The sequence below is a fragment of the Bubalus kerabau genome, chromosome 21 (genome assembly GCF_029407905.1).
Source record: "Bubalus kerabau isolate K-KA32 ecotype Philippines breed swamp buffalo chromosome 21, PCC_UOA_SB_1v2, whole genome shotgun sequence".
Classification (NCBI taxonomy): Eukaryota; Metazoa; Chordata; class Mammalia; order Artiodactyla; family Bovidae; genus Bubalus; species Bubalus kerabau.
The window spans coordinates 28898650-28970738 of record NC_073644.1 but is presented as its reverse complement, the minus strand read 5'-3'; the positions used below and the strand labels follow the sequence as shown (position 1 = coordinate 28970738).

At 37.9% G+C, this 72089-nt stretch overlaps 1 protein-coding gene across 1 annotated transcript; it reads left to right on the top strand.

Moving 5' to 3' along the window:
- The first annotated feature begins 29075 nt into the window (after positions 1-29075).
- Positions 29076-69073, top strand: DSG1 (desmoglein 1). The gene is made up of 15 exons (XM_055559051.1): positions 29076-29299; positions 38146-38181; positions 38440-38571; positions 39770-39925; positions 42036-42180; positions 44991-45157; positions 50225-50359; positions 50950-51135; positions 53853-54112; positions 56884-57023; positions 59659-59952; positions 62641-62774; positions 63076-63148; positions 64908-65116; positions 68054-69073. Exons 1-15 carry the CDS (start codon positions 29252-29254, stop codon positions 69071-69073), a joined length of 3135 nt encoding a protein of 1044 aa, XP_055415026.1. The 5' UTR covers positions 29076-29251.
- The last annotated feature ends 3016 nt before the right edge of the window (positions 69074-72089 follow it).

The window sequence follows — 72089 nt, the reverse complement described above, 5'->3', positions numbered from 1 at the left end:
TATGGGTCACTCAGAGTTCTTCCTGCCTTGCCCATGCCTGAGACTTGGGGAGCTGCTGCTGCTGCCGCTAAGTCACGTCAGTCATGTCCGACTCTTTGTGACCCCATGGACTGTAGCCTACCAGACTCCTCCGTCCATGGGATTTCCCAAGCAAGAGTACTGGAGTGGGGTGCCATTGCCTTCTCCAGAGACTTCAGGAGACCATGGTATAAAAACCTTCACCTTTGAAAGATATTATAATGCATCATTAATTTGATGTCCCTCCATAATAAAGGGTTTCCCTGGTGGCTCAGGGCGTAAAGAATCTGCCTGCAACGCAGGAGCCCCAGGTTCGATCCCTGAGTCAGGAAGATCCCCTAGAGAAGGAACTGGCAACCCACTCCAGTATTCTTGCCTGGAAATCCCATGGACAGAGGAGCCTGGCAGGCTACAGTCCATGGGGTCACAAAGAGTTGACATGACTGAGCAACTAACACTTTCACCATTATAAAAGAGGATGACATTCTTTTTTCCTCTCACCAAGACCACTGTACCATGGGATCCAACTCTCTTCAGTGGGAGAGGGGGCATTGACTGGGCAAGGGAAGTGGTGCACTTGGCATCACCAGATCTGCTCAGGAACACTTTGAGGAAATCCTCCAAGAAATCTCAGAAATGCTTGAGGGTTCAAAGAGTGGTTTGTTTGCAATTGAGGGGTGGGTGTGTATCAGCAGATGGGTGCCCTGTCTGATGAAAGATCAATTTCAATTAAAAGGACCAGATCTACTTATCCACCCCTTTCCCCCACAGCCTGTCCTTTATCGCCTCTCTACCATTTTATCAGTTTTAGCACAACCATAACCTTTGGCAAGTTTCTTGGGTGGTTCACAATCTCCTTAGGAAAGTCCCTGAACAGATCGCACTGAAAAGTACATTATTGCCCTTAGTACTTCTTCAGTTCACTATGAATTCTACCATCGGACAAAAGTTCCTCACCAGCTACAGAAACCAAATTTGGGATTTTATGAATGCAGCAACAGCTTTTTGTCCTTATATACTGCATCCAGCCAAATTAGTTCAATGAGCTCTTAATTGGCTTTCGAGCAGTGCCTGAACCACATCATCTTGAGTCATAAGGAGTCAGGCGTGTCAAGATTCTTATTCAAGTGACTCCAATCTTTCCTTATCTTGTTCAACTTCTTTCACACTTTCACCCCTCCCCCATCCATCCATCTTTTCGCAGCAAGTTTTCAAGAGTGCTAACCTCCTCAGAACTGCATCTCATGCCATGCAAACATTAGCCTAATTAACTTTTTTTCCTCTCCCTTTTCTCAACCTACCTTTTTTCAAGGACCCAACACACCTAATCTCAGCAGAGCCTCTCCACCCTGCCTGCTGCCCAACCCAGAGTCAGAGCACAGGTTGCTGCACGCTCTGGGCTTCTCCTCCTCCCACTATCCTTCTCCACCCATCGCCCCGGTCCCCCCGCCCAGTCTACACCCCAAGGCAATCTCCTGCTCTCCCAACCTACTTAGACTGCCCATCCTGAAGCCAGTTTTACTGCTCATTGTTCACTAGAGGGAAAACAAAAAAGCAAAAACTGAGACAGCACCCAAGTAACTTTGAGGAGGCAGCTGAGGAGTGATACAGATGCTCTAGACAGTCACTTTCATTTTTTTAAAAACCATAACTCATCACAAGAAAATAGTTTACATACTGATCCAGTTGTTATTCAGTTGTTAAGTCCTGTCCGACTCTTTGTGACCCCAGGACTGAAGCCTGCCAGGCTCCTCTGTCCTTCACTATCTATCTCCTGGAGTTCTCTCACATTCACGTCTATCGAGTTGGTGATGCTAACTAACCATCTCATCCTCTGTCACCTTTTTCTCCTCTTACTTTCAATCTTCCCCAGCAGAAGGGTCTTTTCCAATGAGTCGGCTCTTTGCATCAGCCAGCAAAATTTTAGAGCTTTAGCATCAGTCCTTCCAATGAATATTCAGGGTTGATTTCCTTTAGGATTGACTGGTTTGATCTCTTTGCTGTCCAAGGGACTCTCAAGAGTCTTCTTCAGCACCATAGTTCGAAAGCATCAGTTCTTCAGCGCTCAGCCTTCTTTATAGTCTAGCTCTCACATCCATATCCAGTACCTACACATATACTGAAGAATTTATAAATTAATACAACACACCAAAGGAAAGAATAGAATATACCAAGTATATCATCAAGCACAGGATTAATTTACATCAATTCAATCACATATTTTAAAAAACTGGAAACTTACATGGTACGTGCATAATGTTTATTATATTCTGTACATTTCTGTGTTACAATGATAATAATGGACACTTATTCAGTACTTGTTCTATGCTTGGCACATATATTAAATCATGAAATTCTTCTAACACTATGAGGCAGACACCGATATTAGACTTACTTTAGCAATAAGGAAACAGGCACAGAAAGGTGAAATAACCTTCCCAGGGTCACAGGGATTGAAAATTAACAGACTAGGATTTGAAGCCAGGCTGCCTGCCACACTGGGACAGTGCCCTATCCTCCTACATTAGACATGTGTAAATTTATGTCACTGTGTAGGGCTATGTTCACAAAACAAAGAATATTGCTGTTGATGGGTAATTTAAAGGTTTTTTTGTAGGTTATTATCGATGTGATTTTGGTTCCATCCACTTACTTTACAATAATCTTACTTTTTGCGAGATGAAATTCATAATGAATAAATTGATGTTAAGAATTAATATAGTGTTTCTAATTAAATATAAAGCAGTTTTAGTAAACTACATTTCTAAATCAAAGGGCAGATCAATATTATGAATAAAATACAAAAATAGTAATTTACCAGTGTATCTTTCTATTATTCTTTTAAATAAAAGTGGTAAACATTTACATTAATGCTATCATTTTCAGTTGAATAACAACTAAAAAACCTACCTCTAAAAACCATAACTATGTGCTAATGCCCAGGCAATCTTAACATCATAAACTTTGGAAAACCGAACAATTCCAACCTCTATCATTAACAGGATGAAAACAATAATGAAATTTTTTGCTATTTTATCAATAATAATTTTATCAATTATTGGCTAAATTTTCCATTCTTTTTATAACTGTGAAGATAATATAACTCTTTTGCTTCCTTTAATTCTAGGAATGCCTGAGGGCTATCTTTATCCATCATCCTGATTGTTGTAATCAGTCAGTTCAGTTCAGTTCAGTCGCTCAGTTGAGTCCAACTCTTTGCGACCCCATGGACTGCAGCATACCAGGCCTTCCTGTCCATCACCAACTCCCGGAGTTTACCCAAACTCATGTCTATTGAGTTGGTAATGCCAACCACCCATCTCATTCTCTGTCATCCCCTTCTCCTCCCGCCTTCAATCTTTTTCAGTACGAGGGTCTTTTCAAATGAGTCAGCTCTTCACATCAGATAGCCAAAGTATTGGAGTTTCAGTTTCAGCATCAGTCCTTCCAATGAACACCCAGGACTGATCTCCTTTAGGATGGACTGGCTGGATCTCCTTGCAGTCCAAGGGACTCTCAAGAGTCTTCTCCAAAACCACAGTTCAAAAGCATCAATTCTTCTGTGCTCAGCTTTCTTTATAGTCCAACTCTCACATCTATACATGACTACTGGAAAAACCATAGCCTTGACTAGACAGACCTTTGTTGGCAAAGTAATGTCTCTGCTTTTTAATATGCTGTCTAGGTTGTTAATAGCTTTCCTGCCAAGGAGTAAGCGTCTTTTAATTTTGTGGCTGCAATCACCATCTACAGTTATGTTGAAACTGAAAAAAATAAAGTTTGCCACTGTTTCCACTGTTTCCCCATCCATCTGCCATGAAGTGATGGGACCAGATGCCATGATCTTAGTTTTCTGAATGTTAAGCTTTAAGCCAACTTTTTCACTCTCCTCTTTCATTTTCATCAATAGGCTCTTTAGTTCTTCTTCACTTTCTGCCATAAGGGTGGTGTCATCTGCATATCTGAGGTTATTGATATTTCTCCCGGCAATCTTGATTCCAGCTTGTGCTTTATCCAGCCCAGCATTTCTCTTGATGTACTCTGCATATAAGTTAAATAAGCAGGGTGACAATATACATCCTTGAAATACTTCTTTTCCTATTTGGAACCAGTCTGTTGTTCCATGTCCAGTTCTAACTGTTGCTTCCTGACCTGCATACAGATTTCTCAAGAGGCAGGTGAAGTGGTCTAGTATTCCCATCTCTTTCAGATTTTTCCACAGTTTATTGTGATCCACACAGTCAAAGGCTTTGGCATAGTCAATAAAGCAGAAATAGATGTTTTTCTGGAACTCTCTTGCTTTTTCCATGATCCAGCGGATGTTGGCAATTTGATCTCTGGTTCCTCGGCCTTTTCTAAAACCAGCTTGAACATCTGGAAGTTCACGGTTCACGTATTGTTGAAACCTGGCTTGGAGAATTTTGAGCATTACTTTATTAGTGTGTGAGATGAGTGCAAGTGTGCAGTAGTTTGAGCATCCTTTGGCATTGCCTTTCTTAGGGATTGGAATGAAAACTGACCTTTTCCAGTCCTGTGGCCACTGCTGAGTTTTCCAAATTTGCTGGCATATTGACAGCATCATCTTTTAGGATCTGAAATAGCTCAACTGGAATTCCATCACCTCCACTAGCTTTGTTCATAGTGATACTTCCTAAGGCCCACTTGACTTCACATTCCAGGATGTCTGGCTCTAGGTCAGTGATCACACCATTGTGATTATCTGGGTCATGAAGATCTTTTTTGTACAGTTCTTCTGTGTATCCTTGCCACCTCTTCTTAATATCTTCTGCTTCTGTTAGGTCTATACCATTTCTGTCCTTTATTGAGCCCATCTTTGCATGAAATGTTCCCTTGGTATCTCTAATTTTCTTGAAGAGATCTTTAGTCTTTTCCATTCTGTTGTTTTCCTCTATTTGTTTGCATTGATCACGAGGAAGGCTTTCTTATCTCTCCTTGCTATTCTTTGGAACTCTGCATTCAGATGCTTATATCTTTCCTTTTCTCCTTTGTTTTTCTCTTCTCTTCTTTTCTCAGCTATTTGTAAGGCCTCCTCAGACAGCCAGTTTGTTTTTTTTTTTCATTTCTTTTTCTTGGGGATGGTCTTGATCCCTGTCTCCTGTACAATGTCATGAACCTCCATCCATAGTTCATCAGGCTCTTTATCAGATCTAGTCCCTTAAATCTATTTCTCACTTCCACTAATTTTAAACTTTTATCTCAGTGGTATTTTTTCTGTCAATAAAAATGGCTCAGTTTATGAAATCTTACATAGACAGGCTAGGCTGGTGTAGAAAAAAGCATTAAAAGAGTCTAAGACCTGAGGTGACCTTGGACAAGTCTTTTTTACCATCTCAGGCCCTCATGTGTCTTTTGTGAACTGAAGTGGTAGAGCAGGCAATAATCACTGTTGTTCCGAAGATGTGATTATAATCCAAAAATATATTGAGTTCATACTGTATGATAAGTACTGTGATATAAAATAATAATAGTTTACAACTATACAGGATAGAAAAGTTTACTACACAAAAAATCATTAGGGAATTACATATAACTGTAACCTTGCAGCTTCACTTAATACAATTCCAAATTTCCCTCTCTCTTAAATTTATAACAAAATGTACTTATTATAAAAATATTTCTTTTGTAGAATCATAAACTATTAGAATTAGAAGAAACCTCCTTGCATCTGATACAACATAACATTTCTTTGTGGGAAAGAACTTTGCCACCCAGAAATATGTCAGCCTCATTCAAGGTATGACTTAAAAATGAGTGGTAGAGGGCTTAATAAATAACCATAATTTTCCTTAAATATTTCCAAGGAAAACTCACTTTTAATATCACACAAATTTAAATAGGACTTTTAAAACACAGTTTATCTTCTAAATGTTTCCATGTCTTTGAAGTATGTGAAATGCTTTGTCTTCAAAACTAAGTTCTACATTGGAAAGTTGAATTAGAAAGTTGGTGGTTATCATTTCCAAAATCATTGTAAATTCCACTTCCATTATCTCCACTTTCACAGGTGCCATAACCACATCGAGAACCCACCCTGGCTGCCAAATCCAGGACCTCCATCACCATATTTTCCTCTTCCTCCTCCATAACCAGAGAGATCTCCAAAATTACGACCTCCAGGTCCTCCTCCATAACCATGACAGCCATGTTCCTAGTAATCTTTGTAAGAGAATTGTGCAGTCACTAAATCGTGTCTGATTCTTTTGCGACCCCATGGACCATAGCCCACCAGGCTCCTCTGTCCATGGGATTTTCCAGGCAAGAATATCGGAGTAGGTTGCTTTTTCCTTCTCTATCTTTTCTTCTCCTTCTTTGACAATGTTTCAAATGACAAATGAAACCTTTTTCAAGGTTTTTCTCAAAGTTTTGCAAAGCTATTAACCAGGAATCTGGTGTAATGGGACATAACATTATTCCTTAAAAAATGTTAAATGTGTATGTAAAGAAGCAGTTGTACACTTATGATTTAAAAAAAATTCTAAAGGGAAAAAAAATAAAAAACCTAAGTTCTATCTGAGTAATTTAAGTTGTTACAGAGAATAATGAGTATGTCTGTGAAGTTATACTAATTGGTCACACCCACCAGAAAAGAAAATTTGAGTTCTTGCTGAGAACATACATTTATAAGACTCACTAATCTACCAAAATGATATTAATATAAAGCCCCTATGACAAGTGGTAAGATAATAAGATAGCAATGGACATGAAATAATAGTCAAACCCACAGATTTGATTCCAATTCACCATGTACGTCTCGTCAGACTGAGTGAAATAACATTTACAGTTATGGTCAGAGCTGGGAAGTACCTCCAGAGGGACAAATATGGAGTTAGACAATAAAAGAAAGTCCATTCCGTTTCTAGTAGTGTCCCTGTTGAGTCCATTGTCTTTACTGAGTCCAATCAGTTTTCAGCAGTTTCTCTATTGAGTTCATCGTTTCTGTTGAGTCCATTCTGCTTCTAGTAGAGTCTCTGTTGAGTCCATTGTCTCTCCCAGGCCCGTTCAGTTTTGAATAGTGTCTCTCTTGAGTTCATCCTCTCTGTTGAGTCCATTCAGTTTCTAGTAGTGTTTCTATTTCATTTTAAAATTAGAGTACTATTTAAATCAAATATTCACCCTAACTTGGAGAATCCAATGACCATACATCACCACTTGGTCCTGAGACTGCTTTCAGGATGGGGTCTGGGAGACTCTAGCGTGTATCAAACTCACAATTTATCAACTGTCAAAGTCTGAAAAGTCACAACCTAGCTAAGATTCCACAAATACCATCTTGATATATTAATAACCCCTAGTAAGCAAGAAGCTCTTAATTAAGTATCTATGCAGTTAAGTTGAAAAGATGGTTAAACTGTCACAGTGTACTCATTCGCTCATGGCTACAAAGAATCAGCTGACTCTAGACATAACTCAACCACTGGAGCACGCACTTATCCTTCAGCAAGTTTTGATAGCCTTTCATTTTAAGTGCAATACATCCTGAAATTCAAAGACAGTTAAATAAACTCTGTATAAGATCCTTAAAAAGAAAGATGCTTTTAAAAATGGTGAATGATTCATTTCATCATGCACGCAAAAGTAGTCAATGTTCATTTAAAATACACTTGAACTTTAGGAGTTAAGGAGGTTTTCAAATACTTTCATTAACTCTCAAAGTCTTTTGGTCTGCTAGCTCTACTGCAGTTAAATACATGTGGCAGATAATCACAAGGAATTTTATGCTCAGTTTTCATTTTCAGTGCTTATATTCTACTACTAATTGTGAATATAAAACAATATTGGACTTCCCTGGTGGTCCAGTGGTTTGCATGCAATGCAGGGAACACAGGTTCAATCCCTGATCCAGGAAGATCTGACATGCCACGGGGCAACTGAACCCATGCACCACAGCTTCTCAGCCCGTGCTCTGGAGCCTGTGCTCTGTAACAGGAGAAGCCACCGCAATGAGAAGCTTGCACATGGCAAACAGAGAGGCGCCCCCAGCTCACCACAGTCAGAGAAAGCCCACGCAGCGACAAGACCCAGCGAGCCAAAAGTAAAATAATTAAATTAAATTTTAAAAATACTACTAGAGACTATTTCAACAAATCTATTAAGTTTTGAACTTTGGAAAGCTTAAAACTATTTAACATTTTTGTATCAAACATGTGGTTTAAAAAGTAATTCAAGCGTTAGGCCCAAGAGCAACTGAGAGGAAATCTAACCATATTTACAATTTCTGTAATTAAAAAACATTTTTTTTGCTTCATCCATTTTTTTCTGCATTCATATTGAAGACCATATTGTTTATCAGGGTCAATAACGTTTTATTTGAAACATTAATGACTTTCTGTAAATTTATGAGAAAAGCAAATTCATCACAAAAAGAAATTTACATCTTCTTAAATAGTTACTCTCTCCAATATTTGTCAGGTTGTTGTGCAATATTTTGTGCTAGATACAGCACTGAGTGCCTAGTTGTAGGCACGCAATAAATACTAGTGGAATAAATGAAAGATTAATATTAAATTCTCAAAAACTCTTGGAAGATTCCTTGTGGGTAAAAAAAAAGAATATTAGGGGACTACTCAGGGTTTCCCAGGTAGAACCTGCCTGCCAATGCAGGAGACATAAGAGACAGGGGTTCGATCCCTGTATCAGGAAGTTCCCCTGGAAGAGGGCATGGCAACCCACTCCAGAATTCCTGCCTGGAGGATCCCATGGACAGAGGAGGCTGGTGGGTTACAGTCCATAGGGTCACAAAGAGTCAGACATGACTGAAGCGACTTAGTACGCAGGCGAGTGATTACTCATTACTTGTTTTAAAATGACTTAGGCTCATTCATGTTAACAGTTTAATGGTCAGTGGTTCTGAGTGGTTTCTGTTTTTAAAGTACACAGTTCTCCTTTTAAATATTTACATAGTTTGCATTTATATAAAAGCTTTTTATTGGATTGTAATATCACTAACACATATCTGCCAAGAAAATACTCAATTATTGAAATTACAATTAATTTTATTTGTATTTCATTAATTTTATGAAGAAGACAATTTTTTATAAATAGTTGAAATATTTTATACATATGTAAAAATTTGAATTAATTTTTGGAATTACCATTGTTTAGCTAATAAATGGAGAATATATAAATTGGGGGTCTATCTACTTAGTTTACAATGATGGGAAAATGTAAGCTATCAGAGGTTCCTTGCAATAGCTGTAGCCTGTCACATTCCTGGCTTGCAGAATATGACTTAACGAAAAGTGACTCCACTGACTTAAAGGAAAATAGATAATACAAATATAAAATAACTGTCATTTTTTTCCACAAGGGCACCGTGCTCTTTGAACTGTGACCTCCATATGGATATGCTGACTCTCTAACATCGAGCATAGCATATGACACATAATCAGAACACAGCCCAAGTTTACTGCATGAGTAAATTATTGAATTTCATTCACTGGCAGGCATCTATAAATTCATTATCCATTGCTTTCTCAAAATATTCCACTGACAGAAAGTTTTTTTTGTTTTAACAATTGATAGATATTCTTACGCCAAGTCTTTGTTGGGATCTGAGTGTGGGAGGAAGAGGGACATTTTGAGGCGCAGGTGGAATCCTGGCTGGCTCATGGACTGTAGCATGCTGTGGGTGTGGCCCTCTTTGTACCACCTGCCTCATCAAACAGAAGGCCTCTGGGAAATACTCTCTTTAAAGAGAAAGTGACCACGGGAGGTCTAACCTCATTTTATGAAACATCCCATCATGGAGGAACCCCGACCCTAGCAGGCTTTATAAGCAAGGTCTCATTCAATGCCAAAAAGCCCCTATTTCTAGAATTAGGAAGAAAGACCTGTGGAGATTTCACAATGGAATATCTAGCCCCATGAGACTTTTTCTAAATCCAGAAGTCCTGACAGTAAACAAAAGACAATGAGAGAAGAAGAATCTTCAGTATAGTGTGAGGAGTTTATAGCAAAGACATCCACACCAACATACACACAGGCTGAGGTCATCCATCCTCCAGAAAGAAGATACAAAACAGATAAGCAACAGTATTAATGGTTAAACAAATGTTTGTAGAGCAAGACCCAGCATTTAAGAGAGTTGTTTTAGATCCTGATTGTATAAATAAAACGGGCATGAATCTTTCCCAGCCAGAGTCTCATCCCCAGCTTGCATGGAGGAGAAGCAACTTATCACGGGGCATCTTAAGATGCTTCACAGATGAGTAATATAAACCAACTGTTGAACAAACACCAGAGAGTATTGCTTGGCCTTCAGAAAAATAATTCTGATGTGGGCTGATGTGAGCAAGTGGCTGATGATTGCATAGACACCTGCTAGGGTGTGTCCCAATGAGGCCATGATGGAGGAAGGGGAGAATGATAACCCACGTGGCATGCTATCCCTGTGGGGCCTTTTGCAACCCACTCTATGGCAGAAAGAGCTTCCTTGGTGGCTCAGTGTTAAAGAATCTGCCTGCCAATGAGGGACACTTGGGTTCAATCCCTGGGTCAGGAAGATCCCCTGGAGAAGGAAATGGCATCCCACTCCAATATTCTTGCCTGGGAAATTTCATGGAAAGAGGAGTCTGGGGTCACAAAAGAGTTGGGCATGATAGCAGCTAAACAACAACAGCTGCAGGAGAAAAAGGAAGTTCACCATGTGCCCTCCTGGAATAAACAAAACATAGCCAGTTACAGCAGAGCTAACCCAAAGAACAATCACTTGCCAAATCCTGTCTCTTTCAACTGTCTAGGCTTTGGCTTATTGTGACTTTGGCATAATCAGTTCCCTCTAAGACGACGCATTTCTCCTACCCCTACATTCCCCCTTCATCTTACAGACATCCTTCACATCCCATCAGTATTCATCTCAAATGCTAACTCCTCTGTGAAGATCCCTCTCATTCTTTAAAGCAGATGAGTGTTTGCCTTTTACTCTTCTCCTAGAGAATTTTGTACTAACTTCTATTGCAGAAGTTGTCATGCAACATGTTAATTCCTTTTTACCTCTATATATTCACCCAAGACTGTGTTACTTAATAACCCATGAGTGCATGAGTGTGTGCTAAGTCACTTCAGTTATGTTCAACTCTTTGCGACCCTATGGACTGTGGCCTGCCAGGCTTCTCTGTACATGGATTCTCCAGGCAAGAATATTGGAGTGGGTTGCAAGCCCTCATCCCAGATATCTTCCCAAGCCAGGTATCAAATCTGTGTCTCCTGCATTGTTCTTTACCATGAAGCCACCAGGGAATTTACTCCAAAGTTTGTCTTCTTGGCAATTTCAGGCAATTTCTCCTTATTAACAGAAACACTGGTTGGCATCCAGTCCCAACACTTCATGGCAAATAGATGGGGAAACAGTGGAAACAGTGGCTGACTTTGTTTTTGGGGGCTCCAAAATCACTGCAGATGGTGATTGCAGCCATGAAATTAAAAGACACTTGCTCCTTGGAAGAAAAGCTATGATCAACCTAGACAGCATATTCAAAAGCAGAGACATTACTTTGTCAACAAAGGCCTGTCTAATCAAGGTTATGGTTTTTCCAGTAGTCATGTATAGATGTGAGAGTTGGACTATGAAGAAAGCTGAGTGCTGAAGAATTGATGCTTTTGAACTGTGGTGCTGGAGAAGAACTCTTGAGAGTCCCTTGGACTGCAAGAAGATCCAGCCAGTCCATCCTAAAGGAGATCAGTCCTGGGTGTTCATTGGAAGGACTGATGCTGAAACTGAAACTCCAATATTTTGGCCACCTGATGCGAAGAGCTGAGTCATTTTAAAAGACCCTGACGCTGGGAGAGATTGAGGGCAGGAGGAGAAGGGAACAACAGAGGATGAGATGTTTGGATGGCATCACCAACTCAATGGACATGAGTTTGGTAAACTTTGGGAGTTGGTGATAGACAGGGAGGCCTGGCGTGCTGCGATTCATGGGGTCACAAAGAGTCGGACACGACTGAGTGACTGAACTGAACTGAACTGAACAGAAACACCAGAACCTTCTCCACTGCTGAAAATGTCAGATACTGGCAATAACAACTTAAATCAGGGAATACTCCTGGGATCATTGAGTCTCTATTCATTTGTGTAACAGCTGTGATGTCTACACCAAGACAATCTAGGAATGCTGCTGCTGCTGCTGCTGCTAAGTCGCTTCAGTCGTGTCTGACTCTGTGAGACCCCAGAGACGGCAGCCCACCAGGCTCCCCCATCCCTGGGATTCTCCAGGCAAGAACACTGGAGTGGGTTGCCACTGCCTTCTCCAATGCACGAAAGTGAAAAGTGAAGTCGCTCAGTCGTGTCCGACTCCTAGCGACCCCATGGACTGCAGCTTACCAGGCTCCTCCATCCATGGGATTTGCCAGGCAAGAGTATGGAGTGGGTTGCCATTGCCTTCTCCGAATCTAGGAATAAAATCCTTATTATGTAAGCTTCTATATCATAGGCTCTCAAATTTTAAAGCACAAACAAGCCACTTTGAACACAAATTAAAAATATCATTATCTGGGTCCCCCCCTCTAGAAATATGAATTTAGTAAATACAAAGACCTGAGAATCAACATTTTAAGGACATTTTGAGACAAGTTTTCTATACACTCTTCACTTAATTTGCAGAGAATCAAACTTAACATCTCTGAATGGAAATAAATATGTTTAATGGTAAAAACGTTCATAATATCTTGTAGCTATTCCCTGATATGATTAGTCCAAGATAAAGAGTTGGTGATGTGACATTGACACAATTTCTGATAGGACTGGGCATTTCTCTTATTCTCACTTCACAATCAATAGCTCTGCATGGATGCAGATTTTCTTGGGTGTTCTCACTGACTCTAAGTTCACAGTTCTGTGACTCATAATATACTAGTTTGACTGCTTGGATGTGCAGTTCCAGGGGTTAGTCATCAGCATTTCATATTAACTAGTTAATTATATCATGAAATTTTGATGAGGTCTGCAGCTGCTTGAGTTGAAAAATCCTCCCATGAACCAGAAGCATGTTTTAAAAACCTGTTCCCAGGTTTCTTGTTATGTTTGTCATAATTGCCAAAAAATATGCACTGCTCACTGACTGCAACAGCTATTCACTTTGGAAATCTCCCGTGGTATAAAAATTTAAAAAAAGAAATCACTGCTTGAGATCAAGTGATTAAAAAAATGAATACAGAAGATACCAATTTCTTTTCAAGATGTGATGGAAGTAATTGTGGGATGAGTCTAGAAAAATGCTGTAACAAGAGTGGCAGCATTTCTTCTTTTTTTTTTAATTAATTAATTAATTTGGCTGTGCCAAGTCTCAGTTTCAGCATGCAACATGCAGACTCTTAGTTGCAGCATGTGGGATCTATTTCCCTGACCAGGGATTGAACCCAGGCCATCATTATTGGGAGCAAAGTCTTAGCCGCTGGACCACCAGGGAAGTCCTCAGAATTTCTTTAAAATAGGGCCTTTGAATTCAACTTAACTTAAACTGTTTATTGGATATTTAGGGGGCCCCAGGCAACACTAGGGAAGCAGAAGTAAAAAGATAAACTCCCCAAATTTCAGTTCAGTTCAGTTGCTCTGTTGTGTCCGACTGCTTGTGATCCCATGGACTGCAGCACACCAGGCCTCCCTGTCCTTCACCAACACCCAGACTTTACTCAAACTCATGTCCACTGAGTTGGTGATGCCATCCAATCACCTCATCCTGCGTCATCCTCTTCTCCCGCCTTTAATCTTTCCCAGTATCAGGGTCTCTTCCATTGAGTCAGTTCTTTGCATCAGGTGGCCAAAGTATTGGAGTTTTAGCTTCAGCATCAGTTCTTCCAATGAATATTCAGGACTGATTTCCTTTAGGATGGACTGGCTGGATCTCCTTGCAGTCCAAGGGACTCTCAAGAGTCTTCTCCAACACCACACTTCAAAAGCATCAATTCTTCAGCACTCAGCTTTCTTCACAGTCCAACTCTCACATCTATACATGACCACAGGAAAAACCATAGCCTTGGCTAGATGGACCTTTGTTGACAAAGTAATGTCTCGGCTTTTTAATATGCTGTCTAGGTTGGTCATAAGTTTTCTTCCAAGGAGCAAGTGTCTTTTAATTTCATGGCTGCAGTCACCATCTGCAGTGATTTTGGAGCCCAAAAAAATAAAGTCTGACACTGTTTCCCCATCTATTTCCCATGAAGTGATGGGACCAAATGCCATGATCTTAGTTTTCTGAATGTTGAGCTTTAAGCCAACTTTCATTCTCCTCTTTCACTTTCATCAATAGGCTCTTTAGTTCTTCTTCACTTTCTGCCATAAGAGTGGTGTCATCTGCATATCTGAGGTTATTGATATTTCTCCCAGCAATCTTGATTCCAGCTTGTGCCTCATCCAGCCCAGTGTTCTCATGATGTACTCTGCATATAAGTTAAACAAGCAGGGTGACAATACACAGCCTTGATGTACTCCTTTTCCTATTTGGAACCAGTCTGTTGTTCCATGTCCAGTTCTAACTGTTGCTTCCTGACCTGCATACAGATTTCTCAGAAGGCAGGTCAGATGGTCTGGTATTCCCATCTCTTTCAGAATTTCCCACACTTTGTTGCGGTCCACACAGTCAAAGCCTTTGGCATAGTCAATAAAGCAAGCAGATGTTTTTCTGGAACTCTCTTGCTTTTTTTGATGATCTAATGGATGTTGGCAATTTGATCTCTGGTTCCTCTGCCTTTTCTAAATCCAGCTTGAACATCTGGAAGTTCACGATTCACATACTGTTGAAGCCTGGCTTGGAGAATTTTGCACTTTACTTTGCTAGCGTATGAGATGAGTGCAATTGTGCAGTAGTTTGCGCATTCTTTGGCATTGCCTTTCTTTGGGATTGAAATGAAAATTTACCTTTTCCAGTCTTGTGGCCACTGCTGAGTTTTTCAAATTTGCTGACATATTGAGCGTGGCACTTTCACAGCATCATCTTTTAGGATTTGAAATTGCTCGACTGGAATTCTATCACCTCCACTAGTTTTGTTCCCCAACTTTAAGGAGATCTTAATTTTTCAGGAAGCATGTACATAGTATCTTGAGTACAATTCATACCATTATAAACACCAGTTCCTGTGACCACCCCTAAGACTTGCAAAATTGTTCCACTTCTAACGTTTAAATTCTAATGGGAAAGTTTTAGGACCACAACCTTTTATTCTTCCATAAATCTCATTCCTTTGCTCCTAATAGACATGTCTTTGATCTCATTGAGACCTCCAGATCCTTATACCCTGCATTTCTCCAAAATTAATCAGAATGGTCCCTATTCTCATGGATAGAACAATCTAGGGGTGAGGACTGAGAGTAAAATCAGACAAATACATGTAAACTTGCAATTAGGAGACCTGTAAGGGAGGAGGTGCAAATAGCAGGTGGTACAAGGTGAGACTGAAGAATTGACCAAGTGCCAGACAATTCAGGACCTCTTAGCCTAAACTAAGAACTTCTGTTCCCTTTTATGCTAAAAGCCATTGAACATATTTGTAGGCTTGGGTTTTGCTCTTGAAAATACTTTTCCTTACACTCACATAGTAAACAGATTGGAAGCTGATCAGAATGGATGCAGATCTATTAGGAAGCCACAATGATAATAATCCAGGTGAGGGAACATTATCACATACCTAAGATAGTGATGGTCAAGATGGAGAGAAGGGAATGAACTTGAAAGATATTTTGGTCATGAAATCAGAAGAATTTGGTGACAGATCCAAAGTGGAAGGCTACAAAAGAAAAAGGTATCAGTAACATCTCTTGGGCTTCAGTCTTAAATAACTGAATAGAAATAGATGGTGGTCTTATTAAGCTTGGGAAATGGATGCTGGTCAACGTGAGAAAAAGAGCGTGAATTTTCAATATACTGAAATTGAGCTATATTTGTAACTTCCAAGAGGAGATGTATTTGGTTACATAGGTCTGGAGTCCAGAGTAAAACAGGGCTGGAGATTTTTATTGCCTGAAATCACTCTAGAGATTATCAATATGGAAAAGAGATACAGGACCAACCTTAATGAAATAATGCAATGAGTGGGTTGAATTCAGAGAATAGAAATTGTTGCATCAAAGTGCAAGTATACTGAATGCTTTTGTTACCTTGTCAAATCACCTTCCCGAAACATTTTACCAACTGGAGCTTCCACTTTCACTCAAGGAGTTGATTTCCCATTTTTCTACTTCCTCTCCAACAATGGGTGTTATCTAATGATTTTGTTACCAAATGCTAATCTGACTGGTGATGTATTTTTACTTGTTTTTGTTGACATTATTATTTATATATCTAATTCTGACTAAGATTGAATAACTTTTGCCTATGAATCATTTTATGTCCTTTTTAAGTGAAAGATCTATTTCTGTAGTTTGCCTGTTTTAGGAGGGGTTGTCAACTTTTTCTTACAGATTTGCAAGAGTTTTGCATACTATGGGAACTGAACTTTGTTACACATACAACATATTTTTTTCTAGCTTATCTCTCATTTTTTCTTTGCAGATGCTTATTTGCTATGTTCATGTTTTAATTTTTATATTGCTAAAATCCATTAATCCTTTACTCTTGAAGTTTAGATCAACATCCCCCAATTTAAGGTATTAATTTTTACTCAGTTCTTTTCTTCTCTGTCTGGCTTCTTTTACATTTAAATGCTTTGTCCATCTGGAATTTTTTCTGGTATAAGTGACAGGTTAATTTTGTTCTAAGTGGCTGGCCACTTGCCTCAACACCATCTTTTGAATTATGCACATATTTCTTAATGATCTGAGAAGCCATTTGTATTGTGCACCAGAGATCTTTAACTATATGTTAAATCTATTTTGAAATTCTTAATCTATTTCATTGATCTTTTTATTCATTTTCAATCCCCAAAAGTGTTAACTACTGTAGTGTTATATTTAATACCTTGTAGGGCTTCCCTGATAGCTCAGTTGGTAACGAATCCGCCTGCAATGCGGGAGACCTAGGTTGGATCCCTGGGGTTGGGAAGATCCCCTGGAGAAGAGAAATGCTATACCCACTCCAGTATTCTGGCCTGGAGAATTCCATGGACTGTATAGTCCATGGGGTCACAAAGAGTCAGACACAACTGAGTAACTTTCACCTTCACTTCACTTTCAAGGTTTGACTTCATTCATTACTATACTTTACATATACTAGAATTTGTCAAATTCCACAAAAAAAGAATTTTCAGAGTGTTTTTATCACATTGATTTTCTGCACAAAACCAAGGTGTATCTTTCAGTCACTTCATGTTGTCTTTATGTCCCTCAGGAAAGCATTAAAGTTTTCATCATGTAGATTTTACACATTTATTCTCTGCTTCATTATGATGTAGTTTACATTTATAGTTGTTACTATAAACTAGTATATTATATTCCTAACTGATAATTGTTTAGATTAGTGAATTTTGTTATTAACCAGGTACTCAGCCACCTTAATAAATTCTCTTGCTGTTTGCATTAATTTTTAAATTGATTCTCTTGGAATTCCCATGTAGAAAAATGTATGCTTTATGAATAGTCATAATTTTAACTCCCTTCTAATACTTATATTTGGCTATTACTTCCAGAAAATATTATATAATAGTGGGATCATTTTCATGATTAAAAAAATGTATTTTGGGACTTCCCTGGTGGTCCAGTGGCTGGGATTCCATGCTTCCAATGCAGAGGACCTGGGTTCAGACCTGGTCAGGGAACTAGATCCCACATGCTGCAACTAAAGATCCCACATACCCCAACAAAGATTAGAAATCCTGCAACTAAGATTCTGTGCACTCACAATAAATAAAAATATATATTTTTAAATGTGTTTAGCATTTGACATCAAGCACAAATGGCAGACTTTTGTATGATACATCATTTTTATAAAGTTAATGATCATCCCATTTCTTTATTTTTCATTCTTTGACTTTAGAACAGGTGATAAATTACATCAAGCTTTTTAAAGCACTTGTGGAAGTTATTTTTTTGAGTTGTTACAATAGTTAAATATTGCAATAGATTTTTCTAACTTTGTACCATCTTACATTCCTAAAAATATTTTCAACTGGTTATGACACTCTTTTAATGTGCTCCTCAAATTTGAATGTTAATATATTATTTCAAACTTCAGCAATTTTAGCAGTGAATAATATTTTTCCATTGGTTTTGTTGCTGTGTTACTTTTTGTTTTTGTTGCCTTTCTCTAACTTATTTTCAGAATCATATATTTATAATCTGTCAATGACTAAAGATATAAATTAAAATCTCTTAGTTTTATTGCTTTCCTATGCATTTTTTCCTTTGAGCATGCTATTTTACTTGGTGGCATTGAATCCAATTAAGAATCAAATATTGTGTGGAGTTTTGATATCCTTCAATATGCCAGCAAATTTGGAAAACTTAGCAGTAGCCACAGGACTGGAAAAGGTCAGTTTTAAAAGGTCAAGGCTGTATATTGTCACCCTGCTTATTTATCTTCTATGCAGAGTACATCATGAGAAACGCTGGGCTGGATGAAACACAACCTGGAATCAAGATTGCCGGGAGAAATATCAATAACCTCAGATATGCAGATGACACCACCCTTATGGCAGAAAGTGAAGAGGAACTAAAAAGCCTCTTGATGAAGGTGAAAGAGGAGAGTGAAAAAGTTGGCTTAAAACTCAACAATCAGAAAACTAAGATCATGGCATCTAGTTCCATCACTTCATGGCAAATAGATGGGGAAACAATGGAAACAATGACAAAACTTTGTTTTCTTAGGCTCCAAAATCACTGTGGATGGTGACTGCAGCCATGAAATTAAAAGATGCTTGATCCTTGAAAGAAAAGCAATGACAATCTTGACAGCATATTAAAAAGCAGAGATATTACTTTATCTTCAAAGATCCATATAGTCAAAGCTATGGTTTTTCCAGTAGTCATGTACAGATGTGAGAGTTAGACAATAAAAAAAAGCTAAGCACCAAAGAATTGATGCTTTTGAACTGTGGTGCTGGAGAAGACTCTTGAGAGACCCTGGGACAGCAAGGAGATCAAACTAGTCAATCCTAAAGGCAATTAGTCCTGAATATTCATTGGAAGGACTGATGCTGAAGCTGAAACTCCAATACTTTGGTCACCTGATGTGAAGAGCCTACTTCACATTTTCCTACAATGGAAAAGACCCTGATGCTGGGAAAGACTGAAGGCAGGAAAAGAAGGGGATGATAGAGGATGAGATGGTTGGATGGCATCACTGACTCAATGGACATGAGTTTGAGCAAACTCCAGGAGATGGTGAAGGACAGGGAAGCCTAGAATGCTGCAATTCACGGGGTCAAAAGAGTCAGACATGACTGAGTGACTGAACAACAACAAATCTAGCATAAGCCCCCACTATATTTTATGTATTATAACATTGACATTTTTTATTTTTTTATTTTTTTTTGCTAGCAAAGGTGATTTTTATTTTATTTTTTTAATATAAATTTATTTATTTTAATTGGAGGTTAATTACTTTACAATATTGTATTGGTTCTGCCATACATCAACATGAATCCACCACGGGTGTACACGTGTTCCCCATCCTGAATCCCCTTCCCTCCTCCCTCCCCATACCATCCCTCTGGGTCGTCTCAGTGCACCAGCCCCAAGCATCCAGTATCCTGCATTGAACCTGGACTGGCGATTCATTTCACATATGATAATATACATGTTTCAATGCCATTCTCCCAAATTATCCCACCCTCACCCTCTCCCACAGAGTCCAAAAGACTGTTCTATACATCTGTGTCTCTTTTGCTGTCTTGCTTACAGGGTTATCATTACCATCTTTCTAAATTCCATATATATGCATTAGTATACTGTATTGGTGTTTTTCTTTCTGGCTTACTTCACTCTGTATAATAGGCTCCAATTTCATCTACCTCATTAGAACTGATTCAAATGTATTCTTTTTAATGGCTGAGTAATACTCCATTATGCATATGTACCACAGCTTTCTTATCCATTCATCTGCTGATGGACATCTAGGTTGCTTCCATGTCCTGGCTCTTATAAATAGTGCTGCGATGAACATTGGGGTACACATGTCTCTTTCAATTCTGGTTTCCTTGGTGTGTATGCCCAGCAGTGGGATTGCTGGGTCATAAGGCAGTTCTATTTCCAGTTTTTTAAGGAATCTCCACACTGTTCTCCATAGTGGCTGTACTAGTTTGCATTCCCACCAACAGTGGAAGAGGGTTCCTTTTCTCCACACCCTCTCCAGCATTTATTGCTTGTGGACTTTTGGATTGCAGCCATTCTGACTGGCGTGAAATGGTACCTCATTGTGGTTTTGATTTGCATTTCTCTGATAATGAGTGATGTTGAGCATCTTTTCATGTGTTTGTTGGCCATCTGTTTGTCTTCAAAGATGACATTTTTTTTTAATTTCAGGTTTTTTTATTATAGAATATTCCCAAACTGAGATTTTCCTGATTGTTTTCTCGTTTGGAGATTCAGGTTGAGCATTTTGGACAGGAATATTACATGGGTGACATTATAGAGTTTTGACTGCATCATGCAAGGAGCTGCCTATTTTCAGCTTCTGCCACTGTGAACAATGCTTAGTTTTATCGGTTGGTGAGATGATGTGATATATTGAGACCATGTAAATACCTGGTTTCCCAACAAAGCTTCATTCAGTAATAGTAACATTCACTGATGATCTTTACCTGATCACTTAGTATGTCACTAAGTGCAACATTACAATTTTCTAATTCTACTTTTTTTCCTATATTTTAGCTGACAGTCTCCTTGAAAGATTTTACCATTAGCACCATTATCCCTTCTGAGCAACACTGTGGACTCGCATATTCTTTTCTGTTCAGTGTGTCATTGTTCATTAACAACATTCTTTTTGATGCTTTTTGGTTCAAGGACACTGAAACTGATTATATAGCAGAGTGTTTGCTATTAGGAGATATATACGATAGTATTTAGAAATGAAGTGTCATGATATATGCAACTTTCAAATTATTCAAAATATACAAATACACAAATTATAAAACATATACCAAGAAGATATTTGCTCACAATGAGAGAGCTAATGTGCCAAAATATGGATAGATTTTAAGTCTGGATAAAGGTTTGCATTTTTTTAAGTAGAAGAGGGAAAAAAACACAAAGAAAATGTTAAAAGCTGATCAGTTCTTACACCAAACCTCGGATAGATTCCTTTTTCTCCCATTGCACCCAATTTCAAAAGGAGGGAGGTACTGCTCTCTAGTCCCTATCACCTATTCCTCCATCTTCATTAAATCTATCATTCAATACTGTCTATTTTACTCCATCATATACCCATTTCCTTTTTCCTTTCCCTGAAACCACACTATTTCAGATTCATTACCCAAACCATTATGATGGCCTCCAAACTTATCTTTCTCTCTCCAGTATCTCTTCTCTATCATTTACCATGAAACTTCCAGGACAAATTCCTTAAGCACAGCTTTGACTAGGTAAATACTGGTTCTTGGTCTGCACTATAATACCATGCAAATTCCTCAACAGGGCATTCAAAGTCCTCCATATTCTGCCAGTTCATCAACCCTGCTACCTTGAACAACCTAAATAATATACTTAGATCAAATCTAACTCCTGTTTGGCCTGAAAAATACATATCCCTTTTTACCTTCTTTGCCATCTACATTTGTTGAGAAGGTAGTCATCCTAAAATCTACCACTTCCATGAAATATTCTCCAATTCCCTTAGTGTGGAAATTATTTCCCTTTTGCAGGACTCAGAACACTCACTATACACTTTCCCTACTGCACATACCTCAGAGTGCCTTGAAATAGAGAGAAGCCTCATCGCCCCTGTGGGAGCCAGTCAAGATTTTAGCCTTCTTAAAGACAGAAACTTCTATTATCCATTTTCACCTCTCCTAAAAACTACTACAGTCCCTAGTAGGGCTCAAGAATGTTGATGGATTAATTTTTTAAAACTGCAGGCAAATAATTGTTTCTGAAAACGGTGAATAAAACTTTCTACCGTCTCATAGGCTATACACTTACCCTTAAATGGAAAATATTCTAGATAGATACCAATGAACATATGTTGCTGAAACATATCAGTATCACCATCATCAAAAGCAGAGTCTTCCAAAATGAAAGGCAATGTTGGAAAATATTAAAACCATTGAGGCTGACTGCATTTTGTTTGCACCAGATATAGTAAGTTGGAGACACAAATTTGTCTCCAAGAGGTTGCAATATTAAGACCTTTTGACCTGGGAGGAAATATGGTTACTGCAGTTTCCTGAGAAGAGACATGGCATAAGGAAAGCAATGCTGCAGAAAGAATATTGTGGAAAATGAATACAAAACTGACTAAAGAGAAGAAAGCAGAAGTGCAATTAGAGGTATGGCCTGGTAATGCCAGGTGAAGAGGGCCAGGAAGGGAGTTATGACAGCAATAATAAAGACAGAAAGGCACAGATACAAATTTAAAGTATTAATATAGCAAGAGTTGATTTAGGTAAGCTACAGAAAAAAGAAGAAATCAAGAATTTTGTATCATAAACATGTAGGTTCCCAAAGCACCTTGTGTGCATTTCTATTTAACATGCTGGTAGGAAAAAAAAATCTGTTTTCTTTCTCATCCCAGCTCATTTGGAGCCACTTAAGGGCAGAAACCATGTTGCACCCATCTTTGTAACTCCAGTCCCTAGTATAGGCACATGCGTGTGTGTACACATGCGTGCCAAGTTGCTTTAGCCATGTATGACTCTCTGAGATGACTCCCTGAGAGAAGGCCAAAGAAAAAAAATTCATAGAACTAAACTGATGACAATTTATTACAGGTAAAAGGGAGGACTGAACTTGCATATGAAGTTCAAAGAGTACCCTGCAGTGGTACCTAGTACACACATGTGTGAGTTGGACAGTCATCCAGAAGGGAGTAGTAATACTTCTGTTTCAGTATATATGAAATCTAGAAAGACGGTAGTGATGAACCTATTTGCAGGGCAGCAGTGGAAAAGTAGACACTGGAGACATAGTGGGGGATGGAGAGAATGGGATGAACGGGGAGAGTAGCGTTGAAAGATATGTCTTTATTTTTAAAGATGCATGCTGAATTATGTAGGAACAAAATCTCATGATGACAGAAATTTTCTTCATGGTAATTTAGCAGTAAAATGGAGGAAGTAAATATGGCAAATTGTGAACTGTTAAATCTAAGTGATGGCTACATAACTACTCAGCTCTGCTGCTCTCCAGGGAACATAGCCATAGACATTACAAAAGCCAATGAGCATGGTGGTGTCCCAGCTATGGGTGACATCTTTAAAAACAGAGTTCAAACTTATTTTCAAAGTTCCACCTAGCACAATACTGAATATGCAGTCATGCGGTAGATGCTCAATGAGAATTTTTTTTTTTTTTTTTTTTTTTTAAGTTTTGGGACTTCCTTGGTGGTGCAGTGGATGAAGAATCTGCCTGCCAATGAAGGAGACATGGGTTCCATCCCTTGTCTGGGAAGATTCCACATGTTGCAGAGTGACTGAACCCATATGCACAATTACCGAAGCTGCATGCTCTAGAGCCAGGAAGCCCACGTGCTGCAACTGCTGAAGTCCGCACCTAGAGCCTTTGCTCCACAACAAAAGAAACTAGAGGAAGCAGCAATAAAGACCCAGTAGAACCAAAAAAAAATTTTTTATTATTTTAATTAAAAAAAAAGTATTGACAATAGCTATCTCTTCACTACTCTTATGGTAAGATATTTCAGTAGGATCCAGTGTTTTCAGAGTCACATAGGATTCCCCTGCTAATTAATAATCTTTCCATATAGAGAAAACCACATAAAGATGTGATGATGTTGGACTCTCATTCTAGAACTGACTAGAGAAAAATGAAAAGTCTCCTTGTATCTGACTTAAAGGAAAGGAAGAAGAGTTAGACTGAAGACTATTTTAGTGAATTTAAAAAGTCTTTCTGAAAATAAAAAGCTAAAAATACAATTTGATTATAAAGATGTATCTTTTCCTCAATGATTAATTGCTTTAATTTTGGTAGTTATTTTCAGTCTTCCTGATTTTTGCTCATAATCTCCAGATCAATCTTCTGAATTCTCCTAAAATCAACTAATGTATTAATGAATCATATTTTGTATTACAAAAAAATCTATCCATCTGGTGCAGGAGTCAGCAAACTTTTTCTGTAAAGGGCCAGAAAAGTAATTATTTTAGGCTTTGCAGGCTACATGGTCTCTGTCATAACTACTCAGCTCTGCTGTTCTAGAGGGAACATAGCCATAGACAATACATAAGCCAAAGAAAATGGTCGTGTCCCAATAAAATAACAAGGCAGTGAGCCAGATTTGGCCCATGGCTATAATTTGCCAACACTTACCTATCATTATTTTTAATTTTATTACAAAAATTCTCAACTATACAGAAAACAAATAGAAAACCATAAGCCGTCACTTAGATTTAACAGTTCACATTTTGCCATATTCACTTCATCCATTTTATTGCTGAATTACCATGAAGAGGACTTCTGTCATCATGAGATTTTGTTCCTACATAATTCAGCATGCATCTTTAAAAAGACAGACATACCTTTCAGTGCTACTCTCCCAATTCATCCCATCCTCTCCTTCTCCAACTGTGGCCACAATGTCTCTGTTTCCACTGCTGCCCTGCAAATAGGTTCATCAGTACCATCTTTCTAAATTCCATATATATGCATTAATATATGATATTTGTTTTTCTCTTTCTGACTTACTTCACTGTGTATAATAGGTTCTAGGTTCATCCACTTCATTATAACTGAATCTGATATGTTCTTTTTATGACCGAGTAATACTCCATTGTATATAGGTACCACAACTTCTTTACCCATTCATCTGTAGATGGGCATCTAGGCTGCTTCCATGACTGATTCATGTTGATGTATGGCAGAAACCAGCACAACATTGCAAAGCAATTATCCTCCAATTAAAACTAAATAAATTTAATAAAAAATAAAGATACATGAATAAATATATTCATACATAGAAATAAAATTATACTTAGCTAATTGGTATCAATTATATAATCAATTGTATAATTTTATATAATTATAAAATATAATCATAAATATAAATTAATCAATATAACAAATTATTAATATATACATTACCAATAAAATTTATAATTCCTTAACAGCCTATTTAAAAATTTTTCCAAGTATCCCCAAAGTTATTTCTAGAGTTGTTTTGTTCATATCAGGAATCCAATTAAGGATCAGGCATAGCATTTGACTGTTATACACAAAAAGAAAAGTCTCATTTAATCAAATGCTGCCTCCATCCCCCAGACTTTTTATTTGACTCATTGAAGAATAGTCTGATTTTAAACAACTTGAGCAAGATCTAGGCTCAATACCTCTCATAGGAACGCTACTGCTACTGCTAAGTCACTTCAGTCGTGTCCGACTCTGTGTGACCCCATAGACGGCAGCCCATCAGGCTCCCCCATCCCTGGGATTCTCCAGGCAAGAACACTGGAGTGGGTTGCCATTTCCTTCTCCAATGCATGAAAGTGAAAAGTGAAAAGTGAAAGTGAAGTCGCTCAGTCGTGTCCGACTCTTTGCGACCCTGTGGACTGCAGCCAACCAGGCTCCTCCATCCATATAACATAGAGGCAAATACAAAAGGTTTTGGTTCTATTATCCTTAACATTTCTCTCAATTTCTTCTCCATTTTTAAGATTTTTAAAAATATCTTTGATCTATTTTTGATCTATTTGATCTATATATATATATATATATATATATTGGAGAAGGAAATGGCGACCCACTCCAGTGTTCTTGCCTGGAGAATCCCAGGGACAGAGGAGCCTGTTGGGCTGCTGTTTATGGGGTCTCACAGAGTCGGACATGACTGACTCGACTTAGCAGCAGCAGCAGCAGATATATATATATGACATCAGAGGCTCACATATAACATAAAAACATATTCCAAAGAGTTTTTCTGGAATGCATGTGACTACCCAGTGGGTGCCATGTAAATGAACAGGGATAGAACAGTTGCTTAAACAAGGCTTAAGAAATTCTAGATCAGTAGAATCCATCAGCTTCCGTGAAAGATGCTGATTACTTTGTCTTTCAAGAGGGTACTACGATATCCCAAGCTGTGAAAAAAAATATAGAAATGTAGACATGACATTCTAGGGTGTGCGATGCCTTAGAAAAGAGCAAAATTCCTTCCCCCAAGAATTTTGGTCCTTGTGAGAAAATCTGTCCATTTTACCAGAAAACACCAGGAAAAAAACAAAACAGAAAAATCACCCCAGATTTCATCAAATTCCCATGAAGGAAGAACTGTTGGGGTGTAAGTGGAAGTGCACGTCCTGAACATTGTTCACAGTAGAATCAGGATGTAATGAGACAGGAAGATTAAGCAACCTTGTACAGCACAGTTATGTTTTAGTGGGGTGAGAGTTACAGGTAAGGGGACTGGAAGAAATGTTTAAGGAAACATGACCACAGAAATGATAGCTGTGTGCTGTTGCCTCTGTTTTAGTTTCTCAGCTCATTGGCATTAGGAAATATGATCAGCAAGGAGTCAAATATAAGGGACTTGGCAGCTGAGATAATAGGAAAAGAATCAAATGTGCTAAATGGAAAAGCAGAAAGCTAGAGTTCCCTCAACTGAGAAAAAGAATAGGGTAGATTTCATTAGAAAGAGCTGAATTGATAAAGAACAGGAATTAGGCTTAGGATAAGACAGAAGATAATAAAAACAATGATGCGCTAACCTCTTTGCACTGGGGCAATATGGTAACCACTGGCCGTATGTGGTTGGGCTTCTCTGATGGCTCAGTTGTAAAAAATTCACCTTCCAGTTAGGAGACGTGGGTTCGACCCTTGGGTTGGGAAGATCCCTTGGAGAAGGAAATGGCAACCTACTCCAGTATTCTCGCCTGGGAAATCCCATGGACAGAGAAGCCTGGCAGGCTACAGGCCATGGGGTCGTAAAAGAGTCGGACATAACACAGCGACTAAACAAGAAAAATGGCCTCGTGCAGTTATTTAAATTTAAAGTAAAAGTTTTAGTTTCTGAGTTCTGTTTCAATTCCTCAATAGCCACATATGGTTAGTGGCTAGCATAATGGATCCACAGATCCACAATCGATTCAAGTGTTCTCCCAGATAGAGAACATTTCCACCTTTCAGGAACTTGTCTACTGAACAACACTGCTTTAAGGACATTAAGATGAGTAGAGAAAAAAAGGTAGAGAAGGAGATGAAGGAGGAGGAATGGTGATTCATAACCTTCCTTCTCCATTTGTTACCTAATGTCACTAGTTCTCATGTGACAATTAAGACAGCCATTGCTCTGCAATATCCAGGTTCTCCCACACCTCCTCTCCAGAAGGCTCCTGGAGACACTGCTGCCTTACAGATGCTCCAGTTGGTTCGGATTGTGGAGCAAGTCATTGAGTTAGGGGTGGAGCCAGGGTTGGGTGTGGGGAAGAGTCATCCCATGGATGAAGAGGACCAGTGTACATCTTAGCACCATGCCCAGAATTCAAGGTGGAAAGAACATTCGCCTGCCACTGGGAGGCTTGTAAATGTAGATCCTTCCATCTCCCATGCCCAGTGAGTCTTCAGCCATTTGTGGTCAGACTTTCCTACTACTAATACATTGCTCAGACTAAGTCATGGGTCGATCCTTACATTCTATCCTACTTGACTAATGAGAAAGTTGATCCAATTATTCACATCAACCAACTCCTATCATAAGTATTCTTATTCACTTTTTTTTAACCATTTATGCAAGTAAATATAGGCAGCCCATCTCCTCCTTCTAAGCCCCATGAGAAAGAGCATGGCATTTCCAAACCATTGAGGGAGTCACATTTTTAGCCACACACCTATAGTGGAATGACAGCATTCTGGAGAACCTCTGACCCTTAGAGATACCTTTCCTTTCTGGGACAATTTTTAACATCCTTTTGACCATAATCAACATCTTACCAGATAGATCTCTTGTTCCAGACTGCTATTTCTAGCTCCATAGACTTCCTGCCACTCACAATATTTATACTAGACACTGCCAGGTGAAGAGGAGATCACCCTTAGAACAGTTCCAAAGGCCTTCCTGCAACAGTCACTATTTTCACAGACTTCAGGGCTACATTCAGTCTCCTATTTGCATGTGTGGGCAGCTTTTTCGCCAGTGTATTCCCTGTGCTCTAATTGGCTCACTATACAGATTCTTGGCTCTGTGCTTGGGAATCATCACTGACTTTTAACCCACCTCACCTGAAGAACAGCTTTCTGTGTTTCTGTTAGTATTTCAAGCTCTGATCCTCACTTTTTAAATTATCACTGAGATTTTAATTGGTGGTTTTGATTGTTTACGTTTAATCTGCCCTAGTGATATTTTACATTTTCTTTTACTCCATTTGAAAAGGACAGAACCTTAAAAAGAGAGAAATAATTGGGGAAAGAAGATATTCATTTAGAGAGACAATAGAGATGTCCCTGGACTTTGGTTGGTCACTTAAAGGGAAGTGTGATTTACTCAAGGGACCTTAAAATTGTAAGTAAAATTGTAAGTATGTACGTTTTGTTTGTTTGAACGAATGCTTAAAAAAAAAAATCCTCACTTCTAACATTAGCAGAGTTTCTGTCTCTTAAAAATAGTTCAGAAAAATGACTGTTTCCTAACGTCCACTGAAATGGAAAGTTTATAATGTTCTACTGTGACCTGAAGGTCTGGCAATGAACATGGGTCACATAATCCTCTTTAAATAGTATAAACATTCAGACTCCACTTCCCTTTTCAATATGGGAAGAAGCTGAACAACCTGTAAATAGAGCCTAGGGTGAAAAACCCCTATCCGTTGTACAGCTCTTCACACTTCTGATCATTCTAAATGCCTGCCACTGGAAACCTTCAATAAAGGGGTGACTCTTCCATGCCCCACAGAGAGCTGCCTTTCAGCTGGAAGAGGGTGTGTCCCTAAGTTTTTACCTGCGAGCAATGATGATCCTGTTAAGCATTTCAGGGAGACCAGCCCAAGTTTTTAGGGTGGGGATCTAGACAGGTTATACGTACCTTCAGTCCTGCTCCCAGAGAAGGCAGAAACACCTCAAAGCCTGCATGTAAGAACATCTACTGAGAAATTATTTTTAAGCAGACATCAGCTGAGTGGGGGGAAGAGAAAGAACAGAGAAGAAAAAACAAAACTCCCTCGATCTTGGATGTAAGAGAACCCAGCAGCGATGAACTGGCCCTTCTTCAGAGCAGCCGTGGTGCTGTTCATTTTCCTGGTAAGTGAATCCTGTTAAAAAGTTTCCATCATCGCTCTCATGGTAAACAAGGGAGAACTTTTAGGAAAATGTTATTTTGTGTTATTTCTAACCTAAACCCATTAAAAGTTTATGCTAATGATAAGGTGATTTTTATGGACTAGATTTTTAAATAGTGTTTCTCTCCTTAATTGAAGACTCCAAGATCATATTAGTGCATCAGTGTCAACTCACCATATCACATCTCTGACATCGAAGTCATTGCCAAGTCATGCCGGGGAAACACTGAACTTGAGAAAGTCAGATCACTACTTAATAGCATTCTGTTGTTCAAATTCTCTTTTGCAGGTGGGCTTTGAAAACTAATCTCACAGGTGTAGCTTGGTTTTTAATCTAGACATTTTCCCACACTGTTGGTATCTTTGCTGGTAGATTCACTATAATTTTTAAAATGTAAAAATAGGATCCACATAAATTAAAATCATAGCTGTCTGTAACTGGCTTCACTACCCAGTCTCATCAGTTCTGTATGTGGTTGGGGGTTCATATCACTAATATCAGACGTCCCACACTTCTAAACTGTAATTTTATTTAAAACATTTATTTAATTTCAAAAAGAATGCCAGTATGGGAGATTTATAAATGACATAGTAGGTGAAGGAATGGTATAATTAAGGAATAAGTATAATTATTATGATAATGGTTCTTACTACTGGAAAGTCAGTAATGACCATGAGACAAAAGTTGTATGTTTGATGATCAGAGAAACTATAACAAAATACTTTATTATTGCAACCCTATACTTTATTAGTCTTCTCTCTTTAGAGACGACTTCTAAGTGCAGCACTAGTGTGTTGTATCAACTTCTCTTGTGTTGAAAATTGAAAATTGTAGTCTCTCTCACAATAATGTTAATATAATACAAAGAGGCAAATGCCAGGTAAATCGTGTCCTCCAATTTGGCAGGATGTAGTGCTGTGGTGAATATGCGTCTCTACTTGCTTCATTTTTGAACTGGATTTTTGGGTGTCTATAGTAACAAGTGAGATCTTTGATTCAACATATGCTGGTTAACTTGAATTCACTTTATTAATTGAGAGGCCATAACCAGTGGATTTATTTAAATGAGCATCAGTAAGTGGTAGCTATATAGTTCCAAACTGCCCTTCAAACATTAGCCTTATTCCAGGGACTTGATACTGAGAATTTCATAATTTGCGACATGGCAGGGATTAATGAGTACCACACAGTATGTCATTTGAACATAGGAGTGTTTGTTAACTATGAAATAAGAAAATACTTTTATTTTTAATTTCATATAAATTTGATCTAATTCAGGTGCATTATAGTGTCAGCTGATTAAAGGTTATTCAGATGCTTATGTATTTTCATTGACTCTATAAGATGCCTTTTTAAATTTTAATGATTATTTCTAATTAATTACATCCTATAAAGTTCCTTTAAGTAGCCATTTGTATCTCGTCGTTCTTCAGTACAGCGTATCATTTTATCAAAACCATATATTTTCATGTAACTTTCTCTCTTTGTAGAGAGATTTCTGGGCCTTTGTCCTTTACTTTCTGAGTCTGGATAGTTTTTGCCTGTTTGCATGTGAATCATTTGTTTGTTTTTTTTGCCATATTTTACTTTGGAATCAACTCTAAGTTTCTCATACACATTAGGAAATTATTTCTTGAAGAACTTATTTTATAAAGAATTCAAATCTTTCATTTAAAATATCATAACTTTTTTTAAAAATTTCACTTTCTAAGGTTTAGAAAAATCATGTTATTTCTACTACTGATTTTACCAGATGATCTGGATAAATATCCTTTGGAGTTATCCAATCTATTTTTGCTTTAAAATACTGTTTCTGAATGTGAACCATCACTCTAGCAAACTTTTCTGCTACACTTATTCTGAATGTTTGCTTTTGCCAATTAAAAAAAAAAGAAAGAAATCTATGTAAAGTCTTTATATTCTCTGCTCAAAATTGGTAAGTGAAAATCTACATTAAGGAGCATATTTGGGCAATTTTGAAAACTTTTAAGACATTTAAACTGATACTATCTTTAATGCAAAGCCACTGAGAGCTGGGCAACCATGTATTACAAGTATGCTGTGTAATCTGCTCAATGTTCCTTTAAGTTTCAAGACTTGGTTCAAATTAGAGGGTTAGATCAGGGAGAATAAAGGGGAAGAAACTTCTTATGGAGGCCAAGCTTGCCACAGGACTATTCCATTATCTAGGCAAGGTGCCTGAACAGACACTAGCTTACAGCTGTTATAACATTGCAGGCCAAAGAAATGTTATTAATGCTACATTTATTTTTCTTTCCTTCTTTCTTTTTGTTTCCATGAGATTGGTGTATATATGGGTGGTTAGCAGGGGGCTGGGGGTGGTTAGAATGAGTTCTTCACCAGAAAACCAAGTTAACTTTGTACCAAATATAAGAAATCTTTGTGAGTGGCTGTAACTATGGTATAAGGGATGGCATGGCGACTGTGAAAAAAGCAAAGTAGAACCAGTAGAATTTTATAGTTCTATTGATTTCTAAAACTCACTTTGCAACTTCACCAGGTCCAATCGATCAACTCAAATCAATACAGATATCAAGGCGTCTTTTTGTCTAAAAGTCAACTTCTGCAGCATACACTCAAAGAACAAATAAACCCATCTTTACTACCAAGAATGATTGATTTCTTCAGTTGATCATACCAGCCTCGCTTCTCCTCTTTCCATGGTCAATACTTCCCTCAAAAAAAAACTGCTTCTGACCACCAGATAAACTAATTCCACAGTTTGAACTTAGCTGAAATTATTAAGTATATAGGCAGCTTTTATCTGGAGTATTTCTCAAGCCCAGGGCTAAAATACACGGACTATAGTATATACTTTATTTCATAGTTCATCAACTTATGTGAACCAGAATCTTAAATTTCCATAATTGTGTTTATTGATGCCTAAAGCAAGAGAAGAACTAATGAACTAGTACAGACACCACAGAAGAGAAGCAAAGGGAGGGTTCTATGCTTTCTTGTGCTCATATTAGAGTGATACATATTACAGATATCAGAATTGCAGTAAAATATTTTCTAGAAGATGGAAGGGGCATTTCTGTTCACCTGTTAATTCAAATGTATAAATTGTATTTAAGCAAAATCATGATGCTCTTAAAAGCTTTGGAATTTCACAGCAGGTTTAAGATTGGCCTGTTCTTTCACTTTTATGAAAATAAAGAGTACAAATCTGTCATCATTTAATTGGTTTGAGTTGCTACAGAATAAAATCATTTACTGTGTCTGATTAAGGCGATAGAAAAAGAACTAGGAAATGCTAACTGGATAAATCTGATGACTTGGCTGCTAAAGGACAAGATTCACCTACTTAACAAGGCTTATGAATCTAGAAAAATAACACTGTCTATATTCCCAGAGCACTTTATTTCTGATAACTTTTCTGCTACACATACTTCAAGAACGTTGTTGTTGGCTACCTCCATGTCCTAACAGGCGCTGGCCTGACACTTGAAGCAGGAAGCACACTCTGTACAGCAGTTAGACTTACTGTGCTCCCCACAGTGAGGGAGCACCCTTCCAGAGCACTGGGTCATGTCACTCTTGCTGGCTGTGCCTGGCATGCAATGTCCTCTAATGGACTTAGGCAACTCAAAGTGGTTTAAATGCCACCAGTTGCTGATATCTCAGTTGGTCTACAAGCACAGGGCACAGCCTTGGCGAATAAACAACCACAGCTTCACAAATCAAGGACTGCCTGCTGCTCATGAAACTACCTGGCTGTAAGTTATTCAAGGGCAGGTTCTGTGTCTAAGTCACTTCTATATCCTTCATAGTGCCTTGCACTGGTGTGAGATTGCTCAGTAGACATCTAATTCACAAAGAAGAGGTAAATAGGGAATAAAAGAGGTAAATAGGGAATTTTGGGGTGGTTTCTATTTTCTCCCCACTGCACACACACTCCAAATAATCATGAGGGTATTACACATGAAAACAGCCACGATGAATTTTCCTGTTACTTTCATGACACAGTATATATTTACATTTTATCTAAGGCTTGTCATAATATTTTTAGGGCTTAAATCCTTCAAAAGACTTAATAATAAAGCCTTGGTTTCACACATCTGTTATGTATTTGTCAAAGAAATAAATAAACCAATCAACAAATAAGAAGAATGACCTACCAACATGCTGTCAACTCCAGCTATGGTCCAAGTAATACAAAGGAAAGACAAAACAGGAGGTTTTTTTTAAAAGAAGCAATCTATCATATTTTGGCTTTATCTCAGGTTCATTCTTATGATATACATAACAGTTAGACACAAAATGTAATGCTTTAAAAACTGTCATGTGACTGTTGAAGATTAACACAATTATTAAATGCAAGAAGTTGTCCTTACTACTTATTACTTTCAAGACCATTTTTACTATATGTAAAGAAAGGTAAACTCCAATGTCAAAAGAAAAAAAATGAGCTTAATTAGAATCATTGATATTAGCATGAAATTTTGTGTCTTGTGGCTTTAAAAAAATATATATATATGGATTGGTCCCTAAAATAGAGATGCAGGGAGGGTTCACTGAGGATGTGCTTTAAGTGAATTATTCACTGCTTTCTTAGACTATTTTAGTTGGAAAGGGCTTTAGTCTCATATACAGAGGAGGAAACTGAGGCACTGAGTGGCTAAGTGACTCACCCCAACACCTATATCCAGTGGGCAAAAGAGCTGAGATGTACTCAGCTTGACCAGTCTTCATACCTAAGTGCATCTCCATCATGGTCTCCACAGAACACATCCCCAACACATCTCATAATCCAAACTAGTCCCCTGGTTTCCCCCAAATAGCCTTATCCTTGTTCTAGAGACAAAGTCTAAATTATTCAGGATAGTGCCCTTCAACTTCCCTCTCCAACCAAGTGACTTTCATCTCCAACACATGTCTCCCTCTCTAAAAATATTTCCTTGCACACTATTAGTAATCTAATTCTACTATCACATCTGATTTTTTTTTAATCACCAAATTCCTTGGGAAAGTGACTATTTTCATGTCCTTTTCCCCTCTATCTTATTCCCCAATTTCTTTCAGTCAGAAAGAACCTGTTCTGTCCAACTGAAAGCATCCTATTCAAAGTCCTAGAAAACCTCAGATTTCTTCAGGAATCACTCTGCTCAGCTATTTCATATCATCTGATATGGTTCACACCCCATCTGTCTTTCAGTTTTCCCTTCCTTTGACATCCTTGATTTTGCATGACATTTTCTTCCTGTTTCTTCAGCCACTTCTTTTTCTCCTTTTCATTTCTTATTTTTTGTCATTGTTCCCAGTTACATAAATGTAGGAATTCCCATGTTTCATTCTTATCCCCAGGCTGTGTCTTGGCTGTATTCTTGAGGGATTTCAAATTCTCCCATGATTTCAACTAAGCAAACTGAGCAGTTATTCCTCCACATATCAGGCCTGAAGCACCAGTGTTCATGGTGCTGATGTGTTTTTCAAATAGCTAAGCCTCTTCACCCAGGCCCTTTTCTGGCATCTTAAACTTGTCGTGTTCCAACCTGCTAAATTCTGCTATGCCCTTGCTCCTGATCTGCCAGTTTAAAACTGCCATCGCCTGAAATTCTTCCCTCTCTTGACTCCCACATCCCATTGGTTCTCAAGCCCTGTCAGTTCCACCCATGCAGTATCTCTCCTTTAATCTTTTCTGGTCTGTTCCCACTGCTCCCCTTCAACTCTGCATCTCCGGCCTAATTTGATGTAAAACATTCGCTGCTGGTGGCCTGTAATCACTGACTCTTCCTGTGGTTGGAGTAATCTTTTAAACCCACAATTTTATCATGCCTTTCCCATGATCAAAAAATTTCAATACTGTCCTACTGCACACAGAGATTTATTCTTAGAATTGAAAAGGTAACTGTATATAATTTAGTCTACCCCTGTCGTTTCACAAATGAGAAAACTAAGAGAATTCAGCAAGTACACTGAAAGTTCTCTGACCCTATGAAGTACTTTATTTCATTATTTTGCCTTTGAAAGTCCAAGAATGGCTATTTCAGAGTTTTTTGGTTTTTTTCCTGGACTCTGAGCAAATCACAGTAAGATTATGTTAACAAAACATAATTTTAAGCAGACTTGGCAGCTTTTTAATTACTAATCCAGTTGAGAGCCTGACTCTATGGTGAAACTTGCTTGGTCTTCTGCCTGAGTTGCTACTCATGGGAAAAAGAATGACCCAGCTTCATAAAGTTGGAAGGTTTCTTAGTCATCTGGCATAGTTCTCCAAAGCAAACAGCAAGCACTGACACTTCGGTGTGGTAAGGGAAGTGCAAGACAGATAACAGATGCATACACAATTCTGTAACTACGAAGAAATGGCTCCCAGACAAATAAGATACCCCCACACCCCAGTCCACACCTACAAATTAGAGGAAAAAGTGTTCATGCGTTCACAGGTAGCAAGAAATACATACCTGCATTAACATCATTTCAATTCGGTGCCCAAGAGGGACTCTACAATAACATTTCAGTTACTTGCCCAAAGTAACTTGGACCATTTGGGTCATTTATTGTTCTTTCTCCTCCCACCCCACACATAGCATTACTGTTAGTGCTGTTATTATTGTATATAAGCATTCCTATTAATAATTCACAAGGATATTATGAGATTAGATTAAAATCAGAATTATTTTGAATTCTCAAAGTTGTAATAATGTCAATTCTTCATAGTATATTTTACTTAGAAATTTACTTGGAATAAGCCATCTTATATTACACATACCACAAACACAAATTTAGGCTGAATTGTTTTGGATTGTGAGTGTGTGCTCAGTCACTCAGTCATATCCAACTCTTTGTGACCCAGCCAGGCTCCTCTCTCCATGGGATCTTCCAGGCAAGAATACTGGACTGGGTTGCCATTTCCTCCTCCAGGGGATTTTCCCAACCCAGGGATCAAACCCCTGTCTCCTGACTCTCCTGCATTGGCAGGCAGATGCTTTTATATTTAGCCCTAAATTAATATCCAAACTTCAATTTCTTCATCTGTAAAATGGAAAGAATTATAGTATTGACCACATATACTACTGAAGATTGAGTGCATGGATTCCTCTAAACACATTTTCCAATACTTAGTTATCATCCAGTAAATTGTAATGGTGATTAATGATAATGATTAACATTTGATACCATGAGTATATAATTTCTATAATAAAAACATAATCTCTTTATACCACTGATATTAACCATTATGAATTATGGAAAATTTTTTAAAATATGTATTAGAGACTAAAATTTTATTTTAAGGGTAAAATTGAAAGTGACTATAAAAAATAATTATTATATTTTGAAATTACTATTATTAGTATTTTTTAAAATACAAACTATAATTTTCTCTTATCAGTGGTCCAGATAAAGTCTAATTATGATAAAAGCTTTCATAATTAGCAAATCTGAAAAAAAAAAACAGAAGTTAAAATTTTCTTATTTGCTACTGCTGCTGCTAAGTCACTTCAGTCGTGTCTGACTCTGTGCAACCCCATAGACGGCAGCCCACCAGGCTCCCCCGTCCCTGGGATTCTCCAGGCAAGAACACTGAGTGGGTTGCCATTTCCTTCTCCAATGCATGAAAGTGAAAAGTGAAAGTGAAGTCACTCAGTCGTATCTGACTCTTAGCGACCCCATGGACTGCAGCCTACCAGGCTCCTCCATCCATGGGATTTTTCTGGCAAGAGTACTAGAGTGGGGTGCCATTTTCTTATTTAGGGGTGAATAAAAACTAAGAATTTATACCATCTTTAACTAATTCTAAGTTAAATTTAATAAATGTAAACAAATCCTTCAAATCAACACCTAATTTTTAGATATTTTACAATGTCTTAGTATATTGATATAGTAGACTTAATATATAAATGTATGTTTTTAGAAGTGCCTTTGTCTTTAGAAAAAATAATTTAAATTATATGTATAATTTTACACTATAAATCATATATAAAGATCAAGGCCAGAGCTAAAACTAGGGAGAGTTCTGTTTGACTAGTTCATTTGTTTGACAGGGAAATTGTTTAATGCAGGAGAAAAGATTAATGAAAGTTGCTTACACAGCAATTTGTCCCTACAGTCTTGTAATTTATTTTCATTGCTGTGGAAGGATGCATTTATATCATCTGTTTTGTTTAGTGCCAATAATAAAACATCAAATATGAACTCATTTTTACATAAAGAAAATTGTTTTGATTTCAGCATTTTTATCCTCATATTTCAAAGTAAATTAAAGATTTATCATCATAAGATTTTCAAGAATACTCGAAAATCTTCCATCTAGAACTGGTCTGTGAAAAAGCAAACATTCCAAAGTTTTCCAGATATTTTCTGTGCTATATGCTTTCTTTACTTCAGATTTTCTTTTCTATTTCCATCTGTGTCTAGTCAGATCCCAAAACTATAGTCAAATATTTTAGTATCATTACATACTATTGAAATCACTAAATACCATCCAAGTGCTTTCAACTCTTCAGGCATAAGATTTATTAAGAGATCTTGAGTTCTCAGCCTTCATTCTCCCTGGGTTCTAGTTTCAAATATCCTAGCTCATATGATTACAAGTATCTGTACAGGCTAAGGATGAAAAAGAAGTTAACAATAAAAAGTAATGAAAATAAGAGCAAAACTGAAAGGTAAAAACCAAACACAAAAGAATCCTTAGTATCGTCCTCAGACCTTGAGACAGAAACCAAATCCACCTGCTAATGACCCACAAGACTGTTTAATTTTTTTTTTTAAGCAGTGGGATAACATGCATTGTAGAGCAGTCAATTAAAAACTAACTATTATGATTATCTTATTTTTTATAGGTGGTGCTGGAAGTTAACAGTGACTTTAGAATCCAGGTAATATATAGAAAATTAATTTTTTCCAAATTAAAAGTAAAAAAGTAGTTTGGGAGAAGTAATATATTTTCCAATGAAAATTTATAATGTATAAGTAAAGTTAATGTTACGCTAAAATTAATGGATTATCAAAATTACCAATTATTCCAACTAAACATCCTCTCTTTCTGACACTGCCCTGACCTCTAAAATCTCCAGCGGAACGTGAATTATGAATGAAAGTTAATAGATACTATTATTTTGTCCTGCCCACCCCAGGTCAGGGATTATAACACTAAAAATGGCACCATCAAGTGGCACTCCATCAGGAGGCAAAAGCGCGAGTGGATCAAGTTTGCTGCAGCCTGCCGGGAAGGTGAGGACAACTCAAAGAGGAACCCGATCGCCAAAGTAAGTATCAACCCCGAAGCAAAAATCCGAAAACCAGAACAGGCAGAGTTAAATTTTCAAAAGAACCTACCTTTGAAATATTTTATGAGCATATTTCACTGAGAAGTTATGATACAGAACAGAACTATAGCTATTCAGATTAGAAAAATTGAAGCCATCAAAAGTGTAAATTAAGAAATTTAGCCACTTGGGTAGATAGTTGAACACTGACTCATAACATTAGTGAAATTAATATACACAATCATGTGTCACCCTAAACTCTAGATGAAAAAATATAGTGATTTAAACAATGAATTTCATGCTCAGCACATTTACAGGACCCATTTAAATGTGTGCTCTTTCTGTCTCATAATCTTAGAATTGACTTTCTACTTTTAGCTTTCTATGAACATTCACAATGTACCCTCTTTCACATTCTCTTTTCCATTCATTTTCCCTTATTTTCCTTTAGTAAACACCCAGTCACATGTGCATGTGCACACACACACACGGAAACATCTCCACACACAGATTCATACATACAAACATATATACATACATATACACAGATTTACACAGAGATTCCCCCATAAGATTGCTTACAATCATATAATTTTTAATTTCAAAGAGATCCCTGGTTTCCATAAAGTTTATTTGGGGTGGTCTCTTTGATTTTTCTGCTAAATAGGATTCCCTTCCTATTTAAAGAATTAAAACCTTCTACAATAGAGTTGGGTAACTCTCTCTTGTCACCTACATAAATCCACTTAAAACTTTCTTCAAAAACTTTACATTTAAAAAACATTTAATCAAAAGATCAAAGTTATGTAATAACATTGAGAAACTCCTTAAGAGGGTAAGGAGTTCCCTACTGGCCTCAACATTAGCACAGACATTAAAAATAATATGATCCATTTTAAATGTTGAATGAGTGAATGCATGAATGATAACTACACAGATTTAGATTTATGAGAGTGATATTTTACTTTTTTCTTATTTGCTAGAAACTAAAATTGAATTTCTTGTATTACATTGTCATTTACTGCTGAAAATACTAGAGCTGTAATTATTCCACTTATCTAGGAAAATAATTCCTATTTCCAACATTTCTCAAAAGATAACAGGACAACTCACATTCAACAATTCTCAAGAAAGATAGTTATTAAATTGTACTTTTGATTTCCTCTCTGTAATGTTTTCACCTGCGCTCTCTTTGCAGATTCACTCAGATTGCGCTGCAAACCAGCAAGTTACATACCGCATCTCTGGAGTAGGAATTGATCAACCACCTTATGGAATCTTTGTTATTAATCAAAAAACTGGTGAAATTAATATAACATCCATAGTTGATCGAGAGGTCACCCCTTTTTTCATTGTAAGTGCATGAATATGTATGTTCAGGCCTATATTACTTTTGAAATATCTTAAGTTCAGATCATATTTATGTGATTTCAAGAGTCTCAATATTGGGCGTTTTTGGTTGTCTCTTATTTCATGAGCATCCACTGCCCTGACAGAAACAGAAGATTAAGAGAAAGAGGAGTGTTTGCTTAACAGCCTTAGCAAAAAGCGCTAACCTCTCGTCAGCTCCCGTGTCAAGCTAAATGTTTGTCAAGAAGGGCAAGTGCCTAACTTACTTCTTTAATTCAGTTGAAAATATCAGTTCCTCTTAACTCCAATGCCAAATGATGATTTCTGGAACTCCAGATGGGCCTTTCCTGAGTGAACGTACTTGATGATAAATTCATATTGCTCGACTCTCCTGAGCTCAGAATGTGCCTTGGAGAAACTTTAACTCACCCTCAATGAATCTCACTCTATTCTTTACAGTCGCTGTGACAAAACTTCAAACTCTCAACCTCATTTCCACTTTACGCAGCTGACCTACTTCATTAAAAAGTCTGAAGCCTTCCATCACAAACTCCCATAATTAATCCCCTCTCCTCCAGTTCAGAAATGTTCCGAATTAAATCCAAAAAAAGGATCGATTTTCTGCTTTTTCCCAATGACTTATCATAAGAGCTAGCTATTTTCCCATAATCACCTGTCCAAGAACCTTAATCAATCTACTTTGTTTTTTCATCTCTCTTCTGACTGCTCCATTGTCTGCTAATCAATTTCCATCTATCACTAGGGTCAACACTTGTTAATACTTGAAAAACAAAAATAGCGAAATTTTAATATCTTTCTTTGATCTTGTAACCTCTCCAATTCAAACCCTATAATTTCCCAAAATGCCTTCAAATAGTAATCTATGCTTGCAGTTTTTTGCTCATACTGCTTGTCTGTATGCCTCAAACTACTTTAATTCCTTAGTTTTCTATTCCATATCGGTATTCCTGTCTTGTCTCCCACAGTGTTTCCCTGAAAATTCTAAATCAACATGCCAGCCTATTAGCTTCTCTTGAAACACATGCATTTTTATATGAAACACAGTAAGTTCCCTCGGCTTCCCACATAGCGCTAGTGGTAAAGAACCACCTGCCACTGCAGGAGATGTAAGAGAGGCAGATTCGATCCCTGGGTCAGGAAGATCCCCTGGCGGAGGGCATGGCAACCCAACTCCAGTATTCTTGCCTGGATGATCCTATGGACAGAGGAGCCCAGTGGGCTACAGTCCATAGGGTCACAAAGAGTTGGACACGACTGAAGTGACTAAGCATGCACACATGCACAGTAAGTTCACTACATACCAACGAGTTTCGTTCTGGGAGTGCATTCATTAAGTCTGCAAAGTTAGCCTAGGTCCCCAACTAATACAATTGGCTATACAGTACTGTACTGGAATAGATTTATAATACAGTTGCATCTTTTAAAGTTTGCAACTTGAAGGTTCATATGTAGGGGACTTACTGTATATCACATAGGCAAAATAGTACACGTAACACTTATGTAACACCCAATAAGTGAAGCTGGTGTGCTGCAGTCCATGGGGTCACAAAGAGTCGGACATGACTGAACGAATGAACAACAAAAACAAATAATAATATAAACACCCACATAGCTACCACTTAGCCCATGAATGCTATATTTCTTTGAAGCCCCTGTGTGACTCTCCTTTGTCATATTCTCAAATCCCATAACCCCTATTCCTAATTCCAAGCAATGAGTTTTTGCCACTTCACTTCCTTCCTCACATGAATCCTTTTTCTTGGAACACCCTGTCAATTCTCTGCTTCACCTGTTGAAATTTTCTTTGAAGATCTCTCAATCATTACATAGCGACTGATCTGATCTGATCTGATGAAGTCATAGCTATTTTGTTCTTCCTTTATATAACTTATCATGTTACCTTTTCTCGAATGGGATTTTGACTTTGTGTTTGCCTCCCCTTGTAAGTACTGTTTGTGCCTACCTTTGAATAGGAAATCATATGTCTCACTGTTCTTTTAGTTTCCCACAATACCTAAGCATAATGCTCAGAGAAAGTGAGAACTTAATAATTATGGGTTGCACCATGTAATTATTCCTCTTTTCTCTCCTAGATCTATTGCCGGGCTCTGAATTCACTGGGCCAAGATTTAGAGAAACCTCTTGAGCTTAGAGTCAGGGTTTTGGATATAAATGACAACCCTCCAGTATTTTCTATGTCTACTTTTGTAGGACAAATAGAAGAAAATTCTAACGCAAGTAAGTAGTCTACTTTTTTAAGTAAACAAGACTATTGGGTTTCCAGATCATTCTTAACAGTCAGGCATCTAGAGGCTAAACTCTGTCAAGATACTACACCACAAATGTGAAAGATAAGTTTGGAGAAGCATGTAGAACAGGAAGGCATGAGGAAGGTTCCATAATGGCTTTCCCTTCAACCATGGAAGCAGCTCCAACTGTCACACACAAGAAGCAACGCTAAAGAAATGGGAGGAACTTGCTCACACACCACCTCTGTAGTAGATTCCTAAGGAAAAGTTCCAAAAGTATTTTGCACAGTGATGACAGAGGCACTGGGAAGAGAATTTAGCCTCCCAGTCTGACTACTTTGAGGGGCTTCTGTGGTGGCTCAAATGGAAAAGAATCTGCCTGCAATGCAGGAGACCTGGGTTCAACCCCAGGGTAGGGAAGATCCCCTGGAGAAGGGAATGGCTACCCATTCCAGTATTCTTGACTGGAAAATTCCATAGACAGAGGAGCCTAGCAGGCTATAGTTCATGGGGTCGCAAAGAGTCAGATACGACTGAGTGACTAACACACACACACACACACACACACTGACTACTTAAAGGGGAATCTCATCCACTTCTATTCATGTTGCTTTTTAAAAAAAATATAACTACTTTAACTCACAGAAATCACCTCTAGACAATCTATTTGGTGTTCATAATCTTCAAGAGCTTTTTTTGACAGCAAAGAAATACAAAACGCCTACAACGCGGGAGCCGGGGTTTGATCCCTGGGTTGGGAAGATCCCCTGGGGAAGGGAAGGGCTCCCCACTCCAGTATTCTTGCCTGGAGAATTTCATGGACAGAGGAGCCTATAGTCCATGGGGTCGCAAAGAGTCGGACATGACTAACTTTCACTAAATACAAAACAAGCATTTCCCCCTTCATATATATGATTTAAAAATATATGTTTTGTTTGCTTTTTATTCAAATCACTGGTTTTATGTATTTGAAATGTATTTTAAATCTAATATGTCTGGTCCTCCATGTGGATTTAAAGGTGACCATCTCAAGGGATGCCAGTGGAAGGGCACCAGAAAATCTAGAAACTAGATCCAGTATTTACTCTCAAGAGCTTTCACAATCTAAACGTGTAATTACTTCCTTGTGGATTACTGTTGAAAGCAATATTTTAACTGCCAAATATTCAATCACTTGTGCAGATAGTGTATTAACTGCTTAGGTTACCACTGAAGATTGTCCTAAATATATCAAAAAACAGCAGAGATACTGTCTCATTTAAATTCAAAACTTCAACTTACCATAGTACTTTTAATTTTTAAGCAGTATGCTGCTGCTGCTGCTAAGTCGTTTCGTTTGTGTCCGACTCTGTGCGACCCCAGAGACGGCAGCCCACCAGGCTCCCCCATCCCTGGGATTCTCCAGGCAAGAACACTGGAGTGGGTTGCCACTTCCTTCTCCAATGCATGAAAGCAAAAAGTGAAAGTGAAATCGCTCAGTCGAGTCTGACCCTCAGCGACCCCATGGACTGCAGCCCACCAGGCTCCTCCGTCCATAGGATTTTCCAGGCAAGAGTAATGGAGTGGGGTGCCACTGCCTTCTCCTTTAAGCAGTATAATTTCTTGTAAACTCAAATAATTCCTACATTTTAATTTTTATTTGTTAAAATATTATACCTATATTTTAAACTTTTAAAAATACTACTATAAGAAGGTTTGCTATAAAAATTTCACAAAATGTGAGTAAAAATGGAATAAAATGCATTCTTTGCTCTTCTTTGTACCATTCTTCAGAGGCAAACAGAATCACTAGTTACTTAGGTACATACTTTCTATAATCCTGTAAATATATATAAACATATTTCCAAAGAAGAAACAAATGTGACCATATTTTACATACTAATCTACAGTGTGAATTTTTAAATATATTTTGAACACATTTTCATATTAGGAAATACAGGTTTCATCATTTAAGAGTTTCATGAGATTTTATTGTATGAATGCACCATAATTAATGAAATAATTGCCTCTGAAAACACTTAAAAATGCTGAAATAAATACACACAGAGATTGAGAGAGAGAGGAGCTGATAGTTTATGTCTAAAGACAAGGCCAATTGTGCTTGAAACAGAGTTGAGTATAGAAAAGTCTGGTTTATGAATGCTTGCAGCTCTTCACATTCTCCAGCATCCTTCATCAGAACTACCAATAAGATCACTGGAAAAGGTGAAGAACCGGTGCAGAATGTAATTACATATGTATCTCTTTAAACCTGCTAGATACCTAGCACTTTCCTAGAGACCACACAAAATAGAATAATAAAATATATTTACTGAATGTGTATTATTCAATAGGAACTTCACATAATTTTATTTCATATAACTGTTTCTTTCATGAACTCAGTGAGGACAATCCAATTGCATCCCCATTTATAGATGTGGAAACTGAGGCCAAGATCACATAGCTAGAAAGTGCTGTAGTTGGGAGAGTTGGTCTGTCCTTATATCACGTTGTTTCACCATAGAAGCCTTTAAAAAATAATTATACTAGAATAAGAAATGTAAAAGCAGAAGAAAATATTTCATTGTTTTTTAAATACCAGTAATGTCTAAAGTTCTTGGCAAAATGTGATCTTTTCATCAAGACAAAGGTATAGAAAAGGAGCTAAGATATTGATATGTTGAAAAAATAGAAAGGGGAAATGGTGGAGTTCCCATTACATGGACTAACTAACCATAACACTTTTTTGGGAAAGCAGTATACTATATTACAACAAAAATGCAAATTGTCCATTTGCAATCAATTTTTCTTGATTTCTAGATACACTGGTGATGGTACTCAATGCTACTGATGCAGATGAACCAAATAATTTGAATTCAAAAATAGCCTTCAAGATCATAAGACAAGAACCTTCAGATTCACCGATGTTTATTATCAACAGATACACTGGAGAAATTCGAACAATGAATAATTTTCTAGACAGAGAGGTATTTTTTTTTCTTTTCAGCGGGTTGTAGTCTCAATGGAACTGATTCTAAAAGCAAGAGTTCTAAGAAAAAGAAATGAAAAAGAAAACAAGTTTAAAATTTTGATTACATAACCTTTTCACATAATGGGAATGACATAAGAAATATCTGTGAGATGAAGAAAATCATTCCTCAAATAGATTTTATACTCATTTCTCATTTAATTTACTGAATTTGTCTCAATTTGAAAACTACATTCTAAAAGTACATCTACACAAGGTAGATGTAAAAGCTCTATTTTTTCTAAGTATGTTCTACAGTGAAATAAATTTAAGAAACAATTGCTGTAATGTCCCCCATCGTGGTGAGTCACAATTCAGGTGAACACAATAGAAGCCCCAGGAATTTTTACAGGTTAAGAAACTTGCTTATCTTTTTTGTTTTGTTTGCTTATCTTTCTTTAATCCAGCCTATCATAGGTTCATTTGACAAGAGAACTCTTATTTTCCCTTTTCTCTTCCTATGTCTCACATACTGACAGCCCACTGATTACTTTAGGAAATGACTCATAGAATCAAAATAATGGAGAGGAATTTAGTAACATCCAGACCAGTCTACTCACTTACAAATTAAAAAATAATTACTGATTGTTACCAAATTAGAATCAGCATCACATGGTTTCTATAATACCACGTGGTCCCTTGATTTAATTTTAAAATAGCAACTTTTCATTATTTTTTAATATTGATAGAATATAACTGATGTGCATAATTTCAGGGTTATTAATAAGGAAATTTTATTTTATGCTTGATATTTAATTAAATTTTAAGTGCTATAGCTATTTTTAAATGACCATCTCCCTGCTAATGATTCAGGATTTAGGATAAACCAGATTATTTTAGTGCTCAATAATAACCCAAATGTCATCAGTTTCCAGGTTATTGCTATGTCCTTTATTATTTGTTTGAAAATTATCATCAGAAGAAGTTGACTATTTAGCTTTTTTTCCCCCTCTCAAACTTTCTTAAGGAGTCCAGTGGGATACCTTTACATGAAAAGAGTTGTAATGGTGAAGAACTCTAAACAATAAAGGGACTGTGCAGTCACTGGCAAGCCACTAGAGCACATATTATTTTATTATAATTTTATTCTATATTGGAGTATAGTTAATTAACAATGCTGCATTTGTTTTAGGTGTGCAGCAAAGTGATTCAGCTATACACATACATGTATCTATTCTTTTCCAAATTCTTTCCCATTTAAATTGTTACATGATATTAAGCAGAGTTCCCTGTGCTACAAAATGGGTCCTTGTTGGTCATCTATTTTAAATACAGCAGTTTGTACAAGTCAATCCAAGACGCACAATCTATCCTTGCCCAATCCACCCTTCCTTCCTGGTAACCACAAGTTTGTTCTCTAAGTCTGTGAGCCTGTTCCCCTTTGTAAATAAGTTCATTTGCATCTTTTTTTTTTTAGATTCCACATATAAGCAATACCATATGATATTTATCTTTCTCTGTCTGACTTACTTCACTTAGTATGATCATCTCCAGTTTCATCCATGTTGCTGAAAAGGCATTCTTTTAATGGCTGAGTAATATTCCATCGTACGTATGTACCACATCTTCTTTACCCATTCATTTGTCAATGGACATTTAGGTTGCTTCCATGTCTTGGTCATTGTAAAGAGCACTGCAATGAGCATTGGGGTGCATGCATCCTTTCAAACCATGTTTTTCTCCAGATATATGCCCAGGAGTGGGAATGCTGATTATACAGCAGCTCTATTTTGTTTCTTAAGAAACTTCCATATTTTTTTCATAGTGGCTGCAGCAATTTACATTCCCACCAACAACATAGGAGGGTTCCCTTTTCTCTATACCCTCTCCAACACTTATTGTGTGTAGATTTTTTGATGACAGCCATTCTGGCTGGTGTGAGGTAATATCTCAATGTAGTTTTGATTTGCATCTCTCTAATTTTTAGTGATGCTAAGCATCTTTTCGTGTACTTTTGGCCATCTAATGTCTTCCTTGAATATATGTCTATTTAGACCTTCTGCCCATTTTTTGATTGGGTTGTTTGTTTTTTCATATATAGAGCCACATGGGCTGTTTGTAAATTTTGGAGACTAATCCCTTGTTGTTCAAATCATTTTCTCCCAGTCTCTCAGTTGTCTTTTCATTTTGTTTATGGTTTCCTTAGCTGTGCAAAAGCTTTTGAATTTATTTAGGTTTCACTTGTTTATTTTTGTTTTTATTTTTTTTAAGGAAGGATAATTGCTTTACAGAATTTTGTTGTTTTCTGTCAAACTTCAATGTGAATCAGCCATAGGTATACATATATCCCCTTCCTTTTGAACCTTCCTCCCATCTCCCTCCCTATCCCACCCCTCTAGGTTGATAACAGAGCCCCTGTTTGAGTTTCCTGAGCCATACAGTAAATTCCCGTTGGCTATCTATTTTACATATGGTAATGTAAGTTTCCACATTACTCTTTTCATACATCTCATCCTCTCCTCCCCTCTCCCTGTGTCCATAAGTCTGTTCTCTATGTGTGTTCCTCCATTACTGCCCTGTTATTTTTGTTTTTATTTCCATTACTATAGGAGATGGCTCAGAAAAAAATATTGCTGAAATTTATATGAAAGACTGTTCTGCCTATGTTTTCTTCTAAAAGTTTTATAATATCCAGTCTTACATTTAAATAATCTATTTTGTGTATGATGTTATTTTTGTGTATGATGTTAAAGAATGTTCTAGTTTCATTGTTTACATGTAGCTGTCCAGTTTTCTCAGCACTGAACACCTCTTAATATTGAAGAGACTGTCTTTCCTCCATTGTAAAGTCTTGCTTCTTTTGTTGTAGATTAACTGATCATAGGCGCATGGATTTACTTCTGGGTTTCTATCTTGTTCCATTGATCTATGTTTCTATTTTTGTATCAGTTACATGTTTTGATGACTGTACCTTTGTAGTATAGTCTGAAGTCAGGGAGTCTAATTTTCCTAGCTCCATTTTTGTCAAGAGAGCATTGGCTTTTCAGGATCTTTTGTGTCTCCATACAACTTTTAAGATTTTTTGTTCTTGTTTTGTGAAAAACACCATTGGTGATTTGGTAGGAATTGCATTGAATTTGTAGATTGCCTTGGGTAGTGCAGTCATTTTGACAATATTGATTCTTCCAATTCAAGAACATGGTATATTCTTCCATCTTTTTGTGTCATCTTTGATTTCTTTCATCAGCACCTTATAGTTTTCAGAGTACAGGTCTTTTGTCTCCTTAGGTAGGTTTATCCTCAAGTATTTTATTCTTTTTGATGTGATGAGAAATAAAATTGTTTAATTTCTCTCTCTGAGCCTTCATTATGAGAGCATAGATTTCATTGTGAGAGCAACAGATTTCTGTGTATTAATTTTGTATCCTGCAACTTTGCCAAATACATTGATGAGCTCTAGCTTTCTGGTAGCATCTTTGGGATTTTCTATATATAGTATCATGTCATCTGCAAATAGTGACAGTTTTACTTTTTCTTCCCCAATTTGGATTCAGTTTATTTCATTTTCTCTGATTGTTGTGGCTAGGACTTCCAAAACTATGCTGAGTAAAGGTGGCAAGAGTGGATATCCTTGTCTTGTTCCTTTGTTCCTGATCTTAGAGGAAATATTTTCTAGCTTTTCACCACTGAGTAGGATTTTAGTTGTAGCTTTATCATATTTGGCCTTTATGTTGAGGTATGTTCCTTCTATGCTCACTTTATGAAGAGTTTTATCATAAATGGGTGTTGAATTTTGTCAAAAGCTTTTCTTTTGATGATGATGACAATGAAGATGATCATATGTTTTTATTCTTCAATTTGTTGATGTGATGTATCACACTGATTGATTTGCAGGTACTGAAAAATCTTTGCATCCCTGGGATAAATCCCTCTTGATCATGGGGTATAATCCTCTTAATGTATTGTTGGATTTGGATTGCTAGTATTTTGTTGAGGATTTTCATGTCCATTTTCATCAGTGATATGGGCCTATAATTTTCTTTTTTGTGGTATCTTTGTCTGGTTTTTGTAAGAGGGTGATGGTGGCCTCATAGAATAAGTTTGGGAATATTCCTTCCCCTGCAATTTTTTGGAATAGTTTCAAAAGAATAGGTGTTAACTCTTCTCTAAATGTTTGATAGAATTCACTGGCAAAGCCATCTGATCCTAGACTTTTATTTGTTGGGAGTTTTAAAATCACAGTTTCAATTTTAGTACTTGTGACTAGTCTGTTTGTATTTTCTGTTCCTTTCTGGTTCAGTCTTGGGAGATTGTACCTTTCTAAGAACTTGTCCATTTATTCCAGGTTGTCCATTTTATGGTGTACAGTTGCTTGTAGTACTTTCTCATGATTTCTGTGGTATCCATTGTTACTTCTCTTTTTTTCATATCTAATCTTATTAATTTGAGGCCTCTCCCTTTTTTTCAGAGCAGATATTCTTAACCTGGGATTTGTGGAGAGCCCTCAAGACATCTCTAACTATGAATCCTCTAAAAGTATATGAACTTTGAGTGAGGATGCACACATACATATATCTAGAAAAGGCTTCATGGCTTTTACCAGCTTCTAAAAATTTAAGCACCATCGAATAGAATCAAGAAAACAGATCATCAGTAACTGTACTGCCACATCCTGCCACTCCCCAGAAATGCAAACATTTGCTATCTCTTTATTCTACTTGCACATTCAGGGGCTAATAATTTAGGTACAGAATTTTCATTCTATAAATTCCTGGTAAACAATCTCTCCCCTCCTGACAATTTTGGTCTGCTTCGTCCTGTATATTATTTTTCAGCATATAATAAGGAATGAGGGCTTTTAAATATTTTGCTTCTTTTAAATAATGCTGGATAGGCATTGTTGGGAATAGAAGTGGCAACTTCATATCAACTGATGTGAGATTTGTGAATTTTCAACATTCTGTGTTACCTCTATCTTCGTCATAGATTTACACAAATGTTGAGCCAACATTTTAAAAGATCTTTGTACAAGACAAAATAAGAACTGTCTACATCAACTGTGATATTGTTTGTTGTGTCTTTTTAGCAATATGGCCAGTACTCTCTAGCTGTAAGAGGCTCAGACCGAGATGGTGGGGCAGATGGTATGTCAGCAGAGTGTGAATGCAACATTAAAATCCTTGATGTCAATGATAACATTCCATACATGGAACTGCCAACAGTAAGTAATAGTCCTTGAATTTTTTAAAAGTATTTATTTATTTGGCTGCACCTGGTCTTAGTTGCAGCATGTGGGATCTAATTCCCTGACCATGGATTGAACCTGGGCCCCCTGCATTAGAAGCTTTCAGTCTTAGCCACTGGACCAACAGGGAAGTCCCAGAGTTTGGGTGTGTGTGTGTGTGTGTGTGTGTGTGGCACCATACAGCATGTGGGATCTTAGCTCCCCAGCCAGGGATCAAACCCCTACCCTCTGCACTGGAAGACGGAGTCTCAGCCACTGGACCACCAGCAAAGTCCAGTCCTTGAATTTACTAACTTTAGTTTCCTTACCTTCTAAAATTTGTTCTAACAATTCTCTTTACAGATGTAGTTATTTTTAAGTCATAACACAAAGGTACACACATATTTCATCTCGTGTTTGTTTATATAATACATATGAAAAAAATCCTTATTTGAACAATGAAAAGTCAGACCACAAACATGGATCCCCTTTCTATATCATGAATAACTATAAACTTTCTATATAAAACTAGTATAATTCTCTTTCTCACACAGTTTGTGCTAAAATATTTTTACTTCTTGTTTCAGCAATCCATAAGCATTGAAGAAAATTCTCTGAATTCAAATTTGCTCCAGATTACAGTAATAGATTTGGATGAGGAGTTCTCAGCTAACTGGATGGCAGTCATTTTCTTCATCTCCGGAAATGAGGGGAATTGGTTTGAAATAGAAATGAATGAAAGAACAAATGTAGGAACTTTAAAGGTTGTTAAGGTATGGTACCCTATTATATTATATCCTATCCAATATTTTGTTTTCTTAGCTTTTTTTCAAAGTGGCAATCTTAAAATGATGTTGACACTTCACAAACTTAAATGGGTAAAATAAAAATTACTGTGTTTTAGGGTTATATATGATATAGAGCCTTTTATAGAGAGTTTTTCTGCTTATATCATTTCATAAAAATAGGCCTGAAGTTTTTACTTGAAACTCTTTCCTATCAATACAGTATTCCCTCATGGATCATATAAAGGGAAAGCATTTTTAAACATGAATCTTGTTTTATGCTTGCAACAATAATTGATTAATCCTTTCAGTTTGAAGAATTTTATTTTGAAGCAGATTCAACATGGCCTAAAAAAAGGTATCCCTGTCAATACTATACATCAATTATTATTCACTAACAATATTCATCATATGAATTAAAAGTTGTTAGTTTATCAGAGTTTTTTTACAAAATTAAAATTAGACTACAGTCCATGGAATTCTCCAGGCCAGAATACTGGAGTGGGTAGCCATGCCCTCCTTCCTTCTGGGGATCTTCCCAACCCATGGATGGAACCCATATCTCCCACATTGTGGGTGGATTCTTTACCAGCCTAGCCACCAGCGAAGCCCAAGATTACTGGAGTGGGTAGCCTATCCCTTCTCCAACAGATCTTCCCAACCCAGGAATCAAACCAGGGTCTCCTGCATTGCAGGCAGATTCTTTACCAGCTGAGCTACAAGGGAAGCCCACTGTAATCGTAGGATTATCAAATTCTCATCTCACATTGGCTGCTGACCCAGGCTTATTACAGGCATACATACACTAGAGATTTGGTCCAGATCATCCCAGTCAACAGAGTTCTTCTGTGTCTCCACTACATTATTTATCCACCAATTTAACTGCAGTAGAATTTTCTCTGAGATTCAATGAGGAAAAATGTCTGACTCCTAGATAGTCGACAGTGAAAGTTTCACCCTCTGCTGTTAGACTTGTCAGTCAATTTTTTAAAATCTGCAATAGCTGTGCATGAATTGTATCTGATGAATGCAACACGTATTCCTCATGGTAAAATGCAATCCTCTTTCAACTATTTCCTTCCTTCAAAATTGCCCTGGGAAATGAACTCCTGAGGAATTGTGTCCCTATAGGAATGTGTGATCATTTGTCTCATGTCTTCATAAATGTCACCATACCTAGAGCTTCCATTCACTTAGTCATTGCACACATACCTTAGTTTATTCTCTACAGTATCCCTGCAAATTAGGTTCTATGCCCACATTACAAATAAATATACTGAGGTTCAGAGAGAGTTTGTAACCTGCTCAGTTCTCATCTCCAGTAAGTGGGACAACTGACATTCAAACCTCGGCTTCTCTAGCTATTAAGTTTACATTCTTTTTTTCACTATCCTATCTAGAATTCCATGCTGGGAAAACTGAGTCCTAATCTATTACACCCCAAACTATGATGTTACTTTAGAAAATTGATTTATCTATCTGGCCTCAATATCTCTATCTGTAAAATGGGATTAATGTTGATTTTTCTCCCAGATGTGTGTGACATCATGTATCAATTTTTTGTTAGGATTATATGCATGTAATAAGTGCATAGAGCTTCCCTGGTAGCTCAGTCAGTAAAGAATTTGTCTGCAGTGCAGGAGACCCACGTTCGATCCCTAGGTCGGGCAGATCCCCCTGGAGAAGGAAATGGCAATCTACTCCAGTATTTTTGCCTGGAAAATCCTATGGACAGAGGAGCCTGGTGGGCTACCTTCCATGGGGTCGCAAGAGTTGAACATGACTTAGTGACTGCTGCTGCTGCTGCTACTGCTAAGTCGATTCAGTCGTGTCCGACTCTGTGCGACCCCACAGACGGCAGCCCACCAGGCTCCCCCGTCCACCACAATAAGTGCATATGATGTGTATATATACATAATTTTATAACCATTCTTGGAGGTGCAAATAGAGATAATATTAGAGCAAAGACTGAAAATTTTAGCTAATTGGAGCGCTCAATGTGTGAACTGATGGTCATCTAATCCACTCTTGTGAAAATTTAGAAAAATGTAGTTGGTATTTACATGCATACTGCATAGTTGTGGATTATATGAGTAGTGGATTTTGACATCATCTTTCATACTGAAAATGACCACTTGATAATTTTATAATGTAAAATGAATTTTTTCCTGGATATATTGAATAAACTATGGATTTCATTATTTACATATTATATTCTATTATTTGCTTTATTGAAAGAAATCACATATACAAAATAAAATTTCTTGTAAATAGTTCTTTATGGATAAAATCAGCCAAATGATTGAGACTAGATATATTTGGCCCATTCTTTGTAATAAATAGGGCTATTTTCTGAGAAACATGAAATGATAGCAACTAACATAAGCTGTCTTTGCACTACAAAATCAATGGATTTGACCATCTGTATTATTTTAAATTTTTTAATTTGGTGGACAGTTAGAACTCACACATTTTTAACTTTTTCAACAAAGGATCTAAGACTACTAGATTTTTTTCTTACTGTATTTTCATGTGTTTGTATTGAATTGAACATAAAGTAAAAATAGATTGTGTATTTATATGTATTTAGATTTTATTAAAGAAAAAGATATAAGAATTTCTTTTGCCTCTAATCAAAGAATTTCTCTTTCCTATAGAATGCTTTTTCTCCTTCTAGTAAAACCATTTCACTCTGTATTTTCTAGCCCCTAGATTTTGAAGCTGTGAATAATCTGCAACTTAGTCTTGGTGTTAGAAATAAAGCTGAATTTCATCAATCAATTATGTCTCAATATAAACTCACAGCAACTGCAATCTCTGTGACCGTGTTAAACGTAATTGAAGGCTCAGTGTTCCGTCCAGGTTCAAAGACATTTGTAGTAAATAGTAACATGGGACAAAACTATAAAATAGGAGAGTATGTAGCTTGGGATCTCGACACAAATCGGCCTTCAACAACTGTTAGGTAAGACTGATTTTTTCCAACTAATTTTCACCACATATTGAACTGTATCTGAATTAAAATAGTTTTCACTATTTCTGAAATTCAATCATATAACATACAAACTGGTGAACTGTTACTTAATTTGAGTGTTTAAGAAAGTATAAAAATCTGTGAAAAATGTAAGATGGAAAGTGTGAAGGTTTAAAATGTGAAAACAATTGTATCTTGAAAGTTTGACACTCCTGTGTTTATATATTTTATTGATCAGTTAGCTGATTTCCACATATCATGGTATTCCCCTTGGAAGATTTGATGGATTGATTTTTCCATTACAAATCCACCCATTGAAATCAATTAGACTTAGCTAACTCATATCAGTTACTTTCTTACTTTAATCAGCACTTAATATTGGTCAACAATAACCTTGATATGAAAAAGTTGGTTACATTAAGGAAAAGGTCATGCTTTGTAGTTTTTTTTAACTCTATATATCCAAATGTTTCTACTTGATCATGAAAAATCACTGTATTATATGTGCACATGTATTTTGAAAAGTGCCTGTAGTCAAGAACAATGGTGGGGTGGAAAGACCTCACAAATGAGTTTTAAAAGTTTTTGCTCTGTAGTCAACTCACTCCATATGAGTATTATAGCTCTTACCACACTGTGCCATTCCTTTTTTTTTTTTTTTTTTAATGTTATTGGAATATAGTTGCTTAAGGCTTCCCAGGTGGCTCAGTGGTAAAGAATCCAGTTGCCAATGCAGGAGAAGCAAGAGACGTGGGTTCAATCCCTGGGTCGGGAAGATCCCCTGGAGGAGGGCATGGCAACCCATATTCTTGCCCCAGTGGAGAATTCCATGGACAGAGGAGCCTGGTAGGCTTCAGTCCATGGGGTCATAAAGAGTTGGACACGACTGAGCGATTGAGCAGGAGCTGGAGCATGTTGCTTTCCAGTGTTGTGTTAGCTTCTACTATACAGCAAAGTGATTCAGCTAAACATATACATATATCCCTTCATTTCTGGTTTCCTCACAGGTCACCACAGACTACTGCCTAGAGTTCCCTGAGCTATACAGTAGCTTCTCATTAGTTACCTGTTTTATACATGGTATCAACAGGGTATATATGTCAGTTCCAATCTCCTAATTCATCACACCCCTCCTTCCACCTTGGTATCCATACATCTGTTGTCTATATCTGTCTCTATTTCTGCTTTATAAATAAGATCATATACACGAATTGTTTTCAGATTCCACACACAGGCATTACTATCTACGGTCTTTGCACCACCATTGCTGATAAGCTCTCTTGTACTCCACAGATGTGAGTTCACTGAGGGAAGACCACACCCCTACCTCTGACTCCTTTCCAAGTTCTATTCCCCACGATTAGCACAATGCCCGACACAGAGAGTTCTCTAACCAATGTATGTCTAACAAACATATAAATGGAAGGAAAACTTCAAGGATGAGGAGAGGAAGAGAATAGAGAATAGGATAAAGGTGCAAGACAAGGATGGAGTTTGGAATCCACAAGAAATCCTGTAAATGCACTGTGTATATGGGGAGGGGTTGGAACTAGGAAAGGGATGAAAGCCAAGCTCTGAAGAAATAACTTCTTTGGTATGAGAAAAGTTTAGAGTTAGCAGCAGTCCAGGAAGTCCCAGTATCTGGGTTGTCCAGGACAGTTCTGATGCTACCAAAATCAAATGAAAATGAGGCTGCAAGTATCAAGGGATTATTCAGACATCCAAGTGGGTGTAATAGACATTCCATCACAAGTGGTTGCTTAATTCTTTTTCTTAAATTTAAATCCCCCTCCATTTCTGAATGTCCTCAGACAAAGTTTCTAATGATTGAAAATTATATCCAGGGGTTACATCTACTGGCAGGAAACATGTTTTAAAATCAAAACCATCACCTCACACCAGTTAGAATGGCCATCATCAAAAAATCTACAAACAATAAATTCTAGAGAGGGTATAGAGAGAAGGAAACCCTCCTACATTCCCTCCTGTTGGTGGGAATGTAAACTGATACAGCCATGATGGAGAACAGTATGGAGATTTCTTTTTTAAAAAACCTAGGAATAAAGCTACCATTTGACCCAGCAATCCCACTACTGGGCACATACCCTGAAAAAAACCATAATTCAAAAAGACACATGTACCCTAACATTCACTGCAGCACCATTTACAATAACTAGGGCATGGAAGATGTCCACTGACAGATGAATGGATAAAATGTGGTACACATATACAATGGAATATTACTCAGCTATAAAAAGGAATGACTGAGTCAGTTCTAGTGAGGTGGATGAACCTAGAGCTTATTATACAGAGTGAAGTCAGAAAGGGAAAAACAAATATTGTATAGTAATGCAAATCTATGGTATCTAGAAAAATGGTACTGATGAGCCTATCTGCAGGCAGGAATAGAGACAAAGACATACAGAACAGACTTGTGGTCACAGCAGGGGAAGGAGAGGGTGGGACAAATTGAGAGAGAAGCATCAAAACATATACATTACCATATGTAAAAGAGATGGCTAGTGGGAAGTTGCTGTATAACACAGGGAGCTCTGGGAAACCTAGAGGGGTGGGAGGGGATGGGAGTGGAAGGGACGTCTAAGAGGGAAGGAACATATGTATACTTAGGGCTGATTCACGTTGGATGGCAGCAGAAACCAACACAACACTGTAAAGCAATTATCCTTAAAAGAAAAATCAAAATCAATCTCTCTCTCTCTACATAACTAACATTAATTTGTACCATTGTCTTTCAAAAACAGATACGTAATGGGAAGAAATCCAACTGACCTGATCGCTATTGACTCAAAAACAGCCGTAATTACTTTGAGAAATAAAGTTACTATGGAACAATACAAAATACTTGGGGGAAAATACCAAGGAACAATTCTATCTATAGATGGTAAGAAATCAACTTATTTTTTTTCCTTCTCATGGAATTTATGTATACAATTATATCATATATACATGGAATTTGTATATACATTACATTCAGAAACTAAAATTTTAATTATTGTATTTTGAAGTACCCTTTTTCCAACAAAAATTATCATACTGGGCATTATAGAATCAAATCCTGAATGATACAAGAGACATTATAATTTATGGTTAGGACCGTGAGCTTTGGAATGAAACTGGATTGGTATACTGTACTATCACTTACTAGCTACAGATTTTAGAGAAGTTATTTAACCCATTTATCCCTTAGATTTTTCTTCCATAAAGTCGGACAGTAACATTATGGATTTAGAAGTACTTAAGGAGTTATTAAGTACTTCCCTGGTGGCTCAGACAGTAAAGAATCTGCCTGCAGTGTGGGAGACCTGGGTTCGATCCCAGGGTGGGGAAGATCCCCTGGAGAAGGGCATGGCAACCCACTCCAGTACTCTTGCCAGGAGAATTCCATGGACAGAGGAGCCCAGTGAGCTATACAGTCCATGGGGTTGCAAAGAGTCAGACATGACTAGCAACTAACACTTTCACTTTCAAGGAGTTATTACAGTAAAGCACTAGACAAGTGCTGACTTTCAATAAATGTTAGTTCCTATTAATGTTGGTAATTGAAAATTTTTAATGATATTGTAAAATTATTTTCAAATAGACACAAAGCTAAGCTAGCTTAACTTTATATGATCCTTAGTTGATGTACAACTTCATGTAAACAATTTGGAATTAGCAAGTTTATTACTTTTCAAGACCAACAGCTTTAAACTAGGTTAGATCACTAGGAGGAAAGTTCCTCGAAGCTAATTCTAAGCAATATTTGCTGCTTCAGCTTCTCTTTCTTCTTGTCTCTTTCTTCTCTTTTTCTTTCAATTGTCTTAAAATGGGATTGACAATTTCCACTTGCTTCACAGATTAAAAAGAAATAAAGGAGCATTTCTTTAAAAGCATTCACTAATTCAGAAGTTTTACCAAATTTGCTGGTCTTTTCCACAATCAGTCAAAATAAATGTAGTTTTTAAAACATGTATTACAAATAGAAATGTTTATTCCATCCACAGATAAAGCTTATTTCAGCACTGAAATTGTCCTAAGCAATTGCCAGTTTACTCCTTTTCTTACACCCAACATCAAGCTTAACTGGACACATGAAGGAGAAATTGAAACTTAAGCTTACTAAAACTGTAGGTTTATGGCAAGTAGGGAACATTACCTTTGTCATTAAAAAATACAGTTTTCTGGGATAAACATTGGATCTGATGATAATAATAAAAATAACAAAAACAGTAACAACAGAATTGTTGTACTCTGACACAACAATAACAATAGAATCAGCTTAGCTTGACTGAAATGACATGGACTTTGATTTCAGATAGATTAGGATGTGGGCTTCTCAGGTGGTGCAGTGGTCAAGAATCTGCTTGCCAACTCAAGAGGAGTTAGCAGGAGACTCAAGAGATGTGGGTTCAATCACTGGGTCAGGAAGACCCCCTGAAGTAGAAAGTGGCAACCTGCTCCAGAATCCTTCCCTAGAAAACTCCATGGACAGAGCCTGGTGGGCTACAGTCCATGGGGTTTCGAAGAATCAGACACAACTATGCATAACACATGCACACATACACACAGACTAGGGTGTAAGCCTATCTCTAGTACCGGCTTTCAGGAATACCTTTATTCATTTATTCAGAAACTATGTATTGAATTCTAACCAAACGTTAGCCATTGTGCCAGATTCTAGAATGACAATGATGAACAAAGTCTGACAACAAAACTTACATCTATAAAATAGAGATAATACAGCTCATGGGGTTGCAAGAGTCTGACACAACTTAGCAACTGAACAACGATAACAATAATAGTAACTTGCTGAAACCAACAGCAAGTGTGGAGCCATTAAGCTGAAACAAATCACACATATCTCTCCTCTCATGTTTAGCCAACAAAGACAATAATTTACCGGAACTTCGAAGGACAAGAAGAAAGCAAATTTGGAATATCTGATAGTGAAACAAAAGTTCTTCACTTATTTAATAATGAAAATCCGCCCCCCACCTCCAATGGTGCCAAATTCTCCCTCCTATGAGTTGTTTGAACTGACAGTTGTGAGTTTGAGGATATGAAGTTTTATCAGTAGGTGATGTCTATGCAAATGACAGACCAACCTGCTCAAAGTCTGTTGGTTTTGTCAGCCTATAAAAGGAAAAAAAAACAAGAACTGAAGATGAAAGACAGTAAAACGGCAAACAAAATATGGAGAAGTGTGCAACACACAGTCTAGAAATGTCTCCACACTGGCTTATAACACACTGCTGACCAACACATAACGTGACATGTACTGTGTATGTTTCTCAACACATGTTTCTTAACACATGTTTATTTACTGTGTATGTTTTTTCTCAAGCACTAATATTTACTCGTAATGATTTGATTTAAAAACTGAGTCACAGACAAAAGACAATATGGAGGGTTATTGAATTGGTAGGAATTAAGGCACTGAAATAAGTATTTATGCAAAGAGAAAATAGTTTCGTATCGTCCAACAATTATTAAACCAAATGTATAAAATATTTCTTTCATTTTAAACTTTGTTACAGATGCTCTTCAAAGAACTTGTACTGGTACAATTGTTATTAACCTTGAAAATGGTGGCTGGGAAACCGAACGTCCAAATGTAAATGGAAGTACTACCCCTGCATATGGCCTTACTTCCAGAGATGTTACCACTAATGGCCACACAACTGGTGGTGGTACTGGCACAAATACTTTTGCTGGTGGCACAAATGGTGATGGTGTACGTCAACCTGATACTTATCAGACAATAGGAGATAATGTACATTTTGGTCCTGCTGGCATTGGACTACTCATCATGGGATTCTTGGTCCTAGGATGTAAGTATTTGAACAGTTCTGTTTTTATGTGTCCCTCCAAAAAAACTAGGGAGGAAATTAGTTTTCTGTCCCTTTGATGAAATATATTCTATACATTCTTATTTTGTGCAATTATCAAGAAATTTCTGTTTGGTGTTGGGTTTATGACATGAAAAAAAAAATCAGTTTGATTTCTTAGAGTTCAGTGGAGGATAAAAACTATTTTGCATTGAGTCTCAATGTAATAGGGAAGTACCATAACAGGCTTCCCTGGTGGCTCAGTTGGTTAAGAATCCACCTGCAATGCAGGAGACTGCCTGAAATGCAAGAGACTTGAGTTTGATCCCTGTGGGGGGAAGATTCTCTGGGGAAGGAAATGGCAACCCACTCCAGTATTCTGGCCTGGGAAATTCCATGGACAGAGGAGCCTGGTGGGCTATAGTCTATGGGGTTACAACAGTCGAACACAGCAACTAAACCACCACCAACCACCACCATAACAGACAGATTCAAATTGCTGTTTGAGTGAAGAAGACAGTAAGAAACAATTGATTGAAACAATCAGAAAAGGCTACATAGAACAAGTAAACTCTGAGTTGGGTTTTAACAGATGAATAAGAACTATCCTACTGGACAAGAAAAGGAGAACACAATACAAGAAGAAGAAAAAAAAAATTCATGTGCATAATCCCAAAAGTGAAAAAGAATGAGAGTGCAAGTAACTGCAATAAAGGACTCCAGCAGAGAAGAAATAAAGGATGTGTCTGACAGTGTGATGAGAGTTGAGACTACAAACATAGGCAGGCGTTGACCTTGAGGGCACTTTATCTCACTTCAGTTCAGTCGCTCAGTTGTGTCAGACTCTTTGCAGCCCCATGAAGTGCAGCACGCCATGCTTCTCTGTCCATCACCAACTCCCGCAGCTTGCTCAAACTCATGTCCATCGAGTTGGTGATGCCATCCCACCATCTCATCCTCTAACATCCCCATTTCCTCCTGCCTTCAATCCTTCCCAGCATCAGGGTCTTTTCCAGTGAGTCAGTTCTTCACATCAGGTGGCCAGAGTATTGGAGCTTCAGCTTCAGCATCAGTCCTTCAAATGAATATTCAGGACTGAGTTCCTTTAGGATTGACTGGTTGGATCTCCTTGCAGTCCACGGGACTCTCAAGAGTCTTCTCCAATACCACAGTTCAAAAACTATGCTAAAGCTGCACAGTCTAAGAAAAGGAGAGCCAAAGAAAAGAAGGGGTAAACTCCAGCTTCTAAATTCAATTGTCTGAGTCTTTCCAAGGTTACCCAACTTTTCTGAGCCTTGCTTTTTTTTTTAGTATATATTTTTTAATTTTTATTTTTTAAATTATGAAGGTATGATAACACATTTATAGGAGACTTGGAAAACACAGAACGGAGTTACACATAGTTCCACTATATAGTACAATATTTTTAAGTAGATAAGTCAAGATTTTTATTTGGAGTTTCAATATCAAACTCCCTGGGCCTTGCTTTTGCCTTCTATGAAATAATAAGACTTACTTCACAACACACTTTGATAATGAAAAAGAAGTATCACACATGGGAGCTTTTAGAAGTAGACCACAGGATTCTCTGGTGGCTTAGTGGTAAAGAATCTGCCTGCCAATGCAGGAGACATGGGTTCAAGCCCTGATCCGGGAAGATCTCACATGCTCCCGAGACACTAAGCCTACGTGCTACAGCTATTGATTCTGTTCTCCAGTGCCTGGGAGCTTCAACTACTGAGTCCACAAGCCACAACTACTGAAGTCTGTGGGCCTAGAGCCTGTGTTCAGCCACAAGAGAAGCCACAGCAGTGAAAAGCCCACATGCCACAACTAAAGAGTAGCCCCCAACTGTCACAACCTGAGAAAAGCCCACACATGCAGCAACAAAAAACCCAGCACAGCCAAAAATAATAAAATAATTAAGCAAATAAATTAAAAAAAATTTTAAAAGAGAGAAACAGACTACATCCTGCGGTCACTAGAGAGGACCTGGAGAAGGCAATGGCACCCCACTCCAGTACTCTTGCCTGGAAAATTCCATGGATGGAGGCGCCTGGTAGGCTGCAGTCCATGGGGTCGCTAAGAGTTGGACACGACTGAGCGACTTCCCTTTCACTTTTCACTTTCACGCATTGGAGAAGGAAATGGCAATCCACTCCAGTGTTCTTGCCTGGAGAATCCCAGGGACGGGGGAGCCTGGTGGGCTTCCGTCTATGGGGTCGCACAGAGTCAGACACAACTGAAGTGACTTAACAGCAGCAGCAGAGAGGACCTAGTCAAGGATCTAGATATGAGGGTATAATGTTCAATGGATTCTCCAAGAGGTCTTTTAACATTGCTTTAGATGATCACAGAGTGGAGATGAGCCAAATGTTACAATCTCTGAGAAATATTTCTCCTTTAATACTTCCCTAAGTAATGACAGGGGGAAAAAAACCTCATCTGTTTTAATAGTATAATAGCATCTGTAATCGGAATAGTCTGTAACAAGTAAAAATTGACTGCAGTCTGAAGCTGACACTGATTTTGGTATCTCACCAATATTCAGCTTGTTTTCTGAAACTTTCATAATTATGTTAGAATCAAGTGGAGTTAAATTAGGGATTCAAATTTAATCATAAGGGTAGGTCATTTTGTTTTAGTGTGGTCCCACTGTTAATTCCAATATTCCTGTCTTTTCCCCACCAGTGGTCCCCTTCTTGCTGATCTGCTGTGACTGTGGAGGCGCCCCTGGCGGCGGGGCTGCCTTTCAGCCTGTTCCTGAATGTTCCGATGGAGCAATTCACTCATGGGCAGTGGAAGGTGCACAGGCCGATCCTGGGGTAAGTGCTCCTCAATAACAGGTGGCCCCTTCACAGGCTTCAAAACTCTTGAACCAAGACACAGGGAATCACTCACAGTCTAGACTGTTCTTTGTTCTGAGAAAGCCAAAAGGGAGAATGAAGAGAAATCCAAGATGCATCAAAATTGGATGACAGTAACCAAGAAAGCCTTTCTCAATAAGGTTCACATTGCTTTTAGTTTTTTTTTTTTAATGTCTTGGATAATTTGAGAACAAGCCCACTGTATAATCACTGAAAGAAAAGAATCATTACAAATGGGAAAATGTTTCCTGTCCTTTAGGCTCTGACCAATATTGGTGTACCATGCATACCAGCCACTAATGCAAATGTAATTGAGTACGTTGACAACTCAGGTAAGAAAAATTTTTTTAAGTTTTAAAAATTCAGTTACTAAGAAGGAGCTCTGTTCTCTGTCTTTGTATACCTTACTATTTCCCAACCGTCTTATCTTTACAGTTGTTCCTATCATTCTTTTTTAGATGACTAATTTGCAAATTAAATCATAAAGAAAAACCTCCAGTAATTATTATTCTTTTAAGCTGGTATTTTTAAAATCTTCTGTAATCATCAGAAAGTACACAGGTGATGATTGGGATTTCTGTTAAATAGAGAAGTACAAAAGTCAATTTTGGTTGAGTTTTTTTGTTTAATAGAGCAATTGTTATTTATTAAAAACTACTCATTTGAACTTAAAAATAACCCTATTAAATAGATGTATGCTCATTTATTGAGGCTAGCCTCTGCCTCTACAATTCACAAAATCAGTCTAATAAAAAGAGCAATTAATTTTAAAAACTCATATTTTGAAAATAATTGTACCATCTTGCTTCTTTTCAAGGTAAATAAATATTACCGATTCTGTTTTTTTCAGTCTTTTTCAAACTTGTGATCATGACCTTTCCACTTTGAACTCTTCAAAATGGAAAAGACATAGAATGTTTATAACTTACAGAACTGGACCACATTCAAAAGGCAGGAGATGCTAGTCTAAACTTCTTTCTCCCCCTGAGGCATCTATTTTTGTTAATGACACCAACACCTTCCACCTCAAAAGCAGAAACTCATTGTTGACTCTCATAGCTTCCTATTCATTGACACCCAATCAGTTCTCAAGACTTGACAAATCTTCAAATCCACAAGGATTTATTTATGCATTTATTCCCTTATTAAGTCTACAACCCTTCAACAAAGCACGATGACAGCACCAGAATAAGAAGTACAAAATACTGTACCTAAACTGAAGAGCTTTAAAATATGAAAGCCATAGGACTGTTCCATTGTCAACACTCTCTGTCCATGGCACTTGCATAGTCTGAGCCACCCTTTTATCTCATCTATATGGAATACTATAACAGACTTCTACTCACCCCTCACATTCAAATGCAAATCCCAGAGTCTCCATGCAAACCTGTTCCCTCACCATAGCCATGTTTTCTTCTCTGAAAGCTTTGGAGTGCCTGTGCTAGAGTCTAATATATATTTATACACTGAGTATTCTTATACTTTTTCTTTAACTTTTAGAATTTGGGTATTTTCCTCCAATTTGAAATCAAACTCTCTAAGGTATAGATAGGGTTTTGTAACCTCTAGGGAGCCCCCTTATCCCAGCACAACATATAGTAACTTCTCAACAAATGATGGGCTTCCCTGGTAGCTCAGACAGTAAAAAATTCCGCCAGCAGTGCAGGAAACCCGGGTTCGTTCCCTGAGTTGGGAAAATCCACTGGAGAAGGTATGGCTTACCCACTCCAGTAGTCTTGCCTGGAGAATTCCATGGACAGAGGAGACTGGTGGGCTACAGTCCATGGGGTCGCAAAGAGTCGGACATGACTGACTAACTAACACACATAACAGACAACAAATAATTAGTGAATTAACAAATTGGTTAATAATATTATTTTGAACTCAATATCATATTAATAATCTCCGTCCTTTATGTGTTACCTTCATTTTATTTCTTTGCTCGCTCACCACTGCATACCTGAATGAAGAAATTATACATTAGAGTAAGTTGTTAATTTTTAGTTTACAATACGCTCGAGAAAATATAGTTTACTGGATTTAAAATATAGTTTACTGGAAAGTAAAATTTAATTTGATTAACACTTTTAGGAGTTTACACAAATGAGTATGGTGCCAGAGAAATGCAAGATCTGGGAGGAAGAGAAAGAACGGCAGGATTTGAACTAACAGATGGAGTTAAAATGTCAGGAGGACCTGAGATATGTCAAGAATATCCTGGAACACTAAGAAGAAATTCTATGAGGGAATGTAGAGAAGGAGGGCTGAATATGAACTTCATGGAAAGTTACTTCTGCCAGGTAAGCTCTCTGTCCCCATGCCTTCTCTCCATCCTGCACCCATATCTTTACCCCATGCTCAGCAGCTCAGTCATGCCCAACTCTACAACCCTTTGGACTATAATCCACCAGGTTCCTCTGTCCAAGGGATTTTTCAGGCAAGAATACTAGAGTGGGTTGCTATTTCCTCCTACAGGGGATCTTTCCGACCCAAGGATTGAACCCATCTCCTGTGTCTCCTGCATTGCAGGTGGATGCTCCACCACTGAGCCATCAAGGAAGCCCCATCTCTACCCTAGACCCACACTGTTTTCAACAAGGTTATGGTGGGCATCTCCTAACAAGGTTCCCAGCCTCTGGTCTTTAGATATAGATGCTGGCAATCTATATTCCAATTGAATAACATTTCTAAAACTCTGACTTGAGCACTTTGAAAGTGAAGGTGAAAGTGAAGTTGCTCAGTCATGTCCGACTCTTTGCGACCCCATGGACTGTAGCCTACCAGGCTCCTCTCTCCATGGGATTCTCCAGGCAAGAATACTGGAGTGGGTTGCCATTTCCTTCTCCAGGGGATCTTCCCGACCCAGGGATCAAACCCAGGCTTCCCACATTCCAGGCAGACGCTTTAACCTCTGAGCCACCAGGGAGCACTTGTCTCCCCTGCTTTAAAACAGCCAGTAGCTCCCAGCTCTGTTTTGTCTGTGGAATAAAATCCAAAATTCCTTCACATAGCCGTTAACCAACTGACCTTTTTCCTCACACCCCCAGTTACTCCTTACCAACAACCCCACTTGCCAAGAGCCTCTGCCTGATTCACACTGATCCACTCCCCTCCCTGTCTTTTTTCATGCTGTGCTCGTCCTGGAATGCTTCTGTCTGATCATCTCTCTTACCAACCCCCACTCATCTTTCAATCCACTTCAAACATTTCCACCTTTCTGAAATTGTTAACTGTTCATCCTCTCATCCAAAATAGGATTGATGTTTCTGTATGTGTATTTCTGTAGTACTTTGTACGTTTTATGGAACGTTCCATTGCTAGAATCTGTTAGTCACATGCCCACGTCCATACGTGCTCTACATTATGTTGCTGGTACCTGGCTCAGTTTCAAGCACAGAGTAAAGGAGTAAGAGTAAAGGAAATTTTAAAAAGGGGATATATATATATATATATATATATATATATATACACACACACACACACACACACATATAACTGATTCCCTTTGCTATACAGCTGAAACTAACAAAGCATTGTAAAGCAACAATACTCCAATAAAATATTTTTTAAGAAAGAGTAGGCCCAAGAGCCATAGTACACTTCTAGGACATTCTAAGAACCAGAAAGAATTAATTTTGCTATCTCCAGGTAGAGACAGAATTTCCCTTAGTTATATTTTATAGGACACTTAAACCTTCAAAAATTTCTTACCTCTGAGATTGTCTCTCATACATTTATGTCCTTATACATCCTGCCCTAAAACACCCTCATTAACTCTCCTAATCAGAAAAACAGTGAAAAAGTCACTCAGTCGTGTCTGACTCTATGCGACCCCATGGGTTGCAGTCTGCCAGGCTCCTCTGTCCATGGGATTTTCCAGGCAAGAATAGTGGAGTGGTTGCCATTTCCTTCTCCAGGGAATCTTCCCGACCCAGGGATCAAACCCAGTGGCTGATATTTTAAACTGAAGTACAAGTAAAACTCTTTCAAATAGTAGCAAATAATAAGAGGACTGTTGCTGAAATCCATAGGCAGACTTCTTATCCATGTCCCTATACATGAATATTATTTTCATGAAAAGTACAATTTCTGCCTCAAAACTTTCGCATTTGTAGCTCCTTCTGTCCAGAACCCTCTCTCTCTGCTTTACTCTCCCAGTGACTTTACTCCAGTTTCTGAACAAACATCACTTTATGAGATGCTTTCCCTGACCACTCTGTCTGAAAGAGAAACCCTATCTCTCTCTATTCCTTTACTCTGCACCTTCTGACAGATAATTTTATGTGTTATTTTCTGGTTCATCCTACTGAAATGTAAGCCCTATGAGAAAGGGACTTTACCTGGTTTTGCTCATTACTTTATTGCCAACTTCCTAACCGAGTGTCCGGCAAACAGTAAGGACTCAAAACATAACTTTGAATTGACATGGCACAATGAGTTGGTTTGCTAGGTGTTTCTGATTAACCTGAAAGTTTGCAATCCAATATTGCAGACAAGAGAGATGAGACAAAAGCACACACGTCTGTGGACTTTCACTTTGACTTGACAGAGGTTCCATTTTTAAGAATTGTCTTTGTCACCTTCAATTTTGAACCTCAAAGTAGCATAGACCCAGTGTCAAATTCTCCTCTTATCTTGCTTTAAAAACCACATTGAAATAAATCACCATATTCATGTCATCTGAAAGAAGACAAGTACAATCCCGAATGAACCCAAATCAACTATAAACTATGTCTTTTAAACAAATCAAAAAAATACACAATTCTGGCATACTTTAGGTTCTGTGTTTGTAAGTATGTCCTTCTAACTTGGTTGCAAAACAATTCATGTGATTCTTTTCATGATTTTGTGTCCAAAGTGCACCAACATGAAAAAGTCCATCTAAATAAATATCAAAATATATTATCAAAATTGCAGTTAATTTCTAACCAAACTCTTTCAAGTAATTACATAGTAACTTCTAAAGAGTCTGTGGAGAAGGAAATGGCAGCCCACTCCAGTATCCTTGCCTGGAAAATCCCATGGAGAGAGGAACCTGGTGGGCTACAGTCCATAGGGTTGCAAAGAGTCAGAAACAACTCAGCAACTAAACAACAAGAGTCTCTGGAAGACGTTAGAATTTTGCTTTATGTGTAGTTTTCTGGTAAAGCCCTGGAAGAAGAAATAATGATAAAGACCTCTATTACTGTTAAAAAATGTATTCATCATTCCATTTTCTCTTTCGCCTACAAATTCAGAAAGCATATGCTTATGCGGATGAAGACGAAGGACGCCCATCCAATGACTGTCTGCTCATCTACGATATTGAAGGCGCAGGCTCCCCTGCGGGCTCTGTGGGCTGTTGTAGCTTCATTGGAGAAGACTTGGATGACAGCTTCTTGGATACACTGGGGCCGAAGTTTAAGAAGTTGGCAGACATCAGCCTGGGAAAAGACGTTGAACCATTTCCAGACTCTGATCCCTCTTGGCCACCTGACGGCACTGAGCCGGTCTGCCCTCCGCAGGGAACAGAGCCCACTGGTGGTGGACACCCACCCATCTCCCCACGTTTCGGCACCACCACCGTCATCTCTGAGAACACCTACCCCTCGGGACCTGGGGTACAGCACCCTACGCCGATTCCTGATCCTCTGGGCTATGGTAATGTCACCGTGACCGAGTCTTACACCTCCTCGGGCACTCTGAAGCCCTCTGTCCACATTCACGATAACCGACACGCATCAAACGTGGTGGTGACAGAGCGGGTAGTCGGTCCAATCTCCGGTGCCGACTTGCAGGGGATGCTAGAGATGCCTGACTTGAGAGACGGGTCAAACGTGATAGTGACAGAAAGGGTAATAGCACCAAGTTCAAGTCTGCCCACCACTCTGACCATCCCTGATCCTAGGCAGTCTTCGAATGTAGTAGTGACGGAAAGAGTGATCCAGCCAACTCCCGGCATAGTGGGCAATCTGAGCATGCACCCTGAGTTATCGAACACCCACAACGTGATTGTGACGGAGAGGGTAGTTTCCGGCTCTGGCATCACTGGCAGCAGCAGCCTGCTGGGCAGCGCAGGTGGAGGAAGTGGTGGTGGCATCGGGCTGGGCAGCCTAGGAGGTGGCGGGGGCCTGAGTAGCAGCCTAGGGGGCACAGCCACCATCGGCCACTTGAGGGGTTCCGCTGAGCATCACTTTAGCAACACCCTCGGTTCTGCCTCCCCTACCACAACCCGGAGTCGAATCACAAAGTACAGTACAGTTCAATATACCAAGTAGCCAGGGACCCCAGCATGCTTTTTTCACCGTCATTGTGATTTAGGTTTAATTCCCATCACCACAAAACTAACAATGTGATTTAGGATGCACAACCACATGCTAAGAAAATTGTGGCACAAGGTGAGACACCACAGTGAGAAAAATCGATGGAAACAGTGCCGTTGGCCAAGAGCTCTCCTGAGCCTTTATAACTTTTTTTTGTACATTAATACTAAGGCAATCATGACCATGAACTAAAACTTGAGACAGGGGCTTCTTTGTGCCTGTAGGGTCTTCTGTGCTTTTGTGTGGCCTCTAGTGTTTCTCCAGCACGTGGAACAAAACACTGATCTTAAGATGGCAATGGTCATCATTCTCCTTGCTTGGTTTTGAAATTTCATATAGCTCAGGCAATATTTAAAAAAAACTAAACATGCAATATACACTCAAGTATGTGGGAAGAATTTGAAATGTGCCCCAAATGCCTGGTCTGGTCAGTGTCACAGATGATATAAATAAAAACTCAACCACATATTTAGACCAGGGTTAACCATTAAAGAGGGCTTCCCTCATAGCTTAGTGGGTGAAGCATCTGCCTGCAATGCAGGAGACCCAGGTTTGATCCTGGGTCAGGAAGATCCCCAGAGAAGGGAATGGCACCCACTCCAGTATTCTTGCCTGGAAAAATCCCATGGACAGAGGAGACTGGTGAGCTATAGCCCAGAGGTCGCAAAGAGTCTGACACAACTGAGCTACTAACACTTTCACTTTAACCATTAAAGAGTAAAAATCTGGCTACACATCCAAGTCCACAAGCGACCAACCACTCCCACCTTAAAAACGGCACTAGATGAAACAAACCTCAAATTAGGAAATGTTTCCTGGGAGGGAGATTCCCTAAGAGAGTGGCAACAGAGTGAGACTGATGAGGCGTGAACTGGTGCTGTGTGAGCCTGGATCCTCCGCTGGAGCTTCAGCTACAGTTCCTATGGAGTCAAGGAAGTCTCTGATTCTAGTTTGTGTTTAGTGGTAGATGCAATAGTGATAAATATTGTATACTGGTGAGGTTGCAGGGTATCACACTCGTTTCTCCCTTTACCACTGTGGCTCTGACCTAATAAAGGAGAACCTACCAGGTGTACTTCTCAGACTGAAGCAAGTAACACCTGACACGGTTGTCATCACTAGTGGTAAATTATCTTCCAAAGAAGCAGATGGGAACCGCATTGCATTTTCAGATTGTGTTTTTAGTGTTATTCCTTTATATTTGCAGCTCTTTATTACACATTTTCTAAGTTAAAATAAAGGATTTGGGAGGAGCTGTGAGAAAAAGGCTGCAGTATACTTATGCTTTGGGGAGATTATTTGAAAGGGATCTAAAAAAATTGTTTTTAGAAAATGTAAAATGTTTAATGGGGGGAGCTAGAATGTTTCAGTAAATTAATACCGTACTATTGTTTTTAACTGAGTTTCGTACTTTTTAAAACAACCCTCTGCTGCTAATTTGAAGAGGTCAACTAGGAACTTTTAACAGAGTTGATGATATTGTGTTAACATGAGTGAAGTTGTACTAGACAAACCATTTTCTTATTCTATTCCACCCTCAAACTGAATTTTCTCACTAGCCTAAATTTTACATTCCTGATTTGTCATAAGCTCTTGGATTATCTATGCTCCAATTTATAGTTTCCAAATTATATATTATGATATATTTTTATAACTTCAAAATTTTAGTAACGTGCTATTTATGGTAAGTCATTTCTGTGAATTTGCTATATAGTGTTACCTGGTTAAAAAAATCTCTGAATAGAATCAAAGCATTCTTAGAGGTAAATTTACTATTGTATGGTAGAGGCATCTTTTTCTTTTTTCTAAATTCAATGTTAATATGTGCTCACTAATGTGAAACTAGATATGACAAAAATCTTTTAAGGATTAGCCTGCCCCAATTACTCAATTTTCTAGAGTGTTATAAGATCAAAGAATAGTTATTGGACTTTCAACACTTGTCAAAGGGGGATTGTGAGTGAATTATTTTACCCAGAGCTATTTTGCTCTGTGTTACAGCAAATGATGTCAATATTTTCAAATCTACAATATACATCTTATATTGACTCTGTAGACTATGTAAAATTTTGATAGTCTTAGGCTGCAGTCCATGGGGTCGCTAAGAGTCGGACGCGACTGAGCGACTTCACTTTCACTTTTCACTTTCATGCATTGGAGAAGGAAATGGCAACCCACTCCAGTGTTCTTGCCTGGAGAATCCCAGGGACGGGGAAGCCTGGTGGGCTTCTGTCTATGGGGTCGCACAGAGTCGGACACAACTGAAGCGACTTAGCACCAGCAGCAGCCGCAGCAGCATGCCAAAATGCAGAGGTGTAAATAAAATCATTCACAGGGAGTCTTTCTTTTATTTCTCTCATTTAGAGGTTCCATTAATAATGGGTAATCCTTCCAGAAATAAAGCATACTTGAGTATGCCTAGATCCAGGAGTTTGAAGAAATAAAAATAATTATTAATTAATTGCTAGTATTTGTCACTTTGATATGACATATCATACAGAAGTATTTTCTTAAGACTCCTGATATCTTCCAGAGGCATTTTTTAGATAATCTAACAAATGCCAGAGTGACTATCTTTAATAACTATTGTTATTAAGATCCATTAGTTACATAAAATCATGGGAGATACAAGAGAAAAATGGCAGTATTAGTCATCAATCTTCCTAGGAAGATAATTTCAAAATAAAATTTTTTTTCAGGATTACACATTGATGTTCTAATTCTTTATCCCTAAATTTTAAAATTATCTTTTTAAGACAGCAACCATTCTAAGTCATTTAAAGGCGTGTAATTTTTTTTAAATGATCAGTCTTTAGGAAGAATTTAATCCTTCTCTTTAGATGCTTTACTCTAATTCATATACCTTATATCATTCCATAGATGTAAAGATATGAAAATATCTTTATAAATGAATAGTTATATTTCAAATCCATATTGCAAGCTGAGTCTCAGATCAGCTTGCTCCTAACAA

Coding starts and splice junctions, on each gene's coding strand:
- DSG1 (XM_055559051.1), top strand. CDS start 29,252: ATGAACTGGCCCTTCTTCAGAGCAGCCGTGGTGCTGTTCATTTTCCTG. Junction 57,024..59,658: donor AACAATTCTATCTATAGATG/GTAAGAAATCAA, acceptor ACTTTGTTACAG/ATGCTCTTCAAAGAACTTGT. Junction 62,775..63,075: donor GTGCACAGGCCGATCCTGGG/GTAAGTGCTCCT, acceptor CCTGTCCTTTAG/GCTCTGACCAATATTGGTGT.